At 47.4% G+C, this 70512-nt stretch overlaps 6 protein-coding genes across 6 annotated transcripts in view; 3 read left to right on the top strand and 3 right to left on the bottom strand.

Annotated features, from left to right (window-relative positions):
* The first annotated feature begins 5864 nt into the window (after window positions 1-5864).
* LOC308517993 (selenide, water dikinase 2-like) lies at window positions 5865-12052 on the top strand. Its single transcript, XM_081089575.1, has one exon. The coding sequence runs from the start codon at window positions 7451-7453 to the stop codon at window positions 8792-8794; it is 1344 nt and encodes a 447-aa protein (XP_080945701.1). The 5' UTR covers window positions 5865-7450; the 3' UTR covers window positions 8795-12052.
* Window positions 12053-20482: 8430 nt separating this feature from the next.
* On the top strand, window positions 20483-23913 carry DCTPP1 (dCTP pyrophosphatase 1). Its single transcript, XM_081088599.1, has 3 exons — window positions 20483-20637; window positions 21289-21399; window positions 23422-23913. Exons 1-3 carry the CDS (start codon window positions 20537-20539, stop codon window positions 23720-23722), a joined length of 513 nt encoding a protein of 170 aa, XP_080944725.1. The 5' UTR covers window positions 20483-20536; the 3' UTR covers window positions 23723-23913.
* A 4034-nt stretch (window positions 23914-27947) lies between these two features.
* LOC308518842 (uncharacterized protein) lies at window positions 27948-43672 on the bottom strand. Its single transcript, XM_081090624.1, has 2 exons — window positions 43142-43672; window positions 27948-29488 (listed from the first exon to the last, which is right to left on the bottom strand). Exons 1-2 carry the CDS (start codon window positions 43286-43288, stop codon window positions 28676-28678), a joined length of 960 nt encoding a protein of 319 aa, XP_080946750.1. The 5' UTR covers window positions 43289-43672; the 3' UTR covers window positions 27948-28675.
* An 11023-nt stretch (window positions 43673-54695) lies between these two features.
* On the bottom strand, window positions 54696-55089 carry LOC308518593 (eukaryotic translation initiation factor 1-like; the record flags this gene model as incomplete). Its single annotated transcript, XM_081090308.1, has 1 exon — window positions 54696-55089. Exon 1 carries the CDS (start codon window positions 55035-55037, stop codon window positions 54696-54698), a length of 342 nt encoding a protein of 113 aa, XP_080946434.1. The 5' UTR covers window positions 55038-55089.
* A 740-nt stretch (window positions 55090-55829) lies between these two features.
* Window positions 55830-58014, top strand: LOC308517632 (selenide, water dikinase 2-like). Its single transcript, XM_081088850.1, has one exon. It carries the CDS (start codon window positions 56009-56011, stop codon window positions 57350-57352), a length of 1344 nt encoding a protein of 447 aa, XP_080944976.1. The 5' UTR covers window positions 55830-56008; the 3' UTR covers window positions 57353-58014.
* Window positions 58015-67838: 9824 nt separating this feature from the next.
* Window positions 67839-70512, bottom strand: part of LOC308518592 (uncharacterized protein) — a gene marked incomplete at its 5' end in the record, with an annotated part of 7905 nt that continues 5231 nt past the window's right edge. Inside the window, one exon of the mRNA XM_081090307.1 lies at window positions 67839-70241. Coding sequence (XP_080946433.1) covers window positions 69330-70241 — 912 coding nt within the window. The 3' untranslated portion in view covers window positions 67839-69329. The remainder of the gene's footprint in view (window positions 70242-70512) is intronic.

Raw genomic sequence — 70512 nt, 5'->3', positions numbered from 1 at the left:
TTTAACTAAAAAATAAAAGGCCAAAACTAAAAATAAGAAAATATGGGAAAGAAAAATCTCATTGATAAAGGCAAACATTCAGTAATTGTAGTGGATCAACCAATTATAAAGCTAGTATGAAGGTCAAAAGACAAAAGCAGTAAGAGCATGTGTGACTACAGTAATGAATTAAGGGACACACACACACACATAAAGATGTAAAATGTGATGTCAGAAACAAATGTCGGGGGTGAATTAAAAAAATAGTGCTTTTTATTTTTTCACATCAGCCCACCTAAAAGTAGAGCTTTTAGAATGCATTTGAACTTAAGTGACCACCAACTTAAAATAGGTTGGTATAAATATAGCTTTTTTAAAAGAGATTTTTAAAATTTTATGTATTGATTTTAGAGAGAGAAGAAAAGAGAGAAACATCAATTTGTTTTCCCACTTATTCATGCATTCATTGGTTGATTCTTGTATGTGCCCTGACCGGGGAATTGAATCCAAAACCTTGGCGCATTGAGACAATGTTGCAACCAATGGAGCTACCCAGCCAGGGCTATAGCTTCTTATATATAAATGTTATGGCAATCACAAATCAAAACCTATAATAGCTATTCAAAAAATAAGGAAAAAGGAACCCAAGCAAATCACTAAAGAAAGTCATCAATGTACCAGGAAAAAAGAGCAAGAAAAGACGAAAAGAACAGAAAACTACAAAAAACACACACAAAAATCCACAGAAACAATGAATAAAATGGCAATACATACATACCTACTCATACAAACTTTACTACTCTGTTATAAAAAAGAATAAAATTGCCGAAACCGGTTTGGCTCAGTGGATAGAGCGTCGGCCTGCGGACTGAAAGGTCCCAGGTTTGATTCCGGTCAAGGGCATGTACCTGGGTTGCGGGCACATCCCCCGTAGGAGATGTGCAGGAGGCAGCTGATCGATGTTTCTCTCTCATCGATGTTTCTAACTCTCTATCTCTCTCCCTTCCTCTCTGTAAAAAATCAATAAAATATATTTTAAAAAAAATAAAATCTTTCCATTTGTGACAATATGTATAAACCTAGAGGGTATTATACTAACTGAAATAAGTATTGGACGGAGAAAGACGAATACCGTATTTCTCTTATATGTGGAATTTAAAAAATAAGAACAAGTGAAACAGAAACAAGCTAATAGAACAAACCGATGGTCCCAGAGCTAGGAGGTGGGGGATTGGGTAGAAAAGAGGAGGGGATTAAGAAATACAAATTTCCAGTTATAAAATAAGTCACAGGGATGTGATGTATAGTATAGGGAACAGAATTTTTTAGAAATTTAGAATGTCCTGGCCCACCTAGCCATGAGGTCCTATTATTGTAATACATGTGTATGGTGACAGATAGATTTATTGCAGTGATCACTTTGTAAGGTATATAAATGTTGAATCACTATGTTGTAGAGCTGAAACTAATATAACATGTGTGTAAACTACTAGTATAATTAAGAATAAATGTTTAATTGGAAAAAAGTGTACTGAACCTTAAAGCATAGTGTTATAATTCTAAATTATTATCACAATGGGAAATAAACTTTAATAGCCTCGCCCCAATGTTTTTGTTGTATGTGAGAAACAAATGAGGCACTGGGACTCAGATCTTCTCTTGCTTCTCCTTTGCCTGTTCTCCCAACCTCACGTCAGGTTTTTCTTTTGTTTTGTTTTGTTTTTAATATATTTTATTGATTTTTTACAGAGAGGAAGAGAGAGGGATAGAGAGTTAGAAACATCGATGAGAGAGAAACATCAATCAGCTGCCTTTTGCACACCTCCTACTGGGGATGTTTCCGCAAGCAAGGTACATGCCCTTGGCCAGAATCGAACCTGGGACCTTTCAGTCCGCAGGCTGATGCTCTATCCACTGAGCCAAACTGGTCAAGGCACGTCTAGGTTTTTTACCTTTGCAATCTTTGACCCACACGCTTTAATCCAAACAGTAAATTTAGATTAGTGGATCTCTCAGTAAAAACAAAAGAAACAACACAAAAACCAAAAAAAGATGTTTTAATTTAATTATTATATATTTTAAAATACATTTTTATTGATTTCAGAGAGGCAGAGGGAGATAGAAACATCAATGATGAGAATCATTGCTCGGCTACCTCCTGCACGCCCCCTACTGGGGATCAAGCCCGCAACCCAGGCATGTGCCCTTGACTGGAATCAAACCCAGGACCCTTCAGTCCGCAGGGCTATGCTCTATCCACTGAGCCAAACCAGCTAGGGCAAGAAAAATAGTTTTTTTAAATGGATGCTTTCAAATGTCCATGATACTGTCACAAAAATCACCCTCAAGAGTCCCCTGTGAACTGCCTGCACATGAACTTGTTCTGTGCCAGTGGGTTGGTCACCAGCCAAGACAAAGTCATGACTTGTTTTGCACTGGCCCAAGAGAACATTGATTGCTTCCAAGTAGAAGCAATAGGGAACTATAGGAATAAAAACCTTCCCCTAAAAGAGTCCTGCTTCCTCAAGCGGCATGGTGCGGGTTATTGAAATCAGCCAGTGACCCCCCGGATGCAGGGTAGAACAGCAGCCTTCAGTTCAAACAGACCTGGGTCTGCATTTTCACAGGTTGATTCCCAGATGGTGACATTGCACAAGACGTAAGCCACCTGGACCCTCAGTTCTCTCATCTGTAAAATGGAAATAATAACGCTAATCTCCTGTGGCTGCTGCGAGGAGGTACATAAGTATGAAATGCTCAGCACCTTGCCCTTGGCTCATCATATGTGCTCAGCAAAGTGTATTGTGTAAGATGCTGTATTTATTCAACAAATGTTACTGCCATGTAAAGTGCTAGGGAAACCAGGGTGGAGAAAAAGGGCCAGTCCCTGCCCTGTGGTGCTTACAGACTAGTGAGGCACATAGATAGTCATGGTGTAATTACATGGATAAAGAATTACAAATTGGCCCTGGCCGGTTTGGCTCAGTGGATAGAGTGTCGGCCTGTGGACTGAAGGGTCCCAGGTTCGATTCTGGTCAAGAGCATGTACCTTGGTTGCAGGCTCCCGACCCTGGGCAGGGTGCATGCAGGAGGCAACCAACCAATGTGTCTATCTCACACCTATGTTTCTCTCTGTGTGTCTCTTCCTCTCCCTTCCACTCTCTCTAAAAATCAATAGGAAAATATCCTGAGGATTTTTTTTTAAAAAGGAATTATAAATTGGAGATGAAATCCTCAATGAAATGAACCTGGAGCTTTACTACCAATAGAAGAGAATTCCTACTCCATGCCCTCCTCCCTCCCCCTCCCCTCTTCTCCCACCCTCACTGCCCACACTGATATGGATGCTTATTTTTAAAAAGTCATAATAGCCCTAGCCAGTTTGGCTGGTGGATAGAGCATCGGTCTGCGGACTAAAAGGGTCCCGGGTTCCACCCCGGTCAAGGGCACATGCAGAGGTTGTGGGCTCCATCCCCAGTAGGGGGCGTGCAGGAGGCAGACGATCAATAATTCTCTCTCATTGTTGATGTTTCTATCTCTCTCTCCCTCTCTCTTCTCTCTGAAATCAATAAAAAATTATATTTTTAAGTTAAAAAATGTCATGACAATAAAAACTTAGAAAAAATAATTACAAATTGTGCTAAATGCTGAGAGGGAACAGTCCAAAGGGAAAAGTCCAAAGAAATAACCAGGAGCAACTTATCTAGTCACTTATTAACCCAGATGAGGTGACCGCAGGTAGAATAGAATGTTTTTGGTTTCCCCTTAGTGACGTGTGGTTCCTTCACATGTACAACATGCTGAACATTTTGCAAACAACGTTTCGTAGTTGAGGTTTCATATGATCCTTCCACAAGATTCTAAGCAGAGATTATGACCCTCATTTTATAGAAATAGAAACTAGCATGGAAAGAGGTTAGATAGTCCTAGCTGGTTTGGCTCAGTGGATAGAGCGTCAGGCTGTGGACTGAAGGGTCCCGGGTTCAAATCTGGTCAAGGGCACATACTTCAGTTGCAGGCTCGATCCCCAGCCCTGGTCAGGGCGTGTGCGGGAGGCAACTAGTGGATGTGTCTCTCTCACATCCATGTTTCTCTGTCTCTCGCCCTCCCTTCCACTCTCTCTGAAACAAAACAAACAAAAATAAATGGAAAAAGATTATCGGGAGAGGATTAACAACAACAAAATTTCTTAAAAAGAGAGAGAGAGAGAGAGAGAGAGAGAGAGAGAGATTATATAACTTCCTCAAGGCCAAACAGATCAATGGGAGCAAATTCAAAGCTCAGACAAAACCCAAAGGTCTTTTGTTCCTAAATCTATTGCTTTTTTGTGACCTTATTTATTCTTTTTGTATGTTTTATTCTGAAATATAGCATGATTCCTTTTTTTATTGTTTAACTCTAGCTTACAAAAGAGTGTGGGAAAATATATGTGTATGGTTTAAAGAACATCGTGTAACACCTACCACCCAGCTCAAGGAACAGAATTTAACATAACCCAGTAATCCTTACGCTAAATTTTGTTATTCATTCACTCTTACCATTTAAAACGGTTTTAAAAAAAAAAATATTCCCTTATTGATTTCAGAGAGGAAGGGAGAGGGAGAGAAAAATAGAAACATCAATGATGAGAGAGAATCAGGGATCAGCTGCCTCCTGCATGCCCCCACTGGGAATGGAGCCCTCCACTCAGGCGCGTACCCTGACCTGGAATCAAACCGTGACTTCCTGGATCATAGGCAGATGGTCAACCACTGAACCGCCCTGACCAGACTTTAAAAAGTTTTTATCATTGCCCTAGCCGGTTTGGCTCAGTGGCTAGAATGTCAGCCTGTGGACTGAAGGGTCCAGGGTTCGATTCCGGTCTAGAGCACTGCCTGGGCTGAGTGCTCGACCTCTAGTAGGGTGCATGCAGGAGGCAGCCAATCAATGATTCTCTCTCACTGATGTTTCTCTCTCTCTCCCTTCCTCACTGAAATCAATAAAAATGTATTTTTAAAAGTTTTAATTATTTATGTATATCAATATATTATAGTTTTGCCTAGTGGTGAATTATAGATAAGTGGTGTCTTAGTTTATGCATGATTCTATAATTTGCTTCTTATTCCCAACATTTGTTTGTCATGTTATCCATATTGGGTCTTAAACCTAGAATTCATTTTCACAGATAAAAAATATTTCACAGTGTGATTATGTCACATGTATTTATATTTGGTTTATCAGTTAAGGTGAAACTCTTTTCCAAAATGGTTGCACCAAAACACACACACACACACACACACACACACACACACACACACAAAATGGTTGCCCCATCAGCAGTTACTTTTTTAAAAAGTATGTAATACATTAAAATGTTTTAAAATGTTCTTTATTTCCAAATGTTAAAGTGTGGGGTGCGGCTGCAGTGTTTTGGCCAGGTTCAAGCCTCGGACTAATGAAAGGACAGGGTCCTCTCATTGCCACGTGCAAGTCCCAGCTGGAGGGCAGGGCCCACCCAGCACAATTATAGCCAACGGCTGTGGTTTTAAGCTTGAACCTATGGTCCGAACACATAGTCCCACGTGCCTTGTGCTAGAGTTCAGGTGCATGTAGTTGAGTGAGGTTGAAACTCACGAGAATGCTGTAAACAACGTGATCACGCCCCTACTTTGCCTCGTGGCATCTGCTATAAAATAAAGACACGGCTTGTGGACACTGGCGCTGTCTCCTCATCAGGGAGCAGCATCCCACCGAGACCCAGCTTTCATTCTCTTGTCTGTCTTTTCTCAATCATTTCACACACACACACACACACACACACACACACACACACTCAGGATCACCCTTGGCCGTGCTGGCGCGGCACATTAAAGAAACAAAAAGGCAATACACGGGAAAATCTCGTATCCCCTAAGCATTTCATTCCTTTCCCAGAGGCAATCAATGTTAACAGTTTCTAGTTGCATATAGTTTCCTTCTCTTACAACAAACAATAGTATTCTACACATACAGTTCTGAAGCTTGCTCACTTCTCTGAACAAACATCACAGGCACAAAACCTGGTGGTCTCTGGAGCAGATTGGATGCACATACTGCTCCGCTCTACACTGCCTGTAACCTTCACCAGGTCATTTAATCATTCTGTGCCTTATATTCCTTATATATATAAGGTGTGGAAAGAATCCTAACTCAAAAGGTTTCATGAGAATTAAATAAGTTAATATGGTAAAGCATTTAGAACTGTAACTATTAGCAATATAATTATCTCAATGATTTCTTATCCTTTTTTACAGTTGCTTGGTAGCTTATTATATAAATATATCAATTTATTTTAATCATAATGAATAAACATTTAAGTTGTTTCCAGTATGTTGATATTATAAACAGCACAGCAAAAACTAATGTATTATTTTCCACTCAGGCTGGTGACGACATCTGTAGGATAAAGTTCTAGAATTGAAACTGCTGGATCAAAGGTATTATGTGCAGTTATAACTTTGATACTGGCAACGACCCTTCATGGATACATCATAGATTCTCGCATCTATTAACTTAAAGGTACAGGAGCTTAGGAAGAGAAAACTAGGTAAGCTGCTGTGTTGTCTGGGTGAGTCAACGGATGCCGGGAGAGGGAAAGTGACACACAAAGTTGGTGGTGGAAACAGCACCAGAACCCATGCAGGTGTCTGGAGTCCTCAAATTCTTTTTATTTTATTTTATTTCTTTATTGATTTCAGAGAGGGAGGGAGGGAGGGAGAGAGAGAGAGAGAGAGAGAGGGAGAATGGAATCACTGATTGGCTGCCTCCGGCACACTCCCACTGGGGATGGAGCGCTCTACCTGAGCATGTGCCCTGACCCCGAACTTAACTGTGACCTCCTCGTTCACAGCTCGATGCTCTACCACTGAGCATGCCGGGCTGGGGCTAAATTATTGCCAAGTCTTTTTAAACCATGCATTATCTTCATGCAGGAGTTTGCTTATCCAATTTCTTATCATTCTTTCTGAAACTTTCTCGGGTTATTTTTCCTTCCCCGGATCGATCGTGTGCGCTATCAGGTGGACCTTGGACACGAGGTTTGCCGAGCTGGCGACCTTCCCGTCTGTAACGCGCTGTGCTCGGTAACCGGCCTCTGGGGGGCAGGGTTCCGCCGGCCGCGGGCAAGAGTTCATTTAAATGACACGCGGGCAGCGACCCAGAGCGCCCGCTCCGGAAAGCAGCGCCCCCAAGTGCGCCTCTCAGACCAAAGGAGGCCCGCCTCTGGGTGCGCGGTGCTTATTGGGTGGAAGGGCTGTCAATCAGCGGGGCATCAGTACGGAGGCCGCGGCCCCGCCCCCAGGAAGGCAGCAGCGCGCGGCGTGCTTGCAGCTCCCGGCGCGAGTCCTGCCGGTTGCAGGCGCCGCGCTCACCTCTGACCGTTGGTCCGCGTTCACTGGAGAAGGAGCCAAAGGGGACTCTGCTCTCCTCCCTCCCGCCCGGCCAGGCAGGCGCGATGGCAGACCCCGCGGCGACGGGTGCCGGCGGGGAGGCGGCGGCGGCGGCAGGTTCGGCGGGTCTGGCGGGCTTGTCCCTGGGTCACGGCTTCTCGAGCTACCGGCCGTTCGAGCCGCAGGCGCTGGGGCTGAGCCCGAGCTGGCGGCTGACGGGCTTCTCCGGCCTCAAGGGCTGAGGCTGCAAGGTCCCCCAGGAGACGCTGCTCAAACTCCTGGCGGGACTGACGCGGCCGGACGAGCGGCCCCCGCCGGGCCGGGGCCTCGCCGCAGGCCATGAAGAGGTGGCCCGGGAGGCCGGCCTGCAGGTCCTGGCGGAGCCCAGCCCCAGCTGGCCGGCGCTGGGCATCGGGATGGACTCCTGCGTCATCCCCCTGAGGCACGGGGGCCTGTCGCTGGTGCAGACCACGGACTTCTTCTACCCGCTGGTGGACGACCCCTACATGATGGGGCGCATCGCCTGCGCCAACGTGCTGAGCGACCTCTACGCCATGGGCGTCACCGAGTGCGACAACATGCTCATGCTGCTCAGCGTGAGCCAGGGCATGACCGAGGAGGAGCGGGAGAAGGTCACCCCGCTCCTGGTCCGAGGCTTTCGGGATGCTGCCGAGGAAGGCGGGACGGCGGTGACTGGCGGGCAGACGGTGGTAAACCCGTGGGTCATCGTGGGTGGGGTGGCCACGGTGGTGTGTCAGCCCAGTGAGTTCATCATGCCCGACAGTGCCGTGGTCGGGGACGTGCTGGTGTTAACCAAACCCTTAGGGACCCAGGTGGCTGTCAATGCCCACCAGTGGCTGGATAACCCGGAAAGGTGGAATAAGATCAAGATGGTGGTCTCCAGAGAAGAGGTGGAGCTGGCCTATCAGGAAGCCATGTTCAACATGGCCACCCTGAACAGAACTGCCGCTGGGTTGATGCACACGTTTAATGCCCATGCAGCCACCGATATCACAGGCTTTGGCATTCTGGGGCACGCTCAGAATCTTGCCAGACAACAGAGAAACGAGGTGTCCTTTGTCATCCACAACCTGCCCATCATTGCCAAGATGGCCGCCATCAGCAAGGCCAGTGGGCGCTTTGGGCTCCTTCAAGGAACCTCGGCAGAAACTTCGGGGGGGTTGCTGATCTGTTTGCCAAGGGAACAGGCTGCTCGCTTTTGCTCTGAGATTAAATCTTCCAAGTACGGAGAGGGTCACCAAGCCTGGATCGTTGGCATCGTGGAAAAGGGCAGCCGGACGGCCCGCATCATTGACAAGCCCCGAGTCATTGAGGTCCTGCCTCGTGGGACGGCTGCGACCGCTCTGGCTCCAGACCATCCCAATGCCTCCTCTGAACCTGGCTCCTGAGAGGGAAGAGCAGTTCTCTGGACCTTACCGCCTGTGCACACCATCGTGGATGGCTCTGAAGAGTTGGCTTTAGGAACAGATTTCCAAAGAAGGCTGCCCGCATAGTAGTCCCACAGTTGCCCTTTCTAGGTGATTTGAGTCAGCCCATCAGAAGCTGCACATCCAAGGCCAGAAGTATCATTTTGGACTTTGGGAAACCTGTATCCTCTTTCCAAGAGCAGAGTGAGGAAATTTCCATCTGAGAGAACTGGGGGGAAATACATATACATGTGCAACTAAATTTGGACCAATATGGTTGATAAATTGTTAAGAAATATGTTATAACGCAATGACAGGTTCTTTACTAGACTTTTCTGAAATACTGTCCCTTTCCTGCTCTGGACAAGAATTGAGCAGCTTGTCCAATGCCTGGGAAAGGAAGACCTGCAGCCATCTGACCTGGTTTCTGTTAATGATGCCTCTTCCTCTAAACCCTTTTAAGGACTGGGAGAGGCAGAGAAGCCCCAGAGCCCAGGCCCAGTGGTCATTAAGATGTTAAAGTTTGTGCTGAAAATTCATGATGATTTAATCAGTGAGGTGATTTCTAGTGAATTAAATAAAAAGCATTTTATTGAAAATTCACCCGGCTAATGTTTGGATCCTTGAAGTTCTGAATCTTTTACAATGTTATCAAATGAATCAATTCATACATTTAGAGTCTGTTCAGGTAGAGAGTTTTCTCACATTTCCCTGATCCTGGACCAGGGAATTTAACCCCCCGATTTAGGTTTGCACCCTCCCCCTGAGTTGACAGCAAAGGACAAAACAGACATAAACCTCAAGGACTAGAAGGTGGGAGAGGAAATAGTAAAAGTGCCAACAGTCCTTGGAAAATGAAAAGTAGGTGGAAGAGCGGTAACTGCCTTGGCAGGATAGAGGAAGCCAAAGTGTGAATGCCTCCGGGTTGGGGAATACTAAGGGACATGGGATCAAAAACTGATTCTGGCCCTGGCTGGTTTGGCTCCGTGGTAGTGTCGGCCTGTAGACTAAAGGGTTCTGGGTTTGGTTCACGTCAAGGGTACATTTCCGGGTTGCGGGCTCAGTTTTCAATAGGGGGCCTGCGGGTGGCAGCCAATCAATGATTCTCATCATTGATGTTTCTATCTATCTCCCCCTCTCTGGAATCAATAAAAATATAATAAAAGTAATATGCAAATCGACCGAACTGTGGAACAACCGGTCGCTATGATGCACACTGACCACCAGGGGACAGACACTCAACCACAGTGGGAGTTCCGCTTGGCTAGAAGGCTGTGGTGGGAGCCTCTCCATGGGACATCGCCCTAGGGTTCCTGGACCGGGAAAGGGCGCAGGCCTGAATGAGGGACCCCTCTGCCCGCCGAATGCATGAATACTGTGCACTGGGCCTCTAGTATTTAAAATAAAACAGGTTGAAAGTTTATTCAGGGCAATTAGATTTTTTAAATTCTCAAACTTCTCCCTGGTTCACACAGCCAGAAGACTGCTCCTCAGCTTGGCAGATAAAGGGAATTTTATTTCCTGGTAAATGTGAATTAAAAAACACTGCAAAATCAGGGACACCAGGCACAGCAGAGGACAGGGGACTTGACCAAAGACAGAAGAATAAAAACTGAAAATGAGGGCCCAACCTCTTCCTCGGCTATTAAAAACACTGTGCAGGAAGCTTATACCGCTGCTCATGGAGAAAATGAATGTGCCCAGAAAAAAGACATAAATAGAAACATTTGAGGAGCCCCCAGTTAAAATCCCTGTATGGGGAAGTCTCCCAGTTGAAAATTCACTCAGGCACATTCTTTTTAATGCCTAAGTCTTAAATAGGAGCAGTCATTGAAGGCAAGCCTCCAACTTGAAAGAAGTCAAAGCTAACAAATTCAGGAAAGGGACAATACAGGGTGTGGAAGAAAAAAATGCAGGCAAAGATAAAAGAAGATAAAGTGTCCCTGAGAACAAAGCATGTAGAATATAAAAATATAGCTCAGATTTTAATATTCAGTAGAAGACTTAAAAGATAAAGTTGAGCCCTAACTGGTTTGGCTCAGTGGATAGAGCGTCGACCTGTGGACTGAAAGGTCCCAGGTTCGATTCCGGTCAAGGGCATGTACCTTGGTTGGGGGCACATCCCCAGTAGGTGGTGTGCAGGAGGCAGCTGATATGTTTCTCTCCTATCAGTGTTTCTAACTCTCTATCCCTCTCCCTTCCTCTCTGTCAAAAAAATCAATAAAATTTAAAAAAAAAAAAAAAAGATAAAATTGAGTCCTGGCTGGGCTGCTCAGTCGGTTGGAGCATCGTCCATACACTGAAAGGTATGGGTTTGATTTCCAGTCCAGGCACATACCTAGGTTGGGGGTTGAGTGCCTGGCTGGAACACAAACAAGAGGCAACCAATGAATGCTTCTCTCCCTCCCCTTCACCCTTCCTCCCTCTCTCCAAAATCAATAGACATATCCTTGGGTGAAGATTTTTTTTTTTTTTAAGGAAAATACAGTTCAAGTAATTTTCCAGAAAGTAAAAGAAACAAAACAAACAAACAAAGATACACAATAGAAGGGGAAAAAATGAAAATCAGAGGTGAGCCATGAGGTTCAACATCTAAGAGGAATTCTAGGAAGAGGCAATAAAGCATATGGAAGAAAGAAAATTATCAGAGTAATACAAAAAAAAATTTTTAAACTTAAAAGTTGTGTCGCCGAAACCGGTTTGGCTCAGTGGATAGAGCGTCGGCCTGCGGACTGAGAGGTCCCAGGTTCGGTTCCGGTCAAGGGCATGTACCTGGGTTGCGGGCACATCCCCAGTGGGGGGTGTGCGGGATGCAGCTGATCGATGTTTCTCTCTCATCAATGTTTCTAACTCTCTATCTCTCTCCCTTCCTCTCTGTAAAAAATCAATAAAATATATTTAAAAAAAAAAAAAAGTTGTGTCATGTACCTCTTAATTCCCAGCATAGTCAATGAAAAAAGACATTAATTTTAATACTAAAATGTAAAATACCAGGAATAAAGAGACCCTAACAATAATAATCATCACAAATGTTTATATAGTGCATACTCTTTGCCAGGCACTGTTATAAGTGTTTTATATGTATTAACTCATTTAAAATTCCAACAACCCCATTTGTCAATAAGGAAGCTGAGGTGTTGAGAGATTAAAAAATTTGGCCAAGCCCCACCGGCTTGGCTCAGTGGTTGAGCATCGACTTATGAACCAGGAGGTCCTGGTTCAATTCCCAGGCAGGGCATATGCCTGGGCTTTGGGCTGGATCCCCAGTGTGGGGCATGCAGGAGGCAGCTGATCAATGATTCCCTCTCATCATTGATGTTTCTCTCCCTCCCTCTCTGAAATCAATAAAATATATTTAAAAAATAAATTTGCCCAAGGTTACACAATCAGTCTTCTAGGCACTGTGACTCTGGAGTCCAAGCTTGTATTCACTATGCTCTCCTATAATCTTCTGGGGAGAGGGTAAGATCATGTACAAAGGTTCTGGGATAAGAATAGTATCAAGCCAGCCACTGTGGCTCAAATGGTTGAGCGTCAACCTATAAACCAGGAGGTCATGGGTTCAATTCCTGGCCAGGGCACATGCCGGGGTTGTAGGCTGGGTCCCCAGTAGAGGTCGTGCAGGATGCAACCAATCAATGGTTCTCATCATTGATGTTTCTCTCTGTCTTCCTCTCCCTTCCTCTCTGAAATCAATAAAAAAAATTTTTTTTAAAAGAATGTTATCAGCATTCTAATAGCAAATTGGAAGCTAAAAGCCAATGAAGGAATGCCTTCAAAATTCCAAGGGGAAATGATTTTCTAAAATGTATAATTTTATTCCTAGCCACATTTTTCAAAAATGTAGAATAAAGGTATTTTTAGACATGCTATGTATCAAAGGGGTTTCATCCCATGCACTCTTTCTCAAGAAACTACTGGAAGATGTGCTCCAGCAAAAGAAGGGAGCAAACCAAGAAAGAAAAAAACATGGGGTTCAGGAAATCTAAGCCAGCCAGGGAGAGAGGTGAAAGGGGCCATCAAGGTAGATGCTTGAGAGCAAGTCCATGCTGGAACAGGAGCCTGGAAGGCTTCCAGAAGAAGGAAAGTGGAACAGATATGGTACTGATGCATTTAACGTGAAAAGTTGTGTTGGAAGGCTAATAGAAGATGTGAAATGAATTAGTGATAATTATATATATTACACACATACACACAAGTGGGTCCTAGAGCAAATGAAGCCTGAAACGTTGCTAAAGGTAAGAGGACAAAGTGAACCTGTCCTGCTTCGGGCACATCATGAGAAGGCAGGGCTCTTTGGAAAAGACAATAATGCTGGGGAAAACAGAAGCAGCAGGAAAAGAGGAAGACCAAAGGCGAGCTGCACTGACTCCGTAAAAGAAGCCACATGAGTGAACAGGAGCTGAGAAGGGCTGTTGAGGGCAGGACTCTGCGGACATCACTCATTCAAGCCAGGAGTTGGAGCTAAATGGTACTTAACAACAACAGAGAAAACTAGCAAATGGAAGAGAAGAATGAGACCCATCAAATAGTCGAAAATAAAACCCTGTATAACAAATAAAATGTGATCACATATGGTACTCAGCAATAAATTATTACATAGCTAATGATGCTAATAGTACCTAACAAAAATAACTAAGTTAACTGAATTGATTGATTAAATCCAGTTTTCTCCTGCTCAAAGGTCCTAATAGCTTTCCATAAAATTCCTGCTACATATCTCCAGCTTTATCCCATGGCACTCTCCCTGCCTCTCTCACTACACACTAGGGCGGCCATTAGCCTTTCCATGGTGCTTCCAACAAATCAAGATCCTTTGCGCTTTCAGTTCCCTCCATCTGGAACCTCACTCTCAGTCCTGGCTCAGCTCACATAAAACCTCCTCATAAAAGCCATCTCTGACTTTTGCCAACACCTCGCTACCCTCCCTGTTTATTGGCTTCATACCTTTTATCCTAATTTGTACTTATCTTGAGAATGTGTTAGTTTACTTTATAATTGTCTGTCTCTGCTAGCATGTGGGCTCCAAGATGGCCGGGGATGTTCTGTATCCCCAGCACCTACAACAGTGTCTGGTCCATAGTAAGTGTTCAGAATATATTCAATGAATGAATGAATGAATGAATGAATGAAGTACACATTGGGGACCCTAGCACCCTCTATTGTGACACTCCCCTTGCTCTTGTCTCCTAGCAGTGGAAGCTGACACCACCGATCTCCTTGAGGAGGCTTTGGAGAAGAAATTAGGACCTTGGTCCTGGTTAGCCCTTCACACAGCTCTCTAACTGTTCATTTTCCAGCTTGAGGTGGGCAGTGGAAAGGGGAGGAAAATGACTGGATGCCTCCTTGGCCTGGGCCCTCTTAGTTAACTTAGAAAGGATGAGGGGTTGAGAGCAAGGGAGGCATCCAGCTTTTCCTTGGGGAGGGGCTGGGCATCAAAACGGAGGTAGCAGGTCGTGGAGGTGACAGGGCCTTGGGTGGAAACTAGAAAAGAATCACAGGTACAAGCCCGGGTAGGGAAGCCACGGAGGAAAAGGAAGAGGAAGAAAAGAAAAGGGAAGCTGAAGCTGGAGGAGGATGAAGAGAAGGGACAGGATGGCAGAAGGAACGGCAGTGACTAGGTGACCTCAGCCCACACCACGCACCTGTGAGCGGCTTCCTTTACTTCTGCTGCTTTGTTCTCCAGCTGCTGCCGCCTCTTCCGCGCCAGGGTTTCCCGGGGGGTGGGAGACTTGTTCCACTTGCTGAGGAGCATTGAGGAGTGCTGGTGCACTGCAGCTACGCCTTTCTGGGTGATCTCAGACACGCCGTGGGTCCGTTTTCTCATCCATAAAATAGGTGCAGCCACACCACCTGTGGCAGGAAGTCAGGGAGGGGATCCCATGAGATGTGCTTGTATAAATTAGTATTTATTTGAGCTACTCAAGTACCAGGCCCTGAGGAAACGAAAGCCTGACACTGCTTCTGTTCCCCAGGAGACCCAGTGTAGGACATCTAGAAAAGGGACACCAGTCACCCCCAACTAAGGTGAAAGGTGGTAAGTGCCATGAGAGCTAGAGTGCATGAAGTGCTATAGAAAATAAAGTTCTGTCCTCTGGAGGAAGTTCTGGAAGACTTCCCAGAGGAGGTGGCTTTGAAGCAGGGCTCTACAGAATGGGTGGAATTTGGATTTGGATATGCAGAGAAGTGAGCTGTGTGAACAAAGGCAGGAAGGGGGAGGGTGGGAATACCTAGCTGGACTTCAGCATGTGTGTAAGGCTGGGCAAGTAAGTTAGGGAAGAGCTTCTAAGAGTGTTGGAGACTCGTCCTGAATGGGCTAAGCTAGAAATTCCTAAAAGCCCTTGTCATGACTCCCCCTAAAACATTTGTTTTCTTAAATATATTTTATTGATTTCAGAGAGAGAGAGAGACAGACACACCAATGATGAGAGAGAATCATTGACCAGCTGCCTCCTGCACACCCCCTATTGGGATCGAGCCCACAACCCAGGCATGTGCCCTTGACTGGAATCGAATCCAGGACCCTTCAGTCCGCAGGCCTACACTCTATCCACTGAGCCAAACTGGCTAGGGCTCCCCCGAAACATTTAATAAGAGCAAACTTTTGTTTTAATCCTACCCAAGCATATGTATTACTGATTTTAGAGAGAGGGGAAGGTGTGGGGGGGGGGGGGAAGAGATCGATGTATGAGACAAACATCGATCTGTTACCTCCTGTACCCACCCCCACCAGGGATCAAACCTGAAACCTAGGTAGGTGCCCTGAGAGGGAATGGAATTGGCAACCTTTCAGTCCATGGGATGACGCTCCAATGAACTGAACCACCCTGCCAAGGCAAGAACAAACATTTTTAATTATAGCAAAATGCCTTCTCACATCTCCAAGTTCAAAACCAACAAGGCCTATGGCTCTACCTCCAATAAGAATAGCACTGTGATAGGTTGGGGATAAAACCATGAACAGCCCTGAGATCTCAGACTGGCTCAGGTTCTCCCTCCCCCATAGCACCCACCCAGCTTATGGGCCTCTACTACTTTGTTCTCCAGCTGCTTCTGCCTCTTCCACTCCGGGGTTTCCCAAAGAGCCTTACTGGGAGCAGTTGCACAGCTTGGCTCTAATAAGGAAGGTGGCCAAACTCTTATGAGTAGCAGAAGGGCAGGTGTGTGCATGCTCATGTGTGCCTGTCCCAGCCCGTCCATCCTGTCATTAAACATTTATCAGCCTGTGCTCGGGAAACACCTTTATTTGAAAAGACTAGGGCACCAGTCTCCGGAGGGGGTTGGGGAAGGGAAAGGCTTAAAAACGGCTCATCATAAACGTGGACCAAAACACAAGACCAAGCACACTGTGGCCCTGACAAAAGCTGGGAGGTCAGGACACCTAGGTATGTCTGAGGGGAATGGTGAAAACTGACTGGATGTGGAGGTGGGGGTGGAAAGAGCATGGGATGAGGACTCCAGATGATAGGGCCAATCATGTGCAGGTCTGTTCCCTCTCCCCCATGACAGCCTCCCTATCCCCCAACTCCGTGCTGTGCTGGAGCTGGGTTTGGTTGGTCTTCAGATGACGCTGTGGAGCAAAGAACCTGGATGTCCCTGCAGCGTTCTTCACAAGAGCCTGACAGCTCAGCCAGGGACCTCCCGGGCAGAGGGCTGAGGCAGTCCCAGAGAGAAAGCCTCTCCCTCCTTGTCAGTCTCCAAGGACCATCTGACCCGTGAGCTCTAGAAATCCTAGTCCCTGGCTATTCAAAAACCTGAGATGCAGAGACTCCTGAAAAAGTTGCTCTCCAAGTGTGTTTTAGTTTCCAGTAGAAGAGTGTTTGGGTTCTTATTTGGAGAAGTTTAGCAAACACCAAGGAAGGTGCTAGGGAAGGTAGTTGGCTCCTGAAACTTTCAGTTCACAGATCTATAAGGCAACTCAATGCTCTGAACTTCAGGCCTGTGTGTCCACGTGCCTGCGGGACATCATCTGGATGTCCTAGAGCATCTTAGACTCCATGTTTCCCAAACTGAATTTATCTTCCCTCCCACCCAGCTTCCAGGTTTCTGTGTCCTCTTTTCAACAAATGGCAAAACTATCCATCAATTTACTCAAGCTAGAAACCCAAGAAGTTACCCGGGACTCCCCCTTTTCTCTCATCTCCCATCTCCCATATCCAATTTCCATGTTGCCTAATCCAGTGGCAAATGCTGTGCTCTAGATTCACCCAGTAGCTCAGCATTCTCCAAATCAGATGTCCACTCAATGTGGAGCACTTTCCACTCTTGCCTCCATAACAGCACACTCTGCCAATCTCTCTTGTACCTCACCTGCCTCTTCTCTGCTGAACTGCTAAATGTTGGAATACCTCAAATCATGGTCTTTCCTACGTAGATTCTTCTATTATTATGCCTCTCTGATTCGTTCTTTAAGTACTAAGTGTCTGAGACTACCAAATCTAAATTTCTCCTCTAAAGCTCAGGCTCATAATACACCTGCTTAATTGACATACATCTTCAACTTGCTCTGTCATAACTCAAACTCCTAAAGCCACATGTGTTCAATCTTGCACCTCATCTTTTTTGTCCCAGTAAGAATCATCCATCCACCAAATTGTTCAACACCCACAACCTAAAAGCCATGTTTGATTCTATCCTTTCCAGCTAGTTCAAAACCAACAAAGCCAATAGATCTACCTCAAAAATATGTCCCATATTGTCCACTTCTCTCCATCTTCACCCACCATCAGCCTGGTCCACGTCACCATCATCTCTTGCCTAGACAACACTAGTAACCCATCTTCCTGCTGCTTTTCTTGCCCTTCTCCAATTCATTCTTTTTTTCCCCCCCCAATTCATTCTTAACACAGCAGCAGAGGGCTCATGAATACAAAGTATGATTATATGATTCTCCTGCCTAAAACCCTCCAAAAGGCTTCCATAATACCTAAAATCCCAAAGTATTATATAAATATAATTTATATAAATTTAAAAATCATGGGTAATTGATCTGATCTGGCCTCTAACACCATAACCAATAACTCTCTCCCTTGCTCACTACATTCCTACCATACTGGAATCCTCTTTGTCTATAGAACATGTTAAGTCTTCTGCTTTAAGCATTAGTGTTCCCTCTACCCAGAACTCTCTTCTTAATTTTTACTCAGCTTCAATGTCACCTTCTCAAAGACAAGTAACAGAAAAACTAAAAGTGCCTGACCAATAGAGATTTTTTTAACTTATACAGTGGGGCCTTGACTTACGAATGTCCCGACTAACGAGTTTTTTGAGATACCAGCTGTCTCTCAGCCGATTTTTTTGCATTGAATTGACAGAGTAATTTGAGTTAACAAGCTCCTTAACGAGCTCGGTCTTGGAATGAATTAAACTCGTAAGTCAAGACCCCACTGTATATCCAAAATCCTAAATTAGGGTTTTTCTGTAATTTGTAAAAATAAGTGGCCCAGCAATATTATCAAGTATCCGAGTCCTTTCCATCTTGCTATCTACCAGTCTCAGCTGGTGGGCTACCTCTCCTCATTACCCAGCCTTCACATACTAATATCAAAGGTAAAAACCTACTACATCTTGTCCTAGCCAGTTTGGCTCAGTGGATAGAGTGCAGGCCTGTGGCCTGAAAGGTCCCAGGTTTGATTCTGGTCAAGGGCACATGCCAGGTTGCGGGCTTGATCCCAGTGTGGGGCATGCAGGAGGCAGTGATCAATGATTCTCTCTCATCACTGATGTTTCTACCTCTCTTTCCCTCCCACTTCCACTATAAAACCAATAAAAATATATATTTTTTAAAATAACTATGTCTTAAAAAAAAAGAATAAAGAACCTTTCCCAGAAGTCTCTACCACACTTCCTCTATCTCCTCATTGTACAAAGCTAGGCTACATGCTCACCCATAAAACGATCAATGGCAGGGCAATGGGGCCACATAATCAAGTAGAGAAGAATGGATCCCAGAATTAAAATCACTGTTCTGCAAAGATAGAGGCATGGGGAGTGCAGCTGAGTAGGTAAACAACAGTCCTTACCATATCTTCCCTGGACCATGCAATCTAAAGTTGCCTCCACTTTTCATGTTTAAATACATTTAAAATTTGTTTTCAAAAGGACCTAAATAGACACTTTTCAAAAGAGGACATTCAGAAAGCCAAGAGACATATGAAAACATGCTCAAAATCACTAATCATCCTAAAGATGCAAATCAAAACAACAAGGTACCATCTCACACCTGTCAGACTGGCTATCATCAACAAATCCACAAACAACAAGTGCTGGAGAGGATGCGGAGAAAAAGGAACACTCGTGCACTGCTGGTGGGAATGCAGACTGGAGCAGCCACTATGGACGACAGTATGGAGTTTCCTCAAAAAGTTAAAAATGGAACTCCCATTTGACCCTGTGATCCCACTTCTAGGAATATATCCCAAGAAACCAGAAACACCAATCAGAAAGGATATATGCACCCCTATGTTCATAGCAGCACAATTCACCATAGCTAAGATCTGGAAACAGCCTAAGTGCCCATCAGAAAACTGTGGTACATCTACACGATGGAATACTATGCTGCTGTAAAAAAGAAGGAACTCTTACCATTTGCAACAGCATGGATGGAACTGGAGAGCATTATGCTAAGTGAAATAAGCCAGTCAATGAAGGAAAAACACCACATGATCTCACTCACTCATGGATAATAAAGACCATTATAAACTGATGAACAAAAATAGATACAGAGGCAGAGCAGCATCAAACAGACTGTCAAACTACAGCAGGAAGGCTGGGGAGGGGAGGGGGGTGGGAGGGGGGTAAGAGATCAACCGAAGGACTTGTATGCATGCATATGAGCATAACCAATGGACACAAGACACTGGGAGGTAGGGGAGGCCGGAGGAAGGTCGGGGGGGGGGGGGGAGGGACCGGGGAAGGAGACATGTAATATTCTTTGTAATACTAAAGCAATAAAACAAAATTTTTTTAAAAAATTGTTTTCATGGTACTTATCACCATTTGATGCAATAGTAGGCCAAACGGGCTCTGAGGCCAAACTGCCTGGAGTTGAAACCTGGCTACCACTTTACTAACTGCTGAGTTAAATGTCTCAATATCTGTTTCCTCATATGTAAAATGAGGATGAGGATGATGAGGAGGAGGACAATGATATTACCTACCTCATAGGTTGTTGTGAGGATTAAATGAGTTGCTGTAAGACTTAAATACGTAAAATGCTTAAAACAGCTACCTGGCTCCAGTTTATTCCTAGAGCCCAGCTGTATTGTGGAGATATTCTTGTACCCTAATAATAAATTCCCCCTTCTGGCTTAAACTCTTCATTTCTGGGGTTCTCCGCTGAGCGTCCTTCCGGGTCGCACCCCGTCATTTCGCTTTGGCGCCATCTGGCGCCATAGGTAAGTGACGCGCCTGCGCTCTCCCCGCCCTCTGCCCTTTGTCTCCTAACCTGGTGGAATCTGGTATCCACACCTTTAAGATGATTGGCCAACACGGAAGCATTCCGGGGCAGAGGCCTATGAGCGCGCGCCTGAAGCTTGCTCCTATTGGTCCAGTCCGGGTAAGGGGCGGGCTATAGCAAGCTCCACACAAGTAACTGGCCTTTCCTGCGGCTCCGCCCCCGGAAGCAATCGCTAACGCCTGTGATTGGCCAGAGCCTCTGGAGGCGGGCTCCGAGCTGAGCGCGGGGTTTTCCTGGGCAATCTGGGCAGCAGCTCGGTGGGCGACATGTCCGCTGTGGGTGGGGAGAAGCCTGGGGACGCGGGGGGCGAGGGCACCGAAACTGCCCGCCCCTTCAGCTTCAGCCCGGAGCCCACGCTCGAGGACATGTAAGCCGTCTTCCCCCAACCTGGGCTGGGAAATCACCCCCTCTCGCCCTTTTATTGGGGAGGGCCCCTCCACGTGTCGGGAAGAAGTCTAGCCGCTGTGCTCGCGTCCCAGCTCTGCAGTCTGACCTCGGGCGAGTCTAACCTCACACTCAAAATGGGCTTAGCAGCGCACACCTGAGGCAGGGGGATGGTGACGCCAGGCGAGGGGTGTTAAGGCCCGCCCTGAGGAAATACTCCCGATGCTCAGCCCTCCATTCATGGGAGGTAGAACACAGACACATGCAGGGAGGGGGAGGCACTGTTTCTTGCTGGAGGAAACCAAGAAAGGCTCCTCGGGGGAAGTCCGCGGCCCTACACGGTCTCTGTAAGATCGTAGGGTTTAGGTCTGCAGAGAGGGATGTGCCAGGTGGAGGAAGCCTCAGCAGCAGCAACAGGAGACGGAATGGTAAAGAGGGTATTGTTGGGCTTCCATGGAGTTTAGGGTCTGGTCCATTTTATAGACATGACTAAAGGCCATTCAAGGAGTTACTTGCAGAATCCTGTCGGAAACCCATGCCCCTATTACAGACCAGAGACAGCTGCCGGGGCCCTGCATCTCCTCCCGGCGCCCTAACCCTGGGACTGGGCCTCCACCCCTTTCTCCTACCCCAGCCGCCGCCTCCATGCTGAGTTTGCCGCGGAAAGAGACTGGGACCAGTTCCACCAGCCTCGGAACCTCCTCCTGGCCCTGGTGGGGGAAGTGGGGGAGCTGGCGGAGCTCTTGTGAGTAGATGAAAGGCTTCCTGGAAGAATCTTTATGTGGTGGGGGGTGGGGAGTGGGGAGTGGAGGGAGGGGGGTATTTGATCATCAAATATCCATGGGTTCAAGTTCCCCTTCTCACTGCCAGGCTCTGTTCCTGGTGCTGAGGATACAGATGACTCAGTCCCTTGAGGGGTGCCCGGCCTCCTGGGAGAGAAGACAGCAAGGCAGATCTTGGTCTAAGAAAGGGCCAGGGCAATCTTCCTTTACCTCTGCCTCTGGGATAGAAAGGAATATATTCTGTAGAGAACGTGCCCATGGCACTCCAGGCAGAGGCGAGACTACATGTGCCTAGGTCAGCCGTGTGGGCAAACTACGGCCCGCGGGCCGGATCCGGCCAGTTTGAAATGAATAAAACTAAAAAAAAAAAAAAGACCGTACCCTTTTATGTAATGATGTTTACTTTGAATTTATATTAGTTCACACAAACACTCCATCCATGCTTTTGTTCCGGCCCTCCGGTCCAGTTTAAGAACCCATTGTGGCCCTCGAGTCAGAAAGTTTGCCCACCCCTGGCCTAGGTGGTAAATTCAGGGAGAACCTGAGACTCTTCCAGTGAAAGCTTCTCAAGGAAGAGCAAGGACTTTGTGTCTGTTTTGTTCTCTGGTGTGTGCCAAGTGCCTGGCCACAACAGACATTCAGTAGGTATCTACTGAGTAAGTGATAGGGCTGTGGAGGAGAGGGGTGGGATATGGAGCCAGAATGATAAAATTGGGGTTAGAACTGATGGAGTTTGGACAGAAGACCTGACCAGATGGGAGTGGTAGAGCGAGCACTGTGTCAGCAGGGTGGATGGGTCACCAAAAGAATTGGGGGCAGGGACACCAGTGAGGAGGCTGGTGCAGATAAGGCCAGAGGTCATGAGGCCTAAGCCAGTGAAGTCACAGGGGGGTGGAGAAGTTAGGGCATAGACGTGTGTGTGGGCAAGACAGTCATTTATTACAGATTTATGAGCCTCATCTGTGTGCTCGCTCTTCTAGAATCAAGACAGACATTGCTCCCACCTTCACTGCTAGGAGACTGACAGTAAATAAGCAAGCTTATTTTTTTAATGTGTTTTTATTCATTTCAGAGAGGGAGAGAGAGAGATCAGTGATGAGAGAGAATCATTGATCTGCCTCCTGCTCACCCCACACTGGAAATGGAACCTGCAACGCAGGCATGTGCCCTGACCGGGAATCGAACCATGACCTCCTGGCTCAACCATTGAGCCACACCAGCCAGGCTTATTTTAAAACAGCAGCAGTTGTGATAAGTTCTGTGAGTAAAATAGCACCAGGTTGTGAGAAAGGAGGAAGCAGCGGGAGAAGGCTTTTCTGAGGAGGTAACACCTGAGCTGAGACCTGGACAATAGGAAGGAGCCGGCCCTGGGAAAGCTGTGAGGGGAGCAGGGAGATCATTCAAGGCAATGGGAGCAGTAAGTGCAAAGGCCCTGGGACACTTTGACTGACCTGTGTGCAAGTCAGAAAAGGCCAGGGTGACTTTTAGGTGGGGAGTTAGGGAGAGTAGTGGGTTATGACATTGAAAGAGGCGGGAGTCATTCAGCTCATGCAGGACCTGGAGGACATGGATTTTATTCCAAGCACAGCGAGGGGAGTTTCAGGAGAGGGACAAAATGTAATGTGTAAATGTGCTTTTAAAAAATGATGCTGGGCAAGAGTAGAAGATGAGTTAGCAAGCTTCCCCAGTAGTCCAGGTCTGAGATTTAGTCTGGGGTGGCAGTGGCTAGGGCTGGAGAGAAGAATTGGGTCTTGACAAATGAAATGATCTCTTGCCAACTCTTTGACTCGTCTGGGTGACTCATCTGTTGGAGGCTCTTCCTCACCCGGAGTCTACCCAGGGCCCATATGGGTTGAACTGTCCTTGGAGGAAGTTCCTAGGATGTGCGAATTCATTGCTGCAAGAACTGGGGGTCCTGGGAGGCGGAACCCATTGTCCTAGCTAGCATCTCTGTGCCTGTGCCTATCTGTGTGTTCCATCCCCAGTCAGTGGAAGCCCGACGGGAAGGCTGGTCCCCAAGCCTGGCCTCCTAAGGAACGGGCGGCCCTTCAAGAGGAGCTTAGTGATGTCCTCATCTACCTGGTAGCATTAGCAGCCCGCTGCCGTGTGGATCTTCCCCAGGCAGTGCTCTCCAAGATGGACACCAACCGGAGACGCTACCCAGCACATCTGTCCCGCGGCTCTTCTCGCAAGTATACAGACCTGCCCCGTGGGGCCACCTCTGAAGACCAGACTGTGGGGACTGCAGACCTTGCCTGTGAGTCCACAGGTCAGGCCTCAACCTAGAAACATGGAATCAAGATCTGCAGCTCAGCATGGCATGTGAGGAAGACAGTGGCCTGCCCAGGGAACCTCATTCTAGTCCTTTCCTAACAGATCGCAGACCTAGGGACACGTCCTGAGGTCTGAGGTTCAAGAACCTCTGGACGACAGCCTCTTGGTACTCTTCTCCCTCAATAAAAGTTTTGTTTAACCGCCTCCAGATTCTTCCTGCGGTGGCTGGGGAGGCTCCGTCTCAGCAGGTGCTGAAGAGGGGCACCAGGGTTGCCTCTGAGCCCAACTCCCGTGTTTCTCTATTGTAGCTCCCACCTGCAGGGCAGAGATCTGACTTCTAGCAGGTTGCCTGTGAGATTCCAGCCAGTCTCCTTCCCCTTCGGGGCCTCTAACAGATAGGAGGCTGTGCGTAGCTTTAAGAGCCTAGGTTTTTGAGCCAGGCCATCAGGGATCAAATGCCATCTTTCATACTTAGCTGATGGTATTCATTGATTTCCTCATCTAAATGGAAATAAAGTGCCTGCCTGATAGGGTTTTAAAACTTAGGTGAGCCCAGCTGGCGTGGCTCAGTGGTTGAGCGTTGGCTTATGCACCTGGAGGTTACAGTTCAATTCCTAGCCAGGGCAGATGCCCGGGTTGCAGGCTCGATCCCCAGTAGGGGGCATGCCGGAGGCAGTTGATCAGTGATTCTCTCATTGATGTTTCTATCTCTTTGAAATCAATAAAAATGTAAAAACAAACTTAGGTGAGTTATTACTGTCAGTAGAGTGCTTAGGACAGTGCCTGGCCCATAGGACTTTGTAAGTTCCCAGTTATTAACTTTCAACTCAAAACTTTCAGATGTCCAGAGCAGGAAATGTCAACAGTTGAGTTGGGCCTGGGTCCAGGGCTGAGCCTCAGGCCCAGCACAAACTGGGATCAGATCTCTGATGTGGAGAACAGGGCTGCCACTCCTCTTGGAGTTGGGCCTCGCCCCTGCACTGCCATCTCCAGGCCAATTTCTCATTCCACTTCTATCCCTAAAAATAGTGTTAGGTGTGTGATTTACCTGTTGTGTGACCTCAGACACATCACTTTCTTTTCTGAGATGCCCATGGCCTGGGTGATGCTGGAAAAAAGACCTTCAAATTACTTTTGCTGCCCTTGTCAACCTGTTTCCACATCAGTAAAATGAGGGTTCCCCTTTGCCGGCCTCATTCCTCTCGGTGACCTTATCCCTCTTACTTCCCAGGTAAAACCCCAGGTTGGAACTGCTTCAGCTTTGGTTCCCCAGCCCACCCTGCTCCCTACCAATAGTAGTAGGAGCCTTCTCCTTACTGGTTTGATTTCAGTACCTCTCCTTGATCAATTATCTCTCTATATAATCAACTTCTCTTCCTTTCCATTACCCCTCACCAGAAGCACAAAAATTGAGTCTCTTCCCTATAGACAAAACCAACAAACTCCCCAGCTACTGCCCTCATACTTTTCACAGCCACGCCTCTTGAGAAGGGTTATTACACCCACCCATCTGCTGCCTCATCCTCCCATTTATACCCTAACCCACTATCCACTGAAATGGCTCACCACTTCCCCAAACTCCTACAACCAGTGGGCACCAGAGCAAAATCTGACCACTTCCTCTGAAACACTTTTCTCTAGATTTCCCAAACGAGGCATTTCTGAGTTTGTCTATCTCTGGCTGTTCTTTCCCAGGTACTTCTTGGGTATCCTTTTCTGGGAGAAGGGTCATGCACTTCAGACCCGATATTGCAAGGTGTTCTTTTCAATCACCTCTCTGACCCCTCCACGTTGACCTCACATTCCACATGTCCAGATTCGGGGTAACAATTGCCACTTCAACTGTTCTTATCCTATACCATCTGTGACTCTACCTGTGGTCATGCAAGCTAAGAAGTGAAGTCAGCCCCGCCTCCCTTATCCCCAGAATTCTAGCTCCTTAATATGTCCACTCCACCCCTTCCCGTATCACTCAAGGCTTCTTTGCTGCCTTGGATACTGTCACCTGGCTTCTAAAATCCCCAGTGGTCTATCTCCTGCCAACCTCGTTGCTCTTTGTCCCTATCTTCAAGCTCTAACAAGTCTGGCAGGCACTTTCAGGGACTCTCCCTAGTTCCCAAACTCTCTCTCTTTTAGCCTTCAAGGCCAGCTTAAACATACCTCCAAGGACAACCTCTCTAAACTCACCAGATTGGATTAAAAACCTAACCAATTGCCAAAACCGGTTTGGCTCGGTGGATAGAGCGTCGGCCTGCAGACTGAAGGGTCCTGGGTTCGGTTCCGGTCAGGGGCATGTACCTGGGTTGCGGGCACATCCCCGGTGGGAGATGTGCAGGAGGCAGCTGATCGATGTTTCTCTCTCATCGATGTTTCTAACTATCTCTCTCCCTCTCTGTAAAAAATCAATAAAATATATTTTTTAAAAAAAACCTAACCAACAACTCCCCCCATCATAGCAAATGACAATGGACTGCAAATGCCTGTATACTTGTCCCAGTTCTGCCATTCCCTCACTGTCAGTACTTACTTATCTGCAGAAGTGGAGATATGATTACCAAACTTGGATGCTGAGGATGAAAATGAGCTGACAATAATAAAGCACTTAAGTCTTAAACAAAGTACTGTTTAGCAGCCCTGGCCCAGTGGTTGAGCGGCAAACAATGAACCAGATCATGGGCTTGATTCCCAGTCAGGGCACATGCCCGGGTTCCAGGCTCGATACCCAGTATGGGTATGCAGGAAACAGCCGATCAACGATTCTCTCTTATCGTTGATGTTTCTATATTTCTCTACTTTTCCTCTGAAATCAGTAAAAATAAATATATTTTTTAGAAGTATTGTCTCTTCCTTATACTACGCTCCATGATGTTCATGGCTGCTCACCAAAGCTCTGCGGAATTTGGTGCCTGTTTAAGCACGAATCTATCTATATATATAAAAGCCTAAGCGACCATTGCAACCGAATGGAGGACAGAATAGGCTGTGTGAGGCAACCAGGCCAGCAGTGGGGTTAGTGAGGGACGACCAAAGGACTGAGTAGCAGGCTATGTGGGGCGACCAGGCCGGCAGGGGAGGTCTGTGAGGGGCGACCAAATGACTGAGCAGCATGCTGCATGGGGTGAACAGGCCGGCAGGGGGGTTAGTGAGGGGAGACCAAACAACCAAACAGCAGGCTACATGGGGTGACCAGGCCCACAGGGGGGGCAGTTGGGGGCAACCAGGACGGCAGAAGAGGGCAGTGAGGGGTGACCAGGCTGGTGGGGGGCAGTAAGGGGTAGGCCAGCATGGGGGGCAGTAAGGGGTGACCAGGCCAGCAGGGGGGGCTGTTTAGGGTGATCAGGCAGGCAGGCAGGTGAGCAGTTAGGAACCAGTGGTCCCGGATTGTGAGAGGAATGTCCCAGATTGGAGAGGGTGCAGGCTGGGCTGAGGGGACACCCCCCCCGCCCCATGCACGAATTTTGTGCCCCAGGCCTCTAGTCTAATCATAGGGTAATATGCAAATTGGTTGGGATGCTGTCACAGTACCAACCGATCAGCGGGCTACGTATGCAACAGGCATGGGTGGGCGGGGCATTGCAGCAACAGGGGTGGGGACCTGCAGCGTATGGGACACGATGGCTGCTGCTACTTGCCCAGGGCCGGCCAGGGCTCTGGCAAGCTGCCGATAGCCACTGCTGTTGTGAGGGCCCGAGGCTCAGGCAAGCCTCATGGCAGGCAGTGGCAGCAGCAGAGGTGTGATGGGGGCTTCGCCTTCCCCTGATCACAGGGTTGCCTCCCACAGAGGGAGGCCAGAGGCAGCAGCAGCAGCGAGGGGGTGATGGGGGTGGTGCCTTCCCCTGATCGACTGGTCGCCTCCTGTAGAGGGAGGCCCGACTGCTGCTTGAGCCATCAGTAGGACATCCCCTGAGGGCTCCCAGAGTGTGATAAGGGGCAGGCCGGGCTGAGGGAACTTCCCCCACCCCCCAGTGCACGAATTTTGTGCACCGGCAGGGGAGGTCTGTGAGGGGCGACCAGGGTCTATTGTGCTGTATTTACAGACCCTTCCAGATCAGAGGTTATAAGGACATAACCAAGGGCCAAGTGTGGGATGACTTCACACACACAAACCCAGTTCCAGGAACCCTTTTGGGCTAATAGCCCCACTTGGTTCTGTGATGATTCACTTAAGTCACCTAAGCCCAGTAAATACCCCAACTTTGCTCCTTTCCCCATCTATTCATTCACAGGCACATGTGCGTGAAGATATAATACTTTATTCACTAACACGGGTTGAGGATTTGTAGTGAGGGGGAAGAGGCCACGGTTTCCAAAAATCCCAGTAGAGCAGTGATGGCGAACCTTTTGAGCTCAGCCTGTCAGCATTTTGAAAAACCCTAACTTAACTCTGGTGCCGTGTCCCATATAGAAATTTTTTGATCTTTCCAACCATAGTAAAACAAAGACTTATACAGTGGGGCCTTGACTTACGAGTTTAATTCGTTCCATGACGGAGCTTGTAACTCAAATTACTCCTATGTCAAATCACTGTGACGTTCGCTGCACCAACTAGCAGTGGGGTATCTGAAGCTGGCTCGTAACCCAAATTTTTTTGAGCTTGCAACTCAAAGCAAAAAATTGGCCGAGAGACAGCTGGTATCTCAAAAAAACTCGTTAGTCGGGACACTCATAAGTCAAGGCCCCACTGTATTTTTGATATTTATTTTATATATTTAAATGCCATTTAACAAAGAAAAATCAACCAAAAAAATGAGTTCGCATGTCACCTCTGACACGCGTGTCATAGGTTTGCCATCACTGCAGTAGAGGATTAACTATGTCTCCAAGGTCCCGGGCAGCCAGTTCTGCCTTCCCACCCTTTCCCAGACCAGGGTCCCGAAGTCCTTGTCCAGTTAGTCCAGCACCTAGGGTCGGGCCCTGGAATGCGCCTCCTCAGCCAGACACTGGCAGCCACAGTGATAGGGGGGCTCATCTACTCTCACACTCTGGGCAGCGCTCGGTGACAGTGGTGGCCTTAGTGCCAGGGGGCAGCTTGAAGTCTCGGCCGCACACAGCGCAGATATAGAGACGGCGCATCATATGCGAACGACGATGGCGGACGAAGTTTGAGCTGAGGCGGAAGCGCTGGCCGCACTCGGTGCAGGGGTAGGGCCGCTCGCCCGTGTGCGTGCGGGTATGATCTGCCAGGTTGGACCGGTGGCGGAAACAGCGGCCACACACGGTACAGAGGTGTGGCTTCTCGCCCGTGTGCACGCGCCGGTGCTTGGCCAGCGCCGAGCTCTGCGCAAAGCGCGTGCCGCAGTCGGCGCAAACATACGGCCGCTCCCCGGTGTGCGTGCGTCGGTGGCGCACAAGGCACGAGCTGCCGCCGAAGGCGCGCCCGCAGTCGGGGCAAGTGTAAGGCTTCTCGCCCGTGTGCACGCGCAGGTGCTGCGCGTAGTTGGAGCTCTGAGCGAAGCGGCGCCCGCACTGCGTGCACACGTAGGGCTTCTCGCCCGTGTGGCGCCGCCGGTGTTGCTGCAGGTTCGAGGCGGCCGAAAAGCGCTGGCCGCACTCGGGGCACTCGTAGGGCCGCTCGCCGGTGTGCGTGCGGCCGTGTTTGGTCAGCGCCGACTTCTGTGAGAAGCCCCGGCCACACTCGGGGCATTCGAAGGGCCGTTCACCCGTGTGCGTGCGCGAATGCTTGGCCAGGGTGGACCGGCGCGCAAAAGCACGGCCGCAGTCCGGGCACACGTGTGTACGCGCCGGGTCTGCAGAAGGCGCTGCCGCCTCCCTCGGGACCTGTGGGGAGAAAGGGGACAAGTCAGTCCTGAACCACAGTCCCGTGAGCAAGAGACCTGGGTCTCTGCAAGCTGTAATCTCAGTTCCGCTTATGGAAAACAGGAAAGCCTCCCTCATAGCACTGGTGCGCACATTAAATTAGATACTGCACTAATGTACATAGCACCTACCTGCCCAGTGTCATTCTACCTATTCTTTAATAATTCAAGTATTTATTAAGGGCGTACAAGGTGCCAGACTGTGTTCCAGGCACTGGGGATTCAGTGTTATATTTGTTAAATTCCTGCTTATGGGAAAAATGGAGAAGTGCTGGTATTGGGTGAATGTTTCAGATTTAAATAAGGTTAAAAAACTGATGTAACAAGAGCAAAAAGTAAAGGAAGTGAGAAAGCAGGCTACAGAGGGCACAGCAAGACCCTGAGGCAGGGGTTTTGCCAGTGCAGACCCAGGAATGCCAAGAAAAAGTACATAGGGCCGAATGCATGGAGGGGAGAGTAATGGATGGGTGCCCTGCAGGGGATCTCAGCTTAGAGCCTTGCAATAGGAAAGACATGGAAGGTGATGTCAGGGGAATGATGGCATAAGGCTGTCTTTTCCTCTCCTCCTGAAATTTCAAAAAGTTAACCGTGTATAATTCAACAAAGAAACCCCTGCTCAACACAGACGCATGCCTGAGAGACCTGCGCACTGAAACATCTAAAGGTGGGCAACCGGGAATAAACGGGGAGACGAGCAGGAAGCGTAGATGGCCCCCAGGTGCAGCCCTGTAGCCAGGAGCTCATAGCAAGTGGCAAGCAGTGAGAGTGAACAGTGTCTGAGTCAGCAGATGCCTGACAGAGCACAGGATTCTGCCACGTGCATGTGGCTCGGAGACAGGCAGTGGTGTTTCAAAGAAATGTACCACAGAGCCCTGCCACTGCTTGGACTCCCAAAACTTGCCTCCTGTTGCCCTTGAAGTCAAGTTCAGGAGCGTACTATCTGTAAACCAAAAGCTACTGCAGTAGAATACGTGTCCCTCTGTGACTGATCCCCAGGAGGGGTGCTGGGACGGGACCCACGGAAGTGAGACACAAACCCTACCCTAAGCAGCAGTTATACAGTCTTAGGGAAGCCACGGAGGTTCAAGACTGGGAGTTCAAAAAAAAAAAGACTGGGAGTTCAGAGGTAAAAATCTTGTGATTCAGCACCATTTACTGGAAAATAGTAGAAAGACCTCTTCAGAGATAAATGCATAAGCAAAGGAAGACAGCAAATACCATGAAGAACCACAGTGATGAGGATGACCAGAAAGAAAATGAAAAATCCTCAGAAAGCAAGCTGGAACACATGGAAATATGTGATATAAATGACAGAGATTTCACCCTAGCTGGTGTGGCTCAGTGGATAGAGTGTTGGCCCACAGACTGAAGGGTCCTGGGTTCAATTTCAGTTAAGCGCTCACACCTCGGTTGCATGCTCAATCCCCAGCCCCAGTCGGGTGTATATGGAAGGCAACCAATCGATGTGTCTCTCACATCGATGTTTCCCTCTTTCTGTCTCTCCCTCTTCCTTCTACTCTCTCTAAACATCAATGGAAAAATTTTAAATTTTTTTAAAATAACAAATGACAGATTTCAAGATTGCAGTCCTGAAAATACTCAATGAGATGCAAGAAAATACTGACAGGCAATTCAGTGCACTTAGAAAACAAATCAATGAACAAAACGAGTACTTTACCAAGGAGATTAAAAAAAGAACCAATAAGAACTCCTGGAAGCGAAGTATGCAATTAAGGAGATTAAGAGTAAACTACTGAGCATAGAAAACAGAAGAAATGAGATAGAGGAAAGAACTAGTGATATTAAAGATAGGAATCAAGAAATGGTGCGGAGGGAAGAGAAAGACCTGAGAATAAAGAAAAATAAAAGAGCTCTATGAGACCTATCTGATTCCATCAGAAAAAGCAATATTAGAATTACAGGCATTGCAGAGGAGGAAGAGAGGAAGCATGGAATGAAGAGTCTATTAAAACAAATAGTGGATGCGAACTTTCCAAATCTATGTAAAGAACTAGATCCTCGCCCTGGCCAGCTTGGTTCAGTGGATAGAGCGTCAGCCTGTGGACTGAAGGGTCCTGGGTTTGATTCCGGCCAAGGGCACATGCCTGGGTTGCAGGCTCGATCCCCAGTGGGGGTTGTGCAGGAGGCAGCCGATCAATGATTCTCATCATTGATGTTTCTATCTCTCCTTCTCCCTTCCTCTCTAAAATCAATAAAGAAATATATTTTTTAAAAAAAGAAAAAGAACTAGATCCTCGATTCCAACAAGCAAACAGAACACCCGGTTACCTCAATCTAAAGAGGCCTTCTTCAAGGACCTGTCACAAATTAATGACAAAGAAAAAAGTTCTCAAAGCAGTCAGGAAAAGAAGGAAGTAACCTACAAAGGAAAACCCATCAGAATCATCTGAACTCTCAGCAGAAACTCTACATGCCAGAAGAGAGTGGAAGCAAATAGTCAAACTCCTAAAAGAGAGAAATTACCAGCCACAAATAATACATCCAGCAAAATTATCCTTTAAATATTAAGGAGAAATAAAGATGTTCCCAGACATACAGAAGCTGAGGGATTTCATCACCAGAAAACCTCCATTGCAGGAAATACTCAATAAAGTTATTCTACCTGAAACAAAGAACATAAGGCCTTAACACTATGAGTAAGTTCAACAATAAACTTACAGCATAAATAGGGATAATTTGTGACAACAAAAACATCAAAGGGGAGGGGGAAAGGTCTGAACTGGAAAAGGATAATGAAGATCAGATGCACTCAAAAGGGAAAAAACTGCCCAGCTGGCGTGGCTCAGTGTTTGAGTGTGGACCTATGAACCAGGAGGGGTCAGTTCTATTCCTGGTCAGGGCACCTTCCTGGATGTGGGCTCGATCCCCAGTATGGGGTATGCAGGAGGCAGCCAATCAATGATTCTCATTATTGATGTTTCTACCTTTCTCTTCCTCTCCCTTCCTTTCTGAAATCAATAAAAAAATTTTTTTAAAGAAAACATAACACTTCTTAATATATACCCACCCAACCAGGGAGCACCGAAATATATAAAACTACTCACAGAACTAAAGGGAGAAATAGACCAAAACACAATCATAGTTGGAGACTTTATACTCCATTGACAGCTCTAGACAGATCAACCAAACAAAAAATCAATAAAGAAATATTGACCTTAAATGAAACACTAGACCAAATCGACATAATTAACATTTACAGAACCTTTCATCACAGAGCATCAGATTATACATTCTCCAGAGCACAGCATTCTCAAAGATTAACCATATATTGGGTCACAAAACTAGCATCAACAAATTCAAGAAGACTGCAAGTTTATCAAGCATGTTCTCTGACCACAATGCCTTGAAATTAGAAATCAAATGCAAAAATGAAGTAAAGAAACCCACAAATACATGCAGATTAAACAACATGCTACTAAAAAATGACTGGGTTAAAGAAATAAAAGTTAAGGTCAAAAGATATAGAGAATCTAGCTGGTTTGGCTCAGTGGGTAGAGTGTTGGCCTGCAGACCGGAGAGTCCGGGATTCGATTCCGGTAAAGGAAGGGCATGTACCTCGGTTGCAGGCTCCTCCCCAGACCAAGCCCTGGTCAGGGGCTCATGCAAGAGGCAACCAATCATGGGTTTCTCTCACATTGATATTTCTGTCTTTCCATCTCTTTCACTCTTCCACTCTCTCTAAAAATCAATGGAAAAATATTCCTGTTGAAGATTAAAACAAAAACAAAACAACAAAAAAAACTCCCAAAAAACAAAAGTCCAGGACCAGATGGCTTCACCAGTGAATTCTACCAGACATTCAAAGAAGATATTTTAAAACCATCCTTCTCAAAACCTGGGAAAGATAACACAAAAAAAAGTAAACTACAGACCAATATCTCTGATGAATACAGATGCAAAAATCCTAAACAAAATACTAGCAATTTGAATACAACAGTACATCCAAAAAATAATACATCATGATCAAGTGGGGTTCATTCAGGGGCACAAGAATGGTTCAACGTGCCGAAACCGGTTTGGCTCAGTGGATAGAGCGTCAGCCTGCGGACTGAAAGGTCCCAGGTTCGATTCCGGTCAAGGGCATGTACCTGGGTTGCGGGCACATTCCCAGTGGGAGATGTGCAGGAGGCAGCTGATTGATGTTTCTCTCTCATCAATGTTTCTAACTTTCTATCTCTCTCCCTTCCTCTCTGAGAAAAATCAATAAAATATATTTTAAAAAAAGAAAAAAAAAGAAAACCAATTCTATTAAAAAAAAAAAAAAGAATGGTTCAACGTACGCAATCAACATAATACACCACATCAACAAAAGAAGGATCAAAACCATGTGATTTTACCAATAGATGCAGAAAAAGCATGTGTTAAGATACAACATCCATTTATGATTAAAACACTCAATAATAATAGGAATAGAAGGGAAGTAGCTCAACAAAATAAAGGCCATATATGCCTAGCCGGCAAGGCTCAACATTTGAGCATCAACCTATGAACCAGGAGGTCACGGTTCGATTCCTGGTCAGGGCACTTGCCCAGGTTGTGGGTTCAATCCCCGGTTTGGGGCTTGCAGGAGGCAACTGATCCATTATTCTCTCTCATCATTGATGTTTCTATCTCTATCCCCCCCCCACAACCTTCCTCTCTGAAGTCAATAAAAACATTAATAATAATAATAAAGGCCATATATGATAAACCCTCAGCTAATATCATACTCAATGGTGGAAAACTGAATGCTTTTCCTCTAAGATCAGGAACGAGACAAGAATGTCCACTCTCACTCAACATAGTGCTGGAAGTCCCAGTCCGAGCAATAAGGCAAGAGAAAGAAATAAAGGCATCTAAGTAGGAAAAGAAGTCAAACTGTCACTTTTTGCAGATGACATAATTCTGTATATAAAAAACCCAAAAGACTCCACTAAAAAAACTATTAGGAACAAATATAGTCAAGTTGCACAATACAAAATCAATGTGCAAAAATGCATTGCCTTCCTGTATAATAACGATAAAACTTCAGAAAAAGGCCCTAGCTGGTTTGGCTCAGTGGCTAGAGCGTGGCCTGCAGACTGAAGGGTCCCAGGTTCGATTCTGGCCAGGGGCACATGCCTGGGTTACGGGCTCGATCCCCAGTGGGGAGCATGCAGGAGGCAGCCAATTGGTGATTATTTCTCATCACTGATGTTTTTATCTCTCCCTCTCCCTTCCTCTTTGAAATTAATCAAAATATATTTTTAAAAAAAATTTTTTTCAGAAAAAGAAATGCGAAAAAAACAATTCCTTTGCAACTGCAAAAAAAAGAATAAAATATATAGGAATAAACTTAACAAAGACATGAAAGACATATATACTGAAAATTACAAAGCATTATTAAAAGAGATTGAAAAAGACACAACAAAATTGAAAAATATCCCATGTTCATGGGTTGGAATAACCAACATAGTTTAAATGGCCATATTACCCAAAGCAATATACATATTTAATGCAATCCCCATCAAAATCCCAATGGCATTTTTAAAAGAGAATGAGAAATCATCATTTATATAGAAACACAAAAGACCCCAAATAGCCAAAGGAATCCTGAGAAAAAATAAAGAAGCTGGAGGTATCATGCTACCTGACTTCAAATCATACTAGAGTTATGATCATCAAAACAGCATGGTATTGGCAGAGAAACCCACACACAGATCAATGGAACAGAATAGAGAGCGCCGCTATAAAACCACATGTATATGGACAGATAATTTTCGACAAAGGAGACAGAAACATATAATGTAGTAAAGATAGTCTCTTCAATAAGTGATGCTGGGAAAACTAGAAAGCCACATGCAAATGAATGAAAGCTGATTTGTCCCCATGCACAAAAATTAATTCAAAATGGATAAAAGGCCTAAATATAAGACCCGAAACAATAAATTACATAGAAGAAAATATAGGTACCAAACTTATGGACCTTGGTCGTAGAGAACATTTTATGAACTTGATCACAAAGGCAAGGGAAGTAAAGACAAAAATAAATGGATGGGACTGTACCAAACAAAAAACCTGCACAGCAAAAGAAACTGACAACAAAACAAAGAGAGAGCCAACCAGATGGGAGGTGATATTTGCAAACAGTAACTCCGACAAAGGTTTAATTTCCAAAATATATGAAGAACTAATAAAACTCAACAACAAATTACCCAACCAGAAGGTGGACAGAGGACCTGAAAATACACTTGTCCCAAGAAGACATATGAACAGCAAACAGACATATGAAAAGATGTCCATCCTCACTGGCAACTAGGAAAATGCAAATCAAAACTACAGTGAGCTACCACCTTACACCTGTTAGAATGACCATTACCAACAACACAGGCAACAAGTGTTGGAGAGGCTGTGGAAAAAAGGCAGCCCTCATTCACTGCGGGTGGGAATGTAGACTGGAATCATCACTATGAAAAGCAGCCTGGCAATTCCTCACAAAATTAAAAACACAGCTACCATACAACCCAGCAATCCCTCTCCTGGGTATATACCCAAAAAACTCGAAATCATGTATTCACAAAGATATATGCACCCCGATGTTCACTGCAGCATTAGTCACGGTGGCCAAGACATGGAAACAGCCAGTGTCCCACGACAGAGGACTGGATAAAGAAGACGTGGTCCACACACACCATGGAACACTTCTCAGCCATAAGAAAGCAGGAAATAGTGCCATTTGCAACAACATGGATGGCCCTTGAGAACATTATGTTAAGTGAAGTAAGACAATCAAAAAGCGAAGAACCACATGATTTCACTCACATGTGGAATATAAAACTGAAATTCGTGAACACAAACAGCAGCGTCTGAGCTACCTGACTGAAGGTGGTAGGAGTAGGGGTCCTAATATAAGGTGACAGGAGATTTGATTTTCAATGGTGGGTACATGGTGCAATATACAGATCCTGTAACATAGAAACCCACACCAGAAATCTATATGTTCATGTTGACCAAAGTCACCTCAACCAATCTAATAAATATTAGAAAAGAAGAAAGAGATGGGGAACCATTAGAGGAATTGTTAGACGGTACTTCGCAGGGACATAACCAGATGAGACTCATTTTAAAAGCCTCCATCAGGATGCTGGGGTAGAAGGCGGCAGCAGGCAGAACGGGAGCCCAGGGAAGAGGCTGCTGCACTGCAGTCATCTGCCCAGAGAATACAGTAGCTCAGACCCAGGTGACAAGTGAAAAGCGAAGGAGTGAAGGTGGTGAGCATGGTCGCTTCTGAATATAGTTTTGCCATTTCAGACAACAGATTTGATAAATAAGATCAGACATGAGAAGTAAGGAAAAGAGGAGTCAAAATGACTCCAAGGATTTTGAATTTAGCAACTACAGAAGTCGAGCTGCCATCTGCAGATATGAGGATGGTGGGAAGAGCAAGTTGAAAGGTGAAATGTTTCAGGTCACATCTCCAATTCTTGATCATCTGGAGCTCAGGAGACAGGCCTCGGCTGGAGATGTTAATTGCTAAAATACAACGTGGTACTTTAAAAGAAACTCCCCATAGCTGATTTGGCAGAGAAGCAGGAGCAGCAAGATGAGTAGCCAGTGAGATAGGAGAGGATGGCGACTTAGAAGCGAGGCCAGCCCTGACCGGTTTGGCTCAGTGGATAGAGCATCAGCCTGTGGACTGAGGAGTCCCAGGTTCGATTCCGGTCAAGGGCATGTACCTTGGTTGTGGGCACATCCCCAGTAGGGGGTGTGCAGGAGGCAGCTGATCGATGTTTCTCTCTCATCGATGTTTCTGACTCTCTATCCCTCTCCCTTCCTCTCTGTAAAAAATCAATAAAATATATATTTTTTTTAAAAAGCGAGGCCAAAAACAAACCCAGGCTTTTGAATAAACTTTTAAAATAGAGCACATAGCATTTTTTAAGCTGCGAAGAAGGAGGCAAGGGTAAAACCCAAATACAATTCTGAGGCCTGAAATGAAAACGAGCCAGTTTCATGAAGCCTGGGCTTCTAGAGATAAAATCAGAAAAAGAAATGTTGCCGAAACCGGTTTGGCTCAGTGGATAGAGCGTCGGGCTGCGGACTGAAAGGTCCTGGGTTCGATTCCGGTCAAGGGCATGTACCTGGGTTGTGGGCACTTCCCCAGTGGGGGATGTACAGGAAGCAGCTGATAAATGTTTCTCTCTCATCGATGTTTCTGACTCTCTATCTCTCTCCCTTCCTCTCTGTAAAAAATCAATAAAATATATATTTAAAAAAAAAAAAAAAAAAAAAGAAATGTTTCCTAAAAGGCAGGTGAAGGGCACAGGTTGTATTAACAGTGTTAACATTGTACTGTCCTAGTATTTTGTACTAACAGTAGAAGGAAGAGGAATATTGAGGGCATCTTGCTCCCTTCTTAGAAGAGAGGGCTCATCCAGGCAAAGTGGTGTTGAATGATGCTGGGCCGAGCAATTAGGTGCATTAATTAATGATTAAATGAAATATCTGACACATATTAAGGACAAGACAGTCTTAGCTTCTCCCCACAAAGTAGTTACCATAGTCTTATTTTATAGATCAGGAAACTGGTTAAGAGAGGGTAAGTGACAGCTTGTGAGTCGTGAAGGGCCTTACTTTCTTTTCTTTTTGCCAAAAAAAAGAAAAGTTTATTGATTTTAAAGAGAGAGGAAGGGAGAGGGAGAGAGACAAACATTGATGTGAGAGGGAATCTCGATTGGCTGCCTCCTGCACCCCCTGCCGGGAGATGGGACTACACCTATGCAACTGAGACACTGGCCAGGGCGAGGATTTTACTTTCTGAAGGTGCAAGAAGGGCAACCTCAAGGCCTTGGAGATCGGAATTCTCGCTTAAACTGTACAAAGAATAATGACAGTGATACCAACATTACAGTGTAAAGTTTCAACAACGCTATGTGATGTACATTGTATTAAATCTTCCTGTCACCTGCCTCGAGTCAGATGTTATCCTTGGTATTTAGGAAAACAGGCTGAGACAGATTAAATTCCCATAGCCAGGGGAGTCGGGACCCTCACTTAACTAGCAGGCTACACTGCGCTTCCCTGCGCCCACACGGCCAAGATGGGACAGAGGCTGGACTCCAAGTCCCTGGCACTTTCCAAGAGGAATTTAAAGTTAAAGTACAACCTGATATCGAGAAACTCCCCATAGCTGAGTTGGCACAGTGAGAACTCAAGGTCACACTTTCCAGTCTTACCCTGGTTTTGACACCTACTGGGTTTACTGCAGCACGGCAGCCATTGCGGAGAGAACTTTTCTTATTATACTACATTTTGTTCTGGCCCTTTTGTCTCTGGCACCCATCTTTAAGATGACTAAAGCCTTCCTGAGGGCGTCCTTACGCAGGGTCACTGACTAGAAAAAGGAAACTCTTCACACAAGTACTCTTGGCATTGGCAGCTCCAAGAGAAGGGGCTCTGGGTGCCCCAGGAGAAATCTAGGTAAGAGGGGCTGAGACTAACTCATTAAGATCACAGGCAAGTCACTCCCGTCCCAGGCCCCAGTGAACCCAGGAAGGCTCGGTAGGCTCGGTGAGATAAAAAGTGCCCAACTGGAGCTATGCACACATCACAGGATGCAAGAGGATTCAGTCTTCTGCTGGTGCACTCGTATCTCATTATGATCATTATGTATCTTTTTTCATGGATATTAGAAAAAAGATGCATCACATGAAACCCACAGTTTCATCAGTATTATTTTTTGGATAAAAATGGATTTAACAAAAGCTGCTAACCTATCTGAGGAAAAGCATTAAGTAATGAGCACAGCAGGTGAGCGATGAACATGCAACTAAAGCTGGGCAAATACCAGACTAGGTGGTCAGTCAAGGCCCTTCCATGTGTTAAATTCTACAGCTATTAGATTTAAAAATTAGAATAAATGGTATTTGCACTGTAACAAGAAGGTCCCACGGGGAGACAATGTAGTATAGTAATATGATGATCCAAGTCCAAGAAGTGATTGCGTTTGTATTCCTGCTTTATGTTTGGTTTGGTTTTAACAGAGCAAAGGTCCCAGTTCCCTCCTCAGTAATAACTACCACCCAGCCAATATGGCTCAGTTGTTGAACATTGACCTATGAACCAGGAGTTCACGGTTCAATACCAGGTCAGGGCACAGGCCTGGGCTGCGGACTCAAACCCCAGTATGGGGCGTGCAGGAGGCAGCCGATCAATGATGCTGTCATCAGTGACGTTTCTATCTCTCTCTCTCCCTTCCTCCTGAAATTAATAAAAGTTTATTTTAAAATAACAGTAACTACCATGAATTGAGCTATGTGCCAGGGACTATGCTAAGTGCTTCTCACTCACGTTCTCGTTAAATTCTCACAATCCCTTGGGTTAGGTATCAGGAGCTCCACTTTATAGATAAAATAAGACTCAGAAGGAAAGTGACCACACAAGGCCCTACAGCCAATCAATGTCCGAACTGGGGTCTGAATGCCAAGTCCCATCATCCAAAACACCTGTTCTCTTAACCATGCTGTTCTACCTCACTGACAAGTCTGAGGTCACCCTACACAGCTTGTCTCCCTGCCCTGGACCCTTTTCAGAATCCCCCTTCTTTTTGGTAGTACGATCCCTACCCTCTAGCTCAGAGGTTCTCAACCTTGGCTGCACATTAGAATCACCTGGGAATCTTTTTAAAATCCTGATTTCTGGGCCTCATCCTCCGGAAATTCTATTTCTTTGTTACCAATGTTGTGGCCCCACCCCATAACAAAGAAACAGAATTCCCGGAGGATGAGGCCCAGAAATCAGGATTTTAAAAAGATTCCCAGGTGATTCTAATGTGCAGCCAAGGCTGAGAACCACTAGCTCCTTGCTACAGACCAGCCATATCAGCATCACCGGGAACTTGTTAGAATCTCGAGTCCCACCACAGACCTACTGAATCACAACCTTCACTTTAACAAGATTCCCAGGTGACTTGTTTGCTTGTTAAAATTAAGATTTAATCTAGAAGAGAGAACAACTCCTGGAGAAAGCAGGTGGGAAAGGTGAAGAGGGTTTTACAGGCTGAAGGACCCCATAGGCAAAGTCTCAGAGGTGAGAAAGGGTCAGGTCTGTTTGAACTGGGGCATGGGATGGGTGTTGGGTCATGAAGTCAGGACATGAGGTCAGGTGGTAGAGCTTTGAATGCCAGGCCTAGGAGCTAAGACTCTATCCTGAGGGAACAGAAAAACACTCAAAGGTTTAAGCAGAGAGAGAGGATTAGATGTGCACAGAGCCCTTTGAGAATATCTTTGTGTTAAGGAGAGGTTGGATTTTGATAGGCAGTGAGAGAATGCTTCAGTGCCGTGTGCAGCATAATTCAGGCCTGTTCTGGACAACGGCTGGCCATGGGACTGGGTGATGACAGCTACGAGATGCAAGATGTCAGCACTGGAAAGAGCTTTGGAGACGACAATCTTCAGAGAAACAGACTCAGGGAGACCACACAGCAAGCTCATGAGCTACCTTGTGGGCAGAGTGCTATGGTAAACATTGATGGGATGTGTAGGCAAAGCTGGTCAATGGTGAAGCTGGGATTTGAACCGATGCTTTTAACTGCTACATGTTCTGTCTAGAGCAGCCGTGGGCAAACTACGGCCCGCGGCCGATCCGGCCCATTTGAAATGAATAAAACTAAAAAAAAAAAAAGACCGTACCCTTTTATGTAATGATGTTTACTTTGAATTTATATTAGTTCACACAAACACTCCATCCATGCTTTTGTTCCGGCCCTCCGGTCCAGTTTAAGAACCCATTGTGGCCCTCGAGTCAAAAAGTTCACCCACCCCTAGCCCTCCGTACGTTTCATGGCCAGCCATGCCCAGCCTCCTCCAGCCCATCCTGAGCTCTAGCCAGTCCAATCAAGGTTTGAAAATATCCCCAACTTTCTGTCTTGTCTCCACTGCTGTCACTACCTGAGAGCAGGCTGCCAGCCTCACATGGCCTGTTCTCCCCGCAACAGCCAGTGAATCTTCTGAACAGAAAACCCAACATGTCTCCTCTGATCTGAGGCTTCTGATGGCACCGTATCACCTCACGCGTATGTAAAATTCCTATGCGGCTTCCAATACCTGTAGCTCTCTGGCCCCGTCTCCTCTGAGCCTTTGCTTTTGCTGTTTCCTCCTCCTGGAATGCCCCTCCTCTGCCTCCATTTGCCAAATGCCCACTGAGCTTTGTCTGTGAACCTTCCCCACTGCCTTGAGCTGTCGGCCCTCAATCTTCTGTCTAGGCCCCCATGTGCGTCTCCCCTTTCACACCCAGCCCTAGGATACAGCCCAAAAAGGCCTTTGGTAAAAATGAGTTGAAAAATCTCTAGGATGACCTTAAGGCTCTTCCTAAGCCTTAGGAGTACCCTAATTAAGTTAATAATAATGTACCTACCTATATAGTTTAAGTTTAAAAAATTTGACTCTCAAAAGAAATTTCAATCATTGTACTGTTGATATTTGGCTCCACTGACTAATGAGTTTGCCGACCACTGACCTAGACCAAGGTCCTAAACTTTAGAGGAAGAAGGAATAATCGCAGAATGAATAACATTTACATAGTGTTTATTATGTAAACAGTTCTCTTCATGTGTGTTAACTCATTTCATCCTCACAACCCTAAGAAGTAGGTGTGGGTATGATTTTCCTTTTACAAATGAGGAACGTGAGGCACAAAGAGGTTAAGAAACTTGCCCAAGGTCATACAGCTGGTAAATGGAGATGAAAGTCCACCCTGAGCTCTGGAGTCTGAGTTCTTCACTTACAGGTGGAACGGGGAGATCAGGAGATCACAGGGCCAGAAGAGGCGGAGTAAGCTAGCATGGTGGGCCAAGGAGGCCTGAGAAAAACAGACCTACAGAGCTATTTTGACTGGGAGCAGTGGCCAAAGCAGCCAGCCCCCTCCCCCTAGGGCCCGCCACACCCACTAGGGGGCAGCCGAACGTCTTTCCCTGGGAACTGGCTCCCCTGCAGGAGGAAACCAGAGCCTGGGCCCAGAAACCTGGCCCAGCCAGAGTTCCCCAGGTATGAGCAGGCTGCACTGGAAGTTGCGGCAGTTTGGGGCCTGAAGGGAAAATCTAACTCCTATTCTGATATTAAAGCTCCTCTCGTCAAACCTTCCTCTCCCTCAGGAAAAATCCCGAATGCCCTACCTGGCCTGCCAAACACCCTGAGCTCATCCACGCTTCTCCCCGTGCCCCACTCCCTCCCTCTGGGCCACTGAAAGGCCCATTTCTTCTGCCTGGAGTCGCCACTCACCTCACCCCTCACTCTCACTGGTCTCGGATAAGCCATCTCTTTCCTAACTTTGGGACCTTGGCCAGTCACCAAACTATCAAGCTTCCTGGGCCTCAATTTCCTCACCTGTAAAATGGAACAAATACTACCTATGTTATAGAACCGAGGTGCTTAACACAGTGCCTGCAGAACAGTAAATGCTCCCAAGGGTCCGGGTTTCTGTTGCCTAACCTGGCCCCTCCCCCACCCTGTCTGCATTAGGCTCCCAGCTCCGGGCTTCTCTCCGCGGCGCCTGCTCTCACCACACAGGATTGTAGCTGCTTCTGCCTGACGGAGGCTGCGCCCGAACCAGGTTAGGGATCGGGGTGTGGGACACGTACCTCCTTGTTGTCCACGGGGATCTTGAGTTTCACCACCTCATACTTCTCCTCACCCTCATCCTCCTCATCCTTCACCAGCAGCACCATCTCCTCTTGCATCTCCTCCTCCTCCTCCTCCACCTTCGGTGTCTGCTGTTCGCCAGGCATCTTGGTGTCCTAGGGCGGGCAGCTGGGTCAGAAGCTCAGGACCCACCCCGCACCCCGGCCTGGCCCAGGCACGGCGATGCAGCGCGGCTTCCCTCGGCCGACCCTGGGGGTTGGCCCTCTCCCTCCCACCCCAGCTCGGCCCTAGGCACCAGCACTTGCCCGCGACCAGCTCCGAAGACACTCGTTCACCCCACTCATCCCGGCGTTCAAGGCCCAGAACAGTTCGAATCTCCAGTGCCAACGAGTCGCCACCCTCCCCGCGCTGAGTCACTGCCGGCGCCTGGGTCGGGGCCCGGAACTCCAGGGCACGGGCTGGAGGCGGGATCGGGGCGGGGACCCTGCGGGTGCGCACTCACCAGCCGCAGGTTCAGCGCTCACGCAGCCCCAGGCCAGGCTCCCGGCGGTTGGGCATTCGTGAGGCGTCGGGGGCGGGGCCTCTGAGCGGCCTGTCATTGGTCAGAACCTCTAGCCCCGCCCCCTAGGGGAGGGACCCGGAGGACCCGAGCGTCCGGTCTGAGCTGCCCCGGGAGGGTGGGGAACCCAGGGCCTGTGGCGCCGCCGTTCCCCAGCTCCCAGGACCCCCGTCCGCTCCACCCCGACTCTCACGGTCCTCGCAGTCCGGTTCGGACCCACCTTCAGGGCGTTCCTCCTGTGCCGCTCGGGGTCTCCGCTGCGGCCGGGCACGTCCGCTCCGCCCAAACTAGGCCACGTGCGCTCCAGCCCGGCCTGGGCCTCTCGCTGGCGCCCCGCCTGGAGGGCGGGCCCTGTTGCCTCCCGCCTCTTCCCTTTTCCTGTTTCTCCCCCTCGGCCGTCTTTTCTCCTTCGCCAGCGACGCTTTTCCGGTCTCCTGGCCTCGGGGATAGCTGGCTCCTTGGGACATGCTTTCCGATCTACTCCCACAAAAAAAAAAAAAAAAAAAGGCTACCGCGGCCCCGTGCCGTGTGGTGTGCCTACTACGCGCTGGTGTCATGCTACGCGTGTCACACACCTGAGCTCTTCTTAAAAATTAAATGTACTGAGGTGAACTGTCGCCGCCCAAAGTCTGCTCTCCTTCGGGCTCCGCATACTTGATCGCCGTTACCACTTCCTCCGGCCCCCACTGCCTCCCCTGGTGTCCCTATGAGTTTGTTGATCTCTTTATCTACACAAAGGTGGGTCCATTTTACGGATGGGCTCATCGAAGTTCTGGGAAGGAAACTGATTTGCCTGAATTATATAGTAAGGGTTCTCTCTCACATCATAACCCTCACCCCACAACCCAGTAACCGAAGTGGGAAATGGGTGGCTCGCAGGCCAAATCCAGGGCACAGTGGTCCCTTCTTGGACCCTCAGGGTCTTCTCACATTTAAAAATTAGCTTAAAAAAAAAAAAGTCTTTACAGTTTTTTTATTTCCAACAGGTCAGGATTTGGATATTTCATTTAAAAGTTCAGTATTTCCCATTTCTCTTTAAAAAGATACCTAATGCTTCCATTTTATGGGTGGGGCAACTAAGGATCAAAATTGATGAAAGCAAGGAGAAATGCAGTCAGTAAATGTTTAAAATCCCCGTCTCGCCTCTTTCCAACAGCTGTGTGTGTGGCTCAGTATCTCCCTTTGACAAACGAGGGAATTAAATGTTAGAAAACCTAAGTAAATAGTTCCAAGTCACACAGCTGCTAAGTAGCAGACCCCAAAGCTCGTGTTCTTTCTATTGCACCAAACTGTCACAAACGAGGTTACCCAGGGAAACTGGTAGCAGAGCCAGGACTTCATTTCTTAGGTGGGTGATCCGCCTCAGTCTGTTTTGCCCCTGGCCAGTCATATCAGCTCCTCTCACCCCTTCCTCCCTATTGACACCCTCCTTGGAAAAAGCTAGGAATTGGAGTCCAGCTCCTAACCCACGGGGCGTTTACCTTTTCCAGGGGATAAAGTCCCTTTGGGATGTTCAGCCAAATGGCCTGTTTCTTGACAAACATAAAAAAAGTCTCAGGGCGGCCGGTTTCCCAGTAGGCAAAGCATCAGTGGTGGGCCTTCTATGTCTGTACTAGAGCGGCTGGCCGCAATTCTCCCTTACTTGTGTTGAACTTTAGATAAATGGCTTCATAGTTTATGTATTATGCTGTAACTTGCTTCTAATTATTTTCTTGCAAAACACCTCAAATTTTACTCATGGTAAAAGTATTTAATAGCCGAAACCGGTTTGGCTCAATGGATAGAGCATCGGCCTGCAAACTGGAAGGTCCCAGGTTCGATTCCGGTCAAGGGCATGTACCTGGGTTGCGGGCACATCCCCAGTAGGAGATGTGCAGGGGGCGGCTGATCGATGTTTCTCTCTCATCGATGTTTCTAACTATCTCTCTCCCTTCCTCTCTGTAAAAAATCAATAAAATATATATTTAAAAAAAGTATTTAATAAGTGCCCCATCAGTACAGAATACACACAGCCTATATATAGCTAGCTCATCCTTTGAAACCAGAATGGTCACATGAAAAGTCATACAGATTCTTATTTTCACTTTAAAAATCTCAGGTACACACTGGGAATGGAACTGTTTTCTCCTTCTCGAGGTGTGACAGCCCCGTTTTCTGGTCTATCACACACAGCGCGAAGCCAGTGTACCAACTCAAAGCAGCCGTGCGCTGGAAAGCTGTCCGCTCCCTCCTCCTCCTGCTGAGCTAGGCCAGCAGAAGTCGGTCTTGGCAGGAAGGTTTTGACAGGAAGAGGGCATTACAGACCCTCTATCCCAACAGAAACCCTAACCAACTGAGCTATGCAGAAAAAACGTAAGCAGACCTGCACACTCAACATGCTATAAGAAAAGGAGATTTTACTTCCAGCGTAAGCACACACTCACTGGAGCGCCCACAGAGCATTTCTGCTTTCCCGGTGAAACGGGAATTTTTAGGGATGAAAGAGATTTAGGAAATTTTAGAAATTAAGAGGACCATGGAAAAGCATGGGGATGCAGAGCAGCAGAAGGTATATTTCCATAGAATAGGGAGCTGAAAAGCTGCAACAGGCCCTAACCGGGTTGGCTCAGTGGATAGAGCGTCGGCCTGCGGACTGAAGGGTCCCAGGTTCGATTCCGGTCAAGGGCATGTACCTTGGTTGCGGGCACATCCCCAGTAGGGGGTGTGCAGGAGGCAGCTGATCGATGTTTCTCTCTCATCGATGTTTCTCTCTATCCCTCTTCCTTGCTCTCTGTAAAAAATCAATAAAATATACTTTAAAAAAAAAAAAAAAAGCTGCAACAGGTCCACTTCCATAGAATGAGGGAGCTGGGAACAGCAAAAGGTCTATATTTACAAAATAAAAGGAAGGAGGGGAGGAAAACCTCACATGTTCCACGTGAAGTTCGACTTTTGAGCTCAGAAATTACTGTAGTAACCAGTCTAAGGGAATAGTGACCAATTAGAGGGGATATCAAGGCACAAAGATCTACGGTCTTTATAAGCCCTGGAAAAGGGAACTCGGTGAGATTCTCTCCCCTTCCCCATGGAGTCTGTACTTGTTCCTCAGTAAATCTCCACCTTTGCTATACCACCTTCTGTCCGTGGATTCCTTCTTCGATTCCCACGGACAAAGAACCCGCGAACCAATATGCCCAGGGGAACACCGTGGGTTCCAGTCCAAAAATTCTGTTTCACCAGCACCAACAACTGAAAGGCACACGGCATATAATACTTTGACCTTGAAGTGGGTAATCGTGGAACTTCCAAGGTTATATCCACTAGGTCAGCCTGAGCATTTAACTATAAAAATCGTTTTTTCAAAAATGCTTAAGAGAGAGTCCTAGAAATAGGGGGACTATACCGGACCAGCAGAAGACAGTGATACAGGGCCTGCAAAGGCGAGATTAGGAATTGACTTGGACATGTAGCTTTTAGGTAAAGGATCTCTCGGTCGATTCCTACAGCCGAGACTCGCTGTGACAACAGGAGCTCCAGAAATGTCAAGACAGGCAGCGGGCTTGAGGAACACCCTCGATAAATGCTCCCCAACAGTAAAAACCCCATTGGTGCAACTCATCAACACGTGTACTAGGGAAGGCCCCCCAGGTGGAATGCTGGATGTGGATTTGTCCAGAGGAGCCGACTCAAGGGAGGATGTCCACCGAGGGAGGAGGAGTAAGGTTACTGAACACAAGGGTCTTCTGAAGAAACGGATCCCGGGGGGGGTCACACAATTTTTTTTCTTGGCCCATCAGTACTTGACATTAACAGAGTTGCAGAACAAAGCTGGTCTCCCCAAGATCTATCCTTCCATCCATAGCTGAAGCTCTCCCGGTGCGCTGGGCTGATGTCCGGGACAATCTCATTGCTGGAGGGGGACCTCGTGCCACAGGTTGCTCTGGGAAGCTGGCAGAGAGAACGCTTTGCCCAGTTACGTTGAAAGGAGTTAAAGCAGAATTGGGTAGACGGGTAAGGGGTGGAAGGAGGAGGAATCATGGAACTAGCTGAAACCACAAGATGTTTAGCAGAAAAACAGGGTGTTTTGAAACAAGGATGTTTTTCTTGCAAGTGCAAAATAAAATGTTGCAAAAAGGCCAGGAACCACGCAGAGAGCGGCACACATAGACAAAGAGCCGGCGTTTAGCAGATATTAGGGGAAGGACAGATGCTTCGGGGTCAGCCCATTTGGGTCAGGCGGGGAGCCTGTGTTCGCTTAGGATAATTCCTGCCTTGTTTGAATTCCTCTGGTCCCCGGCTTCATCCTTCGATTCCCCGAGACACAACCTTGGGAAGAATTCCTGCTCACCGGTTCCAGAATCAACGTCACCACTAAACCACTGCTTAAGTGCAGTCCCCGGCCTTCTTTGTCTGCTCTGTAGTCCAGAAACATTTCTTTAAAAGCCAAAAAATCGGTAAACGTGAGCAGCATGCCAAATATGTCACCAGCCACTTCATCTCTGTGGTGCTGCAAAGTTGTCGTGAAGGCCACCATGTTAAACTCAGGAATCCGCTCCAGCAGCTGTTCTTTTTTATTATTATTATGGGATTCTTTTGTTGTTGTTGTTGTTAATATATTTTAATGATTTTTTACAGAGAGAAGGGAGAGGGATAGAGAGTTAGAAACATCTAGAAACATCGATGAGCGAGAAACATCGATCAGCTGCCTCCTGCATGCCCCCCACTGGGGATGTGCCCACAGTATTATGGGATTCTTAAAAATGAATTTTAATTTACTTCAGTGAAAAAAATCAGCACATCCTCTATAGCACTTGCTGCAAAGATAAAACAATGGGTGTTTAACAAAAAGCCTGGGAATCACTATTTTAGGTTCTATCTAAGTTAATAGTAACTGGTTAATTGCACTTTAAGTTATTTGACCTTTGAAATGATTGTGCAATAGTCCTATTTAAAAATGGAACTGTTCTTCTACCCACTGCCTGGTTATAGTAAATGTTGCCCTATAGGCATGTGTGTGCATTAAAGTACGCTGTTGTTAGCTGTGGGGTTGGGCTGAGACAGGGGAATGAGCCCCTACCCCCCAACAATAAGGTGGCAGAATTAAACAGGCATAAAGGAACTGTTTTTCCTTTCACTAACTAAAAAGTACTTGTTAAAATAGTGTACAAACTAGATCAAATAGAACTACTTTAAGGAAATAACCTGAAGGAAGGTTAAGCAAAGTCTGTTACCTATTAGACCTATACAAATCAAACATAACCTTTAATGCAATACTGTATAAACTGCATGCAATTCCTACCTTAATCTACATACATCCTATGGGTGAGAACAACAAGAGTTCCTTACAGCCGCTGTCAAGTAGCCACTGAAGATGGAACAGCTGAAACCGGTTTGGCTCAGTGGATAGAGCGTCGGCCTTTGGACTGAAGGGTCCCGGGTTCGATTCCGGTCAAGGGCATGTGCCTGGGTTGCGGGCACATCCCCAGTAGGGGATGTGCAGGAGGCAGCTGATCGATGTTTCTCTCTCATCGATGTTTCTGGCTCTCTATCTCTCTCCCTTCCTCTCTGTAATAAATCAATAAAATATATATATAAAAAAAATGAAGATGGAACCATCCATTACACGCAGTCTCCCATTAACTGATGGACTTATACTTGATTCACTGATTTGCACCCGAACTTCAAAAGGTGGATGTGACAGCCTAGTTCAGTGGTCGGAAAACTGCAGCTGGCAAGCCACATGCGGCTCTTTGGCCCTTTGAGTGTGGCTCTTCCACAAAATGCCAACTTCTGCGCATGGGCCACGAAGTTTCAATTGCACTGTACATGGCATTTTGTGGAAGAGCCACACTCAAGGGGCCAAAGAGCCACATGTGGCTCGCGAGCCGCAGTTTGCCGACCACTGGCCTAGTTCTTCCAAAGGCAGTCCAGGATCCACTGTAGCAAACTGGGCGGCATCCTCGATTTCTTCTCACTTCAACATCAGTTTCCTCTAATTCTTCAGCACTGGCAAGACTGCTGTTCCCCATTCCAGCCTTGAGAAGCATGACAGGGTCACTCTTACTTCTTCCTGAATTCCTCTCGGGTCCGATAACTGACGCCAGGATCACGCACGCTGTGTCCATAGTAACGGTACGCCTGCTGCTCCATTAGTATAGGCCCCTTTCCAGCCCTACAATGGGCAGCTGCAAATTTGTTGCCTCCCGGGCCCATAGGACATCCATTCCAACTACCCTCAGCCCGGGAATGAAGTCGCCTCTTGTAGGGCACGGCTATCGGGTTAAGCCTCGGACTGACCTGTTAGCAAAGCCACAGACAAGTCCCAGCTTAGAGGGCACAGTCCTCTTAGCATAATTAGACTTGACTTTATGACGCGCCCTAGATCAGTGATGGCGAACCTCAGTCGTTGAGCATTGACCTATGAACCAGGAGGTCAGGGTTTGATCCTGGTCAAGGGCACACGCCTGAGTTGCGGGCTCAATCCCCAGAAGGGGGTGTGCAGGAGGCAGCCGATCAATGATTCTCATCATTGATGGTTCTATCTCTCCCTCTCACTTCCTCTCTGAAATCAATAAAAATACGTATTTTTTTAAAAGTAGGTGTGTAGGTACGTTTATTCTCTTCTGTATCTTCAAACTCCTGGTAGTACTTGTCCATGAAATTTCTCTGTAATAACTAGAACTCTCATCCATGATAATGTCCTCTAAATGGCCAACCACGGTATCCAATTCTGCATCAGAGGCCAAAGAGGAAGACGGCCCTAAGCTCTCTTCCTCGAGCGTGTCCATCACTCTGACTGGTGCTGCCGCATCCACCCCGCTCCGGGCCCATCCACCTCCTACCCTTCCAGCTGCCCGGGCCTAACCTCCATCCTGCTCCGCAGAGCCCCAACCAAGCATCGGGAGGCCTTGCCACCAAGGCCACCGCAGGGCCACTGGCTAGCCATGTGCCTCCAGGGCCTCTGCATGAACCTCTGCAGCCTTTGCACGGGACTGGCGGCAATTACCCTGTAACTTGCTTCTTATTACCAACATTTTTAAAATATATTATCCATATGGATTCTTAGACCTATAATTCATTTCCCCAGACAAATACTATTCTACTGTGTGATTATACCACGTTTATTTATGTATTCTCCTTTTTAAATATATATTTTTAATAATTTAATAATATATATATTTTAATAATTTAATAATATATATATTTTTTTAATATATATATATATTTAATTGATTTCAGAGAGAAAGGGAGAGGGAGAGAGAAACAGGACCATCAATGATGAGAGAGAATCATTGATCAGCTGCCCCCCACAGGCCGCACACAGGGGATCGAGCTCAAAACCTGTGCATGTGCCGTGACCGGGAATCCAACAGTGACCTCCTGGTTCATAGGTCCACACTCAACCACTCAGCCACACCGCCAGGCATGTATTCTCCTTTTCACAGACACTTGGGTTATTTTCAGGGTTTTGCTCTTATAGTTATCCTTTTTTTAAGGACCGTAAATGGGTTTGTTTTTGTTGTTGTTATTTAATTTATTTTAGAGAGAGAGGAAAGAAGATGAAAGAGGGAGAGAGAGAAACATCCATGTGAGAGGGAAACATCTGCCAATTGCCTCCCTTACCCACCCACACCAGGGATTGAAACCATGATCTGTGAATGTCCCCTGAACAGAAATTGAACCCCAGCCCTCTCAGATTAGGGGACAACATTCCAACCAACTGAGCTAGACCTGCTGGGGCTGGATTTGTTTTTATGAAAAACTTTCCAAGCTCAGCCAGCGTGGCTCAGTGGTTGAGCGTTGACCTATGAACCAGGAAGTCACAGTTTGATTCCCAGTCAGGGCACATGCCCAGGTTTCCAGCTCAATCCCCAGTGTGGGGCCTGCGGGAGGCAGCCAACCAGTGATACTCTTATCATTGATGATTCTTTTTCTCTCTCCCCTCCCTTCCTCTCTGAAATCATTAAAAATATATTTTAAAAACTTTCCGAGATGTTCTAAGTTTTATAAATTTAAATTGATAATAGGTTCTGTCATTTATTTTGAGTTTACCATCCGCCAGAAATTATGTTAGGTGCTTTACACACATTTAAAAATTTTATTCTCATAACATTCCTATCTAGTATGTATTATCTTTAGGCAAAATGACTATTTTTATAGGCAATAGAAACTGAGGTTCCTAGAGGTTAGACAATTCGCTCAAGGTCAATTTACCCAAGCCAAGATCACAACTCCATCTAATTCTCATGTTCAAGTTCCTTCCAGTTCACTCCAGGCCTTAATACTGTGTTTGCACTAATAAAAACCAAGTGAAATGATGTACTATAAGATTTATAAGTACTTCCTATATAGTTTATATTTTCAATGATTGCAAAGTACACATAGCACAAAATGTGCCATCTTAACCATTTGTAACTGTACAGTTCAGCAATATTAAGTACATTCCCAGGATTGTGCAATCCACCTCCAGGGCTCTTACATTCTTGTGCATATATCCTGGGGCACATGTGCCAGATCTCCCCTATGGGGAGAGTTCCTCCTACAGGTGGGATGCATGGGTTTGCATATGTTCAGCTTTATCAGTTGAGACGAAACTCTTTTCCAAAATGGTTGCACCAGTTTATACTCTCATCAGCAATTACTTTTTTAAAAGTACGTAATACATTAAAATGTTTACAGATGTTCGTTATAAAGTTCCAAATGTTAAAGGAACAAAAAGGCAATACACTGCCCTAGCTAGTTTGGCTCAGTGAATAGAGCGTCGGCCTGAGGACTGGAGGGTCCCGGGTTCGATTCCGGTAAGGGCACATGCCCGGGTTTCGGGCTTGATCCCCAGTAAGGGGCGTGCAGGAGGCAGCCAATCAATGATTCTCTCTCATCATTGATGTTTCTATCTCTCTTCCTCTCCCTTCCTCTCTGAAGTCAATACAAATAAAAGATTAATAAAAGATGAAAGAAAAGGTAATACACGGAAAAATCTCATATCCCCTAAGCATTTCATTCCTTTCCCAGAGGCAATCAATGTTAACAGTTTCTAGTTGCATATAGTTCCCTCTCTTACAACAAATAATAGTATTCTACACATACAGTTCTGAAGCTTGCTCACTTCTCTGAACAAACATCACAGGCACATAACCTGGTGGTCTCTGGAGCAGATTGGATGCATATACTGCTCCGCTCTACACTGCCTGTAACCTTCAACAGGTCATTTAATCATTCTGTGCCTTATATTCCTTATATATATAAGGTGTGGAAAGAATCCTAACTCAAAAGGTTTCATGAGAATTAAATAAGTTAATATCAATTAAATAAGTTAATAACATAGAACTGTGCCTATTAGAACTGTAACTATTAGCAATATACTTACATCAAGGTTTTCTCAACCTTTTTTACAGTTGCTTGGTAGCTTATATAACTACTAGAGGCCCGATGCATGAAATTCGTGTAAGAGTAGGCCTTCCTTCCCCAGCTGCCGTCACCGGCTTCCCTCTGGCACCCGGGACCAGGCAGCCCTGGCTTGGTCCGTAAGGATGTCTGGTCTAATTAGCATATTATGCTTTAATTATTATAGATATCACAATTTATTTTAATCATAATGAATAAACATTTAAGTTGTTTCCAGTATGTTGATATTATAAACAGCACAGCAATAACTAACGTATTATTTTCCACTCAGGCTGGTGACGACATCTGTAGGATAAAGTTCTAGAAGTGAAACTGCTGGATCAAAGTTATGTGCAGTTATAACTTTGATACTGGTAACGACCCTTCATGGATACATCATAGATTCTCGCATCTATTAACTTAAAGGTACAGGAGCTTAGGAAGAGAAAACTAGGTAAGCTGCTGTGTTGTCTGGGGGAGTCAACAGATGCCGGGAGAGCGAAAGTGACACACAGAGTTGGTGGTGGAAACAGCACCAGAACCCATGCAGGTGTCTGGAGTCCTCAAATTCGTTAAAGTCCTTTTATTTTTATTTAAAAAAAAATTTTTTTTTGCCCTGACCAGTTTGGCTCAGTGGATAGAGGCCTGCGGACTCAAGGGTCCCAGGTTCGATTCCGGTCAAGAGCATGTACCTTGGTTGCGGGCACATACCCAGTGGGAGATGTGCAGGAGGCAGCTGATCGATGTTTCTCGCTCATCGATGTTTCTAACTCTATCCCTCTCCCTTCCTCTCTGTAAGAAATCAATAAAATATATTTAAAAAAATTTTTTTTCAGGTGTTTCTGAAAACAAATTTTATTTAAATAAGGGTTTAAATACATAACATAACATTAAAATTGAAGGAGGGGAAAAAGAACACCCCCAAAATCATTTGTTTTTTTACTTCACATGGCATTGGGCAGCTGTTGCTAGGGAGTTGCCAGCTCTATAGCTAGCTACATGACTGACACTTCAGTTTGAAATTTGTTCCCTTGTCAAAAGTTTAACTCTGATAAGAAGGTTGGCCTCAAATTATGGTGTTTGGACAACCATTAGCTAGGATCTGTCTGGTCAAAAAGACCTTGGTGGCAAGCCAGAAGTCCTTACACCTCCCTGGAGGGAAGGTGGCAGGCTGCTTGCTCTAAGCTCCATCGTTTGGTCAGGTGTAGGTCTGTGGTTGCGGAAGGCTCCCTCTAGTGGTGCACATGCCGCCGCTGCCTTACCCCTCTCCTCTCAGCTTCACCGAAGGCTGCTCCGGCGGCGGTGACATTCTCTGAGGGCAGGGAACTCTGTGAGGAGCTGTGGCCAGGCATGGGCTTGGCTGAAACATCACGGTATTGCTCCGTTTCAGGCTGGACACTGCCAGGCGCCTACTGCTTGACCTCTGTTTAAATGGGGAACTTCAAGACTAGACAGCACGGCTCTTCTCAGTTTATTGCATGAAGGAGTGACACTAGTCTTAAGTTAAAAGCAGACCCCAAATGGTTACATTATACAAGCTGTGAGGTTTTTAAACGTGTGACAAGGGACAGCAGGGAATTTCTACTCATTGCAAAGAAATCCTCACTTAAGCTTCTGTGAGCCAAAAGCACTTAACACCCATGAGCCTTCCGCTGGTCGTCCTTAGCCAGTCCAGTCTCCACGAGGAACTGGCGTATGTTCTTGCGCTGGTCACCCTGCAGCTGAATTACTTCTCCATATTCTGGATGCTCAATTACAGTACCATTGCAGGCAAATTTCTTCTCAAAGGCCTTCCCTAGTTTCTTTTTATCGTAATCATCAGCGATCCCTTGGGTAGTAGAAAGGGTCTTCCTGCCGTTTCTCTGTTGAATTCTTATATGGATATAATCCTCAGTGCCAGCGGGAAGCAGGTCATCACCCTCACTTGCATCAGCAAAGGGGTCGAACGAGTGGAGGTTCTGGATAGCGGACATACGATACGATTCCTTTTCCTCGGTGGAAACGGCCTGCGAAGGCTGGGGCGGGAGAAGGTGGGCAGGGGGGACGGAGCGTCGGGAAGGGGAAGCGAGGGGGACTCAAGGAGGTGGTTGCTGAGTCCTCGGCGGCGGCTCAGTCACTGGGCCGTTAAAGTCCTTTTAAACCTTGCATTATTTTCATGCAGGAGTTAGCTTATCGAATTTCTTATTCTATATATATATTGTTTTTCATTTGATTTTTTTTTTACAGAGGAAGGGACAGGGATAGAGAGTTAGAAACATCGATAAGGGAGAACCATCAATTCAGCCGCCTCCTGCACACCCCCTACTGGGGATGTGCCCGCAACCAAGGTACACGCCCTTGACCAGAATCGAACTTGGGACTCCTCAGTCTTCAGGCCCACGCTCTATTCACTGAGCCAAACCGGTTAGGGCTCTTATCTTTCTTTCCGATTCTTTCCACGGGTTATTTTTCCTTCCCCGGATCGATCGTGTGCGCTGTCAGGTGGCCCTTGGACACGAGGTTTGCCGAGCTGGCGACCTTCCCGTCTATAACGCGCTGTGCTCGGTAACCGGCCTCTGGGGGGCAGGGTTCCGCCGGCCGCGGGCAAGAGTTCATTTAAATGACACGCGGGCAGCGACCCAGAGCCCCGCTCAGAAAGCAGCGCCCCCAAGTGCGCCAGTTGGAGGTCGGTTGGTAAGACGTCCGCCTCTCAGACCAAAGGAGGCCCGCCTCTGGGTGCGCGGTGCTTATTGGGTGGAAGGGCTGTCAATCAGCGGGGCCCTCAGTACGGAGGCCGCGGCCCCGCCCCCAGGAAGGCAGCAGCGCGCGGCGTGCCTGCAGCTCCCGGCGCGAGTCGTGCCGGTTGCAGGCGCCGCGCTCACCTCTGACCGTTGGTCCGCGTTCACTGGAGAAGGAACCAGAGGGGACTCTGCTCTCCTCCCTCCCGCCCGGCCAGGCAGGCGCGATGGCAGACCCCGCGGCGACGGGTGCCGGCGGGGAGGCGGCGGCGGCGGCAGGTTCGGCGGGTCTGGCGGGCTTGTCCCTGGGTCACGGCTTCTCGAGCTACCGGCCGTTCGAGCCGCAGGCGCTGGGGCTGAGCCCGAGCTGGCGGCTGACGGGCTTCTCCGGCCTCAAGGGCTGAGGCTGCAAGGTCCCCCAGGAGACGCTGCTCAAACTCCTGGCGGGACTGACGCGGCCGGACGAGCGGCCCCCGCCGGGCCGGGGCCTGGCCGCAGGCCATGACGAGGTGGCCCGGGAGGCCGGCCTGCAGGTCCTGGCGGAGCCCAGCCCCAGCTGGCCGGCGCTGGGCATCGGGATGGACTCCTGCGTCATCCCCCTGAGGCACGGGGGCCTGTCGCTGGTGCAGACCACGGACTTCTTCTACCCGCTGGTGGACGACCCCTACATGATGGGGCGCATCGCCTGCGCCAACGTGCTGAGCGACCTCTACGCCATGGGCGTCACCGAGTGCGACAACATGCTCATGCTGCTCAGCGTGAGCCAGGGCATGACCGAGGAGGAGCGGGAGAAGGTCACCCCGCTCCTGGTCCGAGGCTTTCGGGATGCTGCCGAGGAAGGCGGGACGGCGGTGACTGGCGGACAGACGGTGGTAAACCCGTGGGTCATCGTGGGTGGGGTGGCCACGGTGGTGTGTCAGCCCAGTGAGTTCATCATGCCCGACAGTGCCGTGGTCGGGGACGTGCTGGTGTTAACCAAACCCTTAGGGACCCAGGTGGCTGTCAATGCCCACCAGTGGCTGGATAACCCGGAAAGGTGGAATAAGATCAAGATGGTGGTCTCCAGAGAAGAGGTGGAGCTGGCCTATCAGGAAGCCATGTTCAATATGGCCACCCTGAACAGAACTGCCGCTGGGTTGATGCACACGTTTAATGCCCATGCAGCCACCGATATCACAGGCTTTGGCATTCTGGGGCACGCTCAGAATCTTGCCAGACAACAAAGAAACGAGGTGTCCTTTGTCATCCACAACCTGCCCATCATTGCCAAGATGGCCGCCATCAGCAAGGCCAGTGGGCGCTTTGGGCTCCTTCAAGGAACCTCGGCAGAAACTTCGGGGGGGTTGCTGATCTGTTTGCCAAGGGAACAGGCTGCTCGCTTTTGCTCTGAGATTAAATCTTCCAAGTACGGAGAGGGTCACCAAGCCTGGATCGTTGGCATCGTGGAAAAGGGCAGCCGGACGGCCCGCATCATTGACAAGCCTCGAGTCATTGAGGTCCTGCCTCGTGGGGCCGCTGCTACCGCTCTGGCTCCAGACCATCCCAATGCCTCCTCTGAACCTGGCTCCTGAGAGGGAAGAGCAGAAGTTCTCTGGACCTTACCACCTGTGCACACCATCGTGGATGGCTCTGAAGAGTTGGCTTTAGGAACGGATTTCCAAAGAAGGCTGCCCACATAGTAGTCCCACAGTTGCCCTTTCTAGGTGATTTGAGTCAGCCCATCAGAAGCTGCACATCCAAGGCCAGAAGTATCATTTTGGACTTCGGGGAGGGTGGTTTTATTTGGCTTGGAAGAGGAACACAAGAACCTGTATCCTCTTTTCAAGAGCAGAGTGAGGAAATTTCCATCTGAGAGAATTGGGGGGAAATACATATACATGTGCAACTAAATTTGGACCAAAACGGTTGATATAAATTGTTAAGAAAGATGTTATAACGCAATGACAGGTTCTTTACTAGACTTTTCTGAAATACTGTCCCTTTCCTGCTCTGGACAAGAATTGAGCAGCTTGTCCAATGCCTGGGAAAGGAAGACCTGCAGCCATCTGACCTGGTCTCTGTTAATGATGCCTCTTCCTCTAAACCCTTTTAAGGACTGGGAGAGGCAGAGAAGCCCCAGAGCCCAGGCTCAGTGGTCATTAAGATGTTAAAGTTTGTGCTGAAAATTCCTGATGATTTAATCAGTGAAGTGATTTCTAGTGAATTAAATAAAAAGCATTTTGTTGAAAATTCACCCGGCTAATGTTTGGATCCTTGAAGTTATGAATCTTTTACAGTGTTATCAGATGAATCAATTCATACATTTAGAGTCTGATCATTTAACCCCCAGATTTAGGTTTGCACCCTCCCCCTGAGTTGACAGCAAAGGACAAAACAGACATAAACCTCAAGGACTAGAAGGTGGGAGAGGAAATAGTAAAAGTGCCAACAGTCCTTGGAAAATGAAAAGTAGGTGGAAGAGCGGTAACTGCCTTGGCAGGATAGAGGAAGCCAAAGTGTGAATGCCTCCGGGTTGGGGAATACTAAGGGACATGGGATCAAAAACTGATTCTGGCCCTGGCTGGTTTGGCTCCGTGGTAGAGTGTTGGCCTGTAGACTAAAGGGTTCTGGGTTTGGTTCATGTCAAGGGTACATTTCCGGGTTGCGGGCTCAGTTCCCAATAGGGGGCCTGCAGTTGACAGCCAATCAATGACTCTCATCATTGATGTTTCTCTCTCTCCCTGTCTGGAATCAATAAAAATGTCCTATATAATAAAAGGTAATATGCAAATCGACAGAACCTTGGAAAAACCGGCCTCTGATGCACACTGACCACCAGGGGACAGAACCTCAACCAGAGGGAAGTGCTGCTCAGCTAGAAGGCTGTGGTGGGAGCCTCTCCATGGGACATCGCCCTAGGGCTCCTGGACTGGGAAAGGGCGCAGGCCTGGATGAGGGACCGCGCCCCCCCCCCCCTACTCCCCACATGCACGAATGCTGTGCAATGGGTCTAGTATTTAAAATAAAACATTAAAATAAAACAGGTTGAAAGTTTATTCAGGATAATTAGATTTTTTAAATTCTCAAACTTCTCCCTGGTTCACACAGCCAGAAGACTGCTCCTCAGCTTGGCAGATAAAGGGAAGTTTATTTCCTGGAAAATGTGAATTAAAAAACACTGCAAAATCAGGGACACCAGGCACAGCAGAGGACAGGGGACTTGACCAAAGACAGAAGAATAAAAACTGAAAATGAGGGCCCAACCTCTTCCTCGGCTATTAAAAACACTGTGCAGGAAGCTTATACCGCTGCTCATGGAGAAATGAATGTGCCCAGAAAAAATAGAAACATTTGAGGAGCCCCCAGTTAAAATCCCTGTATGGGGAAGTCTCCCAGTTGAAAATTCACTCAGGCACATTCTTTTTAATGCCTAAGTCTTAAATAGGAGCAGTCATTGGAGGCAAGCCTCCAACTTGAAAGAAGTCAAAGCTAACAAATTCAGGAAAGGGACAATACAGGGCGTGGAAGAAAAAAATGCAGGCAAAGATAAAAGAAGATAAAGTGTCCCTGAGAACAAAGCATGCAGAATATAAAAATATAGCAGATTTTAACATTCAGTGGAAGACTTAGAAGATAAAGTTGAATAAGTTTACCAGAAAGTAGAACACATACAAAAAAGATACACAATAGAAAAGTATGTGAAAATCAGAGGTGAGTCAGGAGGTTCAACATCTAAGAGAAATTCCAGGAAGAGGTAATAAAGCATATGGAAGAAAGAAATTTATCAAAGAGTAATACAAGAAGGTTTTTTTTAAAAAAAGTTGTGTCACATACCTCTTAATTCCCACCGTAGAGAGTGAAAAATGACATTAATTTTAATAATAATAGTCGCAAGTATTTATATAATGCACACTCTTTGCCAGGCACTGTTCTAAGTGTTTTATGTGTGTTAGCTAATTTAAAATCCCAACCCCATTTTGTCAATAAGGAAACTGAGGTGCCGGGAGATTAAGAAATTTGCCCAAGCCTGGCCAGCGTAGCTCAGTGGTTGAGTGTTGAGCTATGAACCAGGAAGTCCCTGGTCAGGCATATGCCCAGGTTATGGGCTTGTTCCCCAGTGTGGGGTGTGCAGGAGGCAGCCAACCAATGATTCTCATCATTGGTACCTTTCTCAGGGTACACAATCAGTCTTCTAGGCAGCGTGACTCCGGAGCCCATGCTTGTATTCACCAGCTCTCCTAAAATCTTCTGGGGAGAGGGAAGATCATGTACAAAGGTTTGGGGATAAGACTGGTATCAGCCCTAGCCAGTTTTGCTCAGTGGATAGAGCATCGACCTGCAGACTGAAGGGTCCCAGGTTTGATTCCTGTCAGGGCATATGCTGGGGCTGTGGGCTCGATCCCCAATAAGGGGCATGCAGGAGGCAGCCAATCAAGGATTCTCTTTCATCATTGATGTTTCTATCTCTCCCTCTCCTTTCCTCTCTGAAATCAATAAAAATATATTTAAAGACCAAACAAAAAAAAATCAAAACACATATTGTCCTGGTCCTCCCAGCATACAAATGAAGGGGCCTTGAAGGCCATCATTACATAAATAGAAAATTGAGGCTCAAAGAAGAGAAATAATCTTCCCAAGGGGATCGGTTAATGGGGTCCCAATAACCCGAGTCCTAGTTTCCCATCACACACTCTTGTCTCTGGGATCTCAGACTGGCTCAGGTTCTCCCACCCCCATAGCACCCACCCAGCTTATGGGCCTCTACTACTTTGTTCTCCAGCTGCTTCTGCCTCTTCCACTCCGGGGCTTCCCAAAGAGCCTTACTGGGAGCAGTTGCACAGCTTGGCTCTAATAAGGAAGGTGGCCAAACTCTTATGAGTAGCAGAAGGGCATGTGTGTGCATGCTCATGTGTGCCTGTCCCAGCCCGTCCATCCTGTCATTAATCATTTGTCAGCTTTGCTGGGGAAACACCTTAGGTTTTTTATTTGTTTGTTTGTTTTTAATATATATTTTTATTGATTTCAGAGAGGAAGGAACAGAGAGAGAGCGATAGAAACATCAATGATGAGAGAGAGAGAATCATTGATTGGCTGCCTCCTGCATGTTCCACATCGGGATCAAGCCTGCAACCTGGACATATGGCCTGAGGAGACCAGGAATCAAACTGTGACCTCCTAGTTCATAGGTTGATGCTCAATCACTGAGCCATACCGGCTGGGCCAGAAACACATTAGTTTGACCCAATACCAGAGGGGCGTGAGCATAGGTTCCTAAAGGGTTAATCACAAATGTGGACCAAAACACAAGACCAAGCACACTGTGACCCTGGCAAAAGCAGGGAGGTGGGTTTGCCTGAAAACTGACTGGATGTGGGGGTGAGGGTGGAAAGAGCATGGGATGAGGAGTCCAGATGATAGGGCCAATCATGTGCAGGTCTGTTCCCTCTCCCCCATGACAGCCTCCCTTATCCCCCAGCTCCGTGCTGTGCTGGAGCTGGCTTTGGCTGGTCTTCAGATGAAGCTGTGGAGCAAAGAACTTGGATGTCCCTGCAGCGTTCTTCACAAGAGCCTGACAGCTCAGCCAGGGATCTCCTGGGCAGAGGGCTGAGGCAGTCCCAGAGAGAAAGCCTCTCCCTCCTTGTCAGTCTCCAAGGACCATCTGACCCATGAACAACGGTTCTCAACCTGTGGGTCGCGACCCCTTTGGCGGTCGAACGACCCTTTCACAGGGGTCGCCTAAGACCATCCTGCATATCAGATATTTACATTACGATTCATAACAGTAGCAACATTACAGTTATGAAGTAGCAACGAAAATAACTTTATGGTTGGGTCACAACATGAGGAACTGTATTAAAGGGCCAGAAGATTGAGAACCACTGGTCTAGAACTCCTAGTCCCTGGCTATTCAAAAACCTGAGATGCAGAGACTCCTGAAAAAGTTGCTCTCCAAGTGTGTTTTAGTTTCCAGGAGAAGAGTGTTTGGGTTCTTATTTGGAGAAGTTTAGCAAACACCAAGGAAGGTGCTAGGGAAGGTAGCTGGCTCCTGAAACTTCCAGTTCACAGATCCATAAGGCAACTCAATGCTCTGAACTTCAGGCCTGTGTGTCCGCGTGCCTGCGGGACATCATCTGGATGTCCTAGAGCATCTGAGACTCCATGTTTCCCAAACTGAATTTATCTTCCCTCCCACCCAGCTTCCAGCTTTCTGTGTCCTCTTTCCAACAAATGGCAAAACTATCCATCCATTTACTCAAGCTAGAAACCCAAGAAGTTACCCGGGACTCCCCCTTTTCTCTCATCTCCCATCTCCCATATCCATGCTGCCTAACCCACTGGCAAATGCTGTGCTCTAGATTCACCCAGTAGCTCAGCAGCATCCAAATCAGACGTCCACTCAACGTGGAGCACTTTCCACTCTTGCCTCCGTAACAGCACACTCTGCCAGTTTCCCTTCTACCTCACCTGCCTCTTCTCCTCTGTTGAACTGCTAAATGTTGGAATCATGATCTTGACCACCTTGATTCTTGTATTAGTTATGCTTCTCCAATTCCATGACTTTATGTACTCTCTACATCATTTGGTGTGAGATACCAAATCTGAATCTCTCTTGAGCTCTCCTCTGAAGCTTAGGCTAATAAATCCACCTGCCAACTTTACATGCATCTACAACTTGCTTTGTCAGAAATCAAACTCCTAAAGCCACGTGTTAAATCCTTCACCTCATCTTCAATGTCACCATCTCAAAGACAACTTACAGAAAAACCAACTGAAAATGGCTTGACAGATAAGGGATTTTTTCTTTTTCTTTTTTTAATATATTTTATTGATTTTTTACAGAGATGAAGGGAGAGAGAGAGTTAGAAACATCGATGAGAGAGAAACATCGATCAGCCGCCTCCTGCATATCTCCTACTGGGGATGTGCCCGCAACCGAGGTACATGCCCTTGACCAGAATCGAACCTGGGACCTTTCAGTCCACAGGCCGACGCTCTATCCACTGAGCCAAACCGGTTTCGGCAGATAAGGGATTTTTTAACTTATATATCCAGAATCCTAAATTAGAGCTTTTCTGGAATTTGTAAAAGTAATTTTCCCAGCAATATCAAGGATCCAGGTTCCGCTTGGCCAGTGTGGCCCAGGGGATTGGACATCTTCCCATGCACTAAGAAGTGACTGGTTCGATTCCTGGTCAGGGGATGTGCAGAAGGCAGTGGACACATTTATTTCATTGATATTTCTATCTCTCTCTCCTCATTTCCTCTCTCTCTAAAATCCATTTAAAAAGATATTTTAAAAACCCTGGCTGGTGTTACTCATTGGTTGGAGCGTCAGCCTGTGCACTCACGGGTCTTGGGTTTGATTCCTTGTCAAGAGCACATACCTGGATGGGTTGCAGGTTCGATTCTCACCCAGGTCTGGGCGCGTGGGGGAGGCAACCAATTGATATGTGTCTCTCACATTGATGTTTCTCTTTCTCTCTCTCAACCCACCCTCTCTCCCTCACTTCCACTCTCTTTAGGGATCAATGGTAAAAATACCCTATGGTGAGGATTAACAACAACAAAAAACAACCCCAAAACATATATATTTTTTATAAAATAAATGGATTCAGGTCCCTTCCATCTTGTTATCTACCAGTCTCAGCTGGTGGGCTAGCTCTCCTCATAATCCAATCCTCACATACCAACTTCAAAGGTAGAAACTTACTATGTCTTTTTAAAAAAAGAACTAAAAAAGAATTAAGAACCTTCCCTAGGAGTCTCTAATAGACTTCCTTTATCTCTCTCCTTCTTGTCAAGAACTCGGCCACATGTTCACCCATAAACCAATCAATAGTAAGGCAATGGGGCTGTTCAATCAGACGGACATGAGCAGAGCAAGGAGGATTGGCCAAGTACAAAAGGTCACCAGTGGGAAGCCCTAGGTGCCTAGCAGGGACCAATCAATTATAGGGCAAGACTTTGCCCCCAGGGTGACCTTTCCTCCCCTAGCATATCGCTGTTCATGAGGTTTGGACCCTCTGACTTTTCCTCCCTAGAGATAACATCTTCACCTCAGTTGTATTTCCCCTTTTTTATTTTTTTAAATATACTTTTATTGATTTCAGAGAGGAAGGGAGAGGGGGGAGAGATAGAAATATCAATGATGAGAAATAATCAATGATTGGCTGCCTCCCAGGACCCTTCAGCCTGCAGGCCGTCGCTCTATCCACTGATTCAAACTGGCTAGGGCCTCAGTTGTATTTCTTTAGGCCCAGATAAGCAACAATACCAACCTCAGGGCCAGCTGCATTGAATATGACCCCTTGCCCTGGTGCTGATCAATCAATCAGTGGAGACCACAACCCTGAAAGGACACACCTGAAAACATGATGAATATTCTATTGAAATCTTCCCCTGGGACCTCCCCTAAAATCTCCACACTTAAAACCCTTAGGACGGAAGATCCAGTGTGCTCTCCCTCCCAGGGTCACGCCCTTGCCTTTCCCCACCCCGTCCCACCCCACCCTACCCCATCCCTCCCCACTTCAGGCACATTACCATTAGCTTCCTAGCTCGAAACCTCCAAGGGCTCTTCCTTTACCTCTGTAACTTGTTTCCTAAGCCCATTTCTTTTAGGAATTACCTTTTCTACACTATGATTTACCAAATAAATATTCTCTTACAGTTTGATTCTTGGCTCTGAATTTCTTCCTAGCCCGAACCCAAGTACTGAGATTGCTGAACCCAGATTTGATCGGACCTCATTGGTCAGACACCTGGTGCGGTTCCTGCCGCCTACAACAGACCCACATAATCAAGTAGCGGACATGGGCCCCAGAAGAAAATCACTGTTCTGCAAAGACGAAGGTGTGAAAAGTGTTATGGGTTCACTCAGCGAGATAGACCACCGACTCAGAATTTAAATTTAAGCGCCTTTATGAAGCTGGCCAGCTGACCACAGTTACAGCACCCTGCCGAAGCAGAGGCTGAACTGCAGCGCCGACTACAGGGGTTACATTTTATTATTAAATTCTGTGCAGGCCCAGAGAAAAATGTGTCTTTCAAATTCTGGGCCCCCAATATGGAGGAAACTCTCTTTATTATACTTTTTCCAATCCTTTGTCTCCCAAATTTGGAATGAGACTTCCGGGCCTTCTGAGAAAGAAGGCCTGTGTGCTGGGAAGGGGCCATGAGACCATATCTCAAGGCCTGGCCTGATGTCAGTACCTTCCTATCTATGTGTTTTAGGAACATACAGCACAGCATGACCCGTCTGGCCAAAGCGCCAGATATGCAGCCCAATACAAAAGGGGCAGTTGAGTAGATAAACAGTCCTTACCATATCTTCCCTGGGCCATGCAATCTAAAGTTGCCCCCACTCTTCATAATGTTTAAATACATTTAAAATTTGTTTTCGTAGTACTGTACTTACCATTTGACCCAATATACTAGTGTAGGCCAAACAGGCCCTGAGCCAAACTGCCTGGAGTTGAAACCTGGCTACCACTTTACAGACCGCTTTGTTAAATGACTCAATATCTCTGTTCCTTATCTGTAAAATGAGGAGGACGATGATATTGCCGACCTCATAGGTTGTTGTGAGGATTAAATGAGTTGCTCTAAGAATTAAATATGTAGAATGCTTAAAACAGCTGCCTTGGTTCCAGTTCATTCCTAAAGCCCAGCTGTATTCTGGAGATTTATTTTTTATTATTATTAGAGAGAGGAAGAGAAGAGAGAGAGAGAGAGAGAGAGAGAGAGAGAGAGACAGAGAAAACATTGATGTGAGAGCAAACATCAGTGGGCTGAACAACATAAACTGATGAACAAAAATAGATCCAGAGACAAAGAAACAAGGAACAGACCATCTAACCTCAGAGGGAAAGCAGGGGAGGGTGGGAGGAGGGTAAGAGATCAACTAAAGGACTTGTATGCATTCATATTAGCATAACCAATGGACACGGACCCTGGGTCAGTGGGGGTTTGTCCTGGGGGGTGGGAGTGGCCAGGGAGGGGTCAATCAGGGACAAAGGAGACTTATGTAATACTTTAAACAATTTAAAAAAAAATCAATGGGCTGCCTCCTGCAAGCCCCTCAATGGAGTCTGCAACATGCGCATGTGCCCTGACCAGAAATCAAATGGGCAATCTTTCAGGGCACAGGAGGAGCCACACCAGCCAGGGCTCTGGAGATATCCTTGTATCCTTATAATAAATTCCCCCCCTTTTTCAAAAAAATATATTTTATTGATTTTTTACAGAGAGGAAGGGAGAGGGGTAGAGAGCTAGAAACATCGATGAGAGAGAAACATCGATCAGCTGCCTCCTGCACACCCCCTACTGGGAATGTCCCCGCAACCAAGGTACGTGCCCTTGACCAGAATCGAACCTGGGACCTTTACAGTCCGCAGGCCAATGCTCTATCCACTGAGCTAAACCAGTTAGGCCCCCTTTTTTCTTAAACCATCCATTTCTGGGGTTCTTAACCAAGCGCCCTTCCCTTCTCCCTGCCCCATCATTTCCCTTTCCCGCCATCGGATGCCCGTACGGGAAGTGACGGGCCTGCAATCTCCCAGCCCTCTGTGCTCTGCCTCTTCCACTGGTGGAATCTGGCACCTACAGATGTTTCCCCCTCTTACAGTTTTTATTTGCTTCAAGATGGGGTTGTGAATGTTGGAAATTGCCTTAGTTAGCTACAAATATGAAAGAGAGGTGGGATTGACTGGTGTTAATGCAAAAATCTGAGTAAGAAAGCAGTAACACAAGACCTAATAGGTAAAGGCTTAGGTAACTGTTTCCTTAGCAACAAAATGGTCATCATGCTAACGGCACCGACCTAGGATTGTTACTTGGATTACAGTACTGAGTATGGAACTTCCATGAGCCATAGTAAGACTCAAGTTGATTTTAAAGGTGAGGCATACAACTGCTTAAGTATTGCCAAAGTTTGTAAATTTGGTTTGCCTGGTTATCAGAGGGACACCTTATCAGATGGGATTGACCGTTCCTTAGCCTGAGCCTCACAGTAGGGCCTTAGCAATAGTTTTAGTGACCCATTCCTGAGTTAGGCACCTAAGGTCTCTTGATATTCCTATTGACATCTTATGGCAAGCATCATGTTTGTGTAATTGGCCCAGGTTTTGCATTACCTCTATAAGAAAGGTATTACTATTATTACTAATGGCACAGTGCATGAATTCATGCACCTTGAAAGGAACTGTAGGCTGTGGTGGGCACGAGGGCAGGTTTCAGCCCATCCTCCATGCCCCTGCCCGGCCCCTTCCACCGCAGCCTCCAGTCCCCTGTCTGCCAGCAGCTCCACTTCCACCGCTGCTCCCAAGTGCTGACGGCGCTGTCCCGCTAGCACCCGCTGATGGCAAGGATCGATTGGGGCCAGCGCCAACAGCAGGTGCGAGTGGCAACTGCTGCCCCAGTGACCCCTCAGGAGCAGAGGGAGGTGGAGAAGCCTCAGGGGCGATCAGGGCTGGAAGCCGCCATTTGCACCTGCTGATGGTGCCAAGTGGTCAGGGCCGGCGCTGGCAGCAGGTGCGAGCACCAGGTGGGACCACGGCACACGGGAGCAAAGAATTTTCTGTAACCACTAGAGGCTCGCCCTGATGACAGTGACTGGCACCCTGCCTTGGTCTGGCACCTCCACTCACCTGCTCCACCATCGCCCTGGGCCGACACCTGCCATGTTCCGCGCTCTGCTGCCTGCTGCCAACACCCGCCATGTTTCACGCGTGGTCCCTAGTGGTCAGTGCACGTCATAATGACCAGTTGTTTGGTTGTTCTGCTGTTCAGTCTATTTGCATATTAGGGTTTTTAAAAATATATATATTTTATTGATTTTTCACAGAGAGGAGGGAAGAGGGATAGAGAGTTAGAAACACCGATGAGAGAGAAACATCGATCAGCTGCCTCCTGCACACCGCCTACTGGGGATGTGCCTGCAACCAAGGTACGTGCCCTTGACCAGAATCGAACCTGGGACCCTTGAGTCTGCAGGCTGACGCTCTATCCACTGAGCCAAACCGGTTAGGGTGCATATTAGGGTTTTATATATAAAGATTATATAGGATTATTGTACAAAAGCAAGCAAGAATTTATTGAGGTGCAGCAAAAACATACTTAGGGCAGTGAAACAAGGAAGGGCATAGAAGCAACAAGAGAGCCTAGGCTGGGCTGCTTTGGCTCACTGGGAGGTCGGAGAAAAGGGGGCTTGGAGACAGGTTCAGCGGGTTAGCCAGGAGGAGCTGACACTGCCCGTTGCTCCCCTGGTTGCAAGTCTCATGGGGTCCCATAGAGGTTAGGAGACACGCTCCTGTGGGGGAATGGCACGGGCATGCTCCCTGGAGGGAGAGAGCAATAATGGAGGTATTATTGATGAGGTCTTCTAGATAGAATGATCAGTGATTTGCTGAAATCCATCCACACTGAGCATTTTTCTGGCTTTAATTTTAGCATTTGGTCTGACACATGTATTAATCACGCAATAGAACAGCGGTTCTCAACCTGTGGGTCCTGACCCCTTTGGGGGTCGAACGACCCTTTCACAGGGGTCGCTTAAGACCATCAGAAAACACATATATGATTACATATTGTTTTTGTGATTAATCACTATGCTTTAATTATGTTCAATTTGTAACAATCAAAATACAACCTGCATATCAGATATTTACATTACGATTCATAACAGTAGCAAAATTACAGTTATGAAGTAGCCACGAAAATAATTTTATGGTTGGGGGTCACCACAACATGAGGAGCTGTATGAAAGGGTCGCGGCATTGGGAAGGTTGAGACCCACTGCAATAGAACATCTCAGTTTGGTATCCACACCTTTAAGATGATTGGCCAACACTGAAGCAATCCAGGGTAGAGGCCTATGAGCGCGCGCCTGAAGCTTGCTCCTATTGGTCCAGTCCGGGTAAGGCGCGGCCTATAGCAAGCCCCACACAAGTAACTGGCCTTTCCTGCGGCTCCGCCCCCGGAAGCAATCGCTAACGCCCGTGATTGGCCAGAGCCTCTTGAGACGGGCTCCGAGCTGAGCTGGGGGCTCATAGTGCATCTGGGCAGCAGCTCAGTGGGTGACATGTCCGCTGTGGGTGGGGAGAAGCCTGGGGAGGCAGGGCGGGGGCAAGGGCACCGAAACTGTTGGCCCCTTCAGCTTCAGCCTGACTCCACACACACAAACCCAGTTCCAGGAACGCTTTTGGGCTTATAGACACCCACTTGGTTCCGTGACGATTCACTTAAGTCACCTAAGACCGGGCGGGGAATACCCCAACTTTGCTCCTCTCCCCATCTACTCATTCACAGGCAAGTGTGCGTCAGGATATAATACTTAATATTCACTAACACGGGTGGAGGATTTGTAGTGAGGTGGGAGAGGCCACTGTTCCCAAAAATCCCAGTAGGGGATTTGCCATGTCTCCCAGGTCCCGGGCAGCCAGTTCTGCCATCCCACCCTTTCCCAGACCAGGGTCCCGCAGTCCTTGTCCAGTTAGTCCAGCCCCTGGGGGTCGGGGCCCTGGCATGCGCCTCCTCAGCCAAACACTAGCAGCCGCAGCGACAGGGGGCTCACCTACTCTCACACCCTGGGCAGCGCTCGCTAACGCTGGCGGCCGAAACGCCAGGGGGCAGCTTGAAGTCTTGGCCGCACACAGTGCAGATATAGAGACGGTGCAGCACGTGCGCACGACGGTGGCGGACGTAGTGGGAGCTGAGGCGGAAGCGCCGACCGCACTCGGTGCAGGGGTAGGGCCGCTCGCCCGTGTGCGTGCGCGAATGCTCCGCCAGGTTGGACCGGTGGCCAAAACGGCGGCCACACACGGCACAGCGGTGCGGCTTCTCGCCCGTGTGCACGCGCCGGTGCTTGGCCAGCGCCGAGCTCTGCGCGAAGCGCGTGCCGCAGTCGGCGCATGCGTACGGCCGCTCCCCGGTGTGCGTGCGTCGGTGGCGCGCCAGGCACGAGCTGCCGCCGAAGGCGCGCCCGCAGTCGGGGCAGGCGTAGGGCTTCTCGCCCGTGTGCACGCGCAGGTGCTGCGCGTAGTTGGAGCTCTGAGCGAAGCGGCGCCCGCACTGCGTGCACACGTAGGGCTTCTCGCCCGTGTGGCGCCGCCGGTGTTGCTGCAGGTTGGAGGCGGCGGAGAAGCTCTTGTCACACTCCGGGCACTTGTAGGGCCGCTCGCCCGTGTGCATGCGGCCGTGTTTGGTCAGCGCCGACTTCTGGGAGAAGCGCTGGCCGCACTCGGTGCAGACGAAGGGCCGCTCGCCGGTGTGCGTGCGGCCGTGTTTGGTCAGCGCCGACTTCTGCGAGAAGCCCCGGCCGCACTCGGGGCATTCGAAGGGCCGTTCACCCGTGTGCGTGCGCGAATGCTTGGCTAGGGTGGACCGGCGCGCAAAAGCACGGCCGCAGTCCGCGCACGCGTGTGGGCGCGCCGGATCGGCGGCCTGCGTGGCGGCCTGCGCTGCGGGCTTGCTCGGGACCTGCTGGGAAAGAGGAGATAGGTCAGTCCTGACCCACAGGCCGGGGGGGCAAGAGACCCGGGTCTCCGCAAGTTGCGATCTCAGTTCCGCTTATGGAAAACAGGAAAGCCAGGGTGCCTCCCTCATAGCACTGGTGCGCACATTAAATTAGAGACTGCACTAATGTACATAGCACATGCCCAGTGTCATTCTACCTGTTCTTTAATAATTCAACAAGTATTTATTAAGGGCGTGCAAGGTGCCAGACTGTGTTGTAGGCACTGGGGATTCTGTA

Source organism: Myotis nattereri (genome assembly GCF_964212035.1).
Source record: "Myotis nattereri genome assembly, chromosome: 4".
Taxonomy (NCBI): domain Eukaryota; kingdom Metazoa; phylum Chordata; class Mammalia; order Chiroptera; family Vespertilionidae; genus Myotis; species Myotis nattereri.
Note: the sequence above shows the minus strand (reverse complement) of the source record. Positions and strands in the feature narration are given on the sequence as shown.

Bases quoted from the DNA above. Each gene is read 5' to 3' on its own strand.
- DCTPP1 (XM_081088599.1), top strand. From the start codon at position 20,537: ATGTCCGCTGTGGGTGGGGAGAAGCCTGGGGACGCGGGGGGCGAGGGC. The intron at 20,638-21,288 runs GTAAGCCGTCTT...CTCCTACCCCAG, and splicing joins GAGCCCACGCTCGAGGACAT to CCGCCGCCTCCATGCTGAGT. The intron at 21,400-23,421 runs GTGAGTAGATGA...TTCCATCCCCAG, and splicing joins GGGGAGCTGGCGGAGCTCTT to TCAGTGGAAGCCCGACGGGA.
- LOC308518842 (XM_081090624.1), bottom strand. From the start codon at position 43,288: ATGCCTGGCGAACAGCAGACACCGAAGGTGGAGGAGGAGGAGGAGGAG. The intron at 29,489-43,141 runs GTACGTGTCCCA...TTCTCCCCACAG, and splicing joins TCCCCGTGGACAACAAGGAG to GTCCCGAGGGAGGCGGCAGC.